The sequence below is a fragment of the Theobroma cacao genome, chromosome 5 (genome assembly GCF_053813885.1).
Source record: "Theobroma cacao isolate CCN51 chromosome 5, ASM5381388v1, whole genome shotgun sequence".
Classification (NCBI taxonomy): domain Eukaryota; kingdom Viridiplantae; phylum Streptophyta; class Magnoliopsida; order Malvales; family Malvaceae; genus Theobroma; species Theobroma cacao.
Genome location: NC_142643.1, coordinates 29,774,593 through 29,846,681, shown reverse-complemented (window position 1 = coordinate 29,846,681; position 72,089 = coordinate 29,774,593). Strand labels below are relative to the sequence as shown.

The 72,089-nt window shown below is 33.5% G+C and overlaps 2 protein-coding genes and 1 pseudogene across 4 annotated transcripts; 1 reads left to right on the top strand and 2 right to left on the bottom strand.

The window, feature by feature from the left end:
* Nucleotides 1-48,517: 48,517 nt before the first annotated feature.
* LOC148762541 (uncharacterized) lies at nt 48,518-49,279 on the bottom strand (annotated as a pseudogene).
* A 2,534-nt stretch (nt 49,280-51,813) lies between these two features.
* On the top strand, nt 51,814-55,615 carry UBC22 (ubiquitin-conjugating enzyme 22). Of its 3 annotated transcripts, none has more exons than XM_007028323.3 (7): nt 51,814-51,939; nt 53,178-53,292; nt 53,589-53,733; nt 53,817-53,894; nt 54,145-54,257; nt 54,444-54,547; nt 54,989-55,615. In XM_007028323.3, exons 2-7 carry the CDS (start codon nt 53,290-53,292, stop codon nt 55,347-55,349), a joined length of 804 nt encoding a protein of 267 aa, XP_007028385.3. In that variant the 5' UTR covers nt 51,814-51,939; nt 53,178-53,289; the 3' UTR covers nt 55,350-55,615. The 3 variants fall into 3 exon arrangements, with proteins under 3 accessions (XP_007028385.3, XP_088662908.1, XP_088662907.1); XM_088806782.1 differs by having other exon boundaries at nt 51,844-51,939; nt 53,211-53,292; XM_088806781.1 differs by lacking the exon at nt 51,814-51,939 and adding an exon at nt 52,010-52,147.
* A 1,527-nt stretch (nt 55,616-57,142) lies between these two features.
* LOC18598693 (uncharacterized) lies at nt 57,143-60,157 on the bottom strand. The gene is made up of 3 exons (XM_007028322.3): nt 60,039-60,157; nt 59,574-59,885; nt 57,143-57,530 (listed from the first exon to the last, which is right to left on the bottom strand). The coding sequence occupies exons 1-3, from the start codon at nt 60,148-60,150 to the stop codon at nt 57,178-57,180; spliced, it is 777 nt and encodes a 258-aa protein (XP_007028384.3). The 5' UTR covers nt 60,151-60,157; the 3' UTR covers nt 57,143-57,177.
* Between the last annotated feature and the right edge of the window lie 11,932 nt (nt 60,158-72,089).

The window sequence follows — 72,089 nt, the reverse complement described above, 5'->3', positions numbered from 1 at the left end:
GCAATATCGTCTTTTAACGATTTCTCGAACTTCTTAAATATGCAAACATTCTATTGAGCATGTGAATGACGTCGTAATTATTTTATAGAACAGGGTTTGACATATAGAGAACAAGGTTTGAATTCTTATTCCCTTATTTTTTTAAAAAAAAAACTTATTATCTTCAATGCACTTCCTTATAATTTTTAATATATTGACTGTGTCTAGCATTTGTACAATACCAATTAATCATGAATATCACTTTATTAATGAGTAAAGATAAAAAATTAAAGCACCCAAGCATTTGGTTCATTGGTTGGTATATGATCTTCCTTTTAAAATGAGTAAGGTTCGAATTTTCCTTTCCCTAAATATATTAAAAAAAATAAAAAGTTAAAAATCTTTGGCATAATACCTAAAAAGCCCCTAATCTATTTAAAAAAATTTAATTAAATCTTTATTATTTTATTACGTTATATTTTTATTTTAGATAAAATAGTTCTTTATGACTAACAGTTGATTAATTGTTTTTAATCAAAATGTCACTTGTTATTTTATGCCACGTGGTATTTACATAATATACTGATATGTTATAATAGATGATGACATGATATGCTGATGTGGTATGATGACATGGTGGTGTAACATTTTTCATCTTCTATATTAATGCCACGTCGAGACCATGAAACATAAACAAGATAAATAGTATTTTAACTAATGACCATTAATAAACTTTTAGTTGTAATTGACTCAAAATAAAAATACTTAAACTTAGTTAAAAACAATAAAAGAATAAAAATTTATTTAAATTTTCTTAAATAGTTTAGGAATTTTCAAAATCAATATTTTTATGAGGGTTTCTTTTATATCTAATTAAACAATTAAAAGGATATTACTTGGAAAAGAACATAGGCTTAGATTTTTTTTTTTAAAAAAAATCTACATAGGATTAGATTTCAGAATGCATTGTGCCTCTGTCGAAGGATATTACTTGGTATGTTTTCAACTATACCAATTAACCATGGTACGTTGGTGGCTTTACTGCTAGGAATTGAAGAACAATGGCTTGATTTTAAAAGTTGCCCAATTATGGATCGCCCAAAGGAAAAATGCTGTATGTTGCCTCTCGTAACTAACAATAAGAAATCATAACTCGTGTTTTGCATCCAAAGATTAATGGAATCTTCTTGTTCATTCTAATTTTAATATTTGCCGCAATGAAGTTTGGCAATTTGTCCAAATTCATTGGCATATTTGACTTAACTAATTTGAAAGTTTTTATGACTGTGATTAAATAGATTTTGTAAAAAATTGAAAAAGAAAATCTTATCAATTAATTTTTTTTCAAGCTAAATAATTAATCCATATATATAATTGATGAAAGGACTAATTGCATGGTCAGATTGTACGCTTAAAGGTTAGGTCTAACTGGCCACATTAATTTCTCTTAATATTGGAGTGGTCATGACACATTACTTGATGTTAATTTTTATCGATAAATGCAAATTATTCAATGCTGAATGCAAATGAGTTTGATTTATTAAATCCTATCCAACTTTAAATTATAATTCAAATTTATTGTCTAAATGTTAATAATCTAATGGGTTACACACATTAAGATTGGACTTAATTGTCTAAAAGCTAGGAACTTCAAAGATTTAATTGAAAGGGTGTACATAAATTGGGAAAATTTATAAATAGTGTAAAAGTTATGCAAATCTTATTAAGGTTAAGATTAATGTAATTACCTATAAATAAAAGTTTTTTTAAGCAGCATTGTAAAAACAACTAGAGCACAAAATACTCTAAGCATGCTTGAGAAGAAAACTAAGAAGCCTTAGCTAGCAATAGTCTATTTAGCCTAGACTTTCCCCTCCCTCCATGGAGAATTTCTCATTTGCCACTTTTGTGGATCACCATAATTGGAGGATAGACACTTTGATAGCTTGTGGTTTATGACAACCTATGTTATCTAGGCAATCAAGGCAATTGAACCTTGTGATTTTTGACATCTAAGGTTTGAAGGTATTGAACTTATCTTTAGAAACATCATCACCATATCGAAGGTTTTAGTATTAGATACAAAGGTTATTGGCTTTAGTGCAAGTGGGAGATTGATGGAGTACTTGTATGCCTTGCAAGTCAATCAATTGATTGTGTAGAAATGCATCTCGTAGTTAAGCATTTACTATTTCTAAAAAGACATTCTTTATTTCTAAAAAGACATGAATTTTGATTACTTGAAAAAAATAAAAGTGTAAATTTATGCCTTGTAAACTAATCGATTGGTTATAAACACTACCAAAAATACTAATTTTTGTGACAGAAGAAATTGCCACAAAAAGTCAAAAATTCGTCACAAATAGAAATTAGTGATGAAAATTATGACGGATATTTTCTCACACTGTAAGTTGTCTCACTGATACTTCTATCATAAATTTTTTCAAATCCGTCAGTAAATAGTAATGGATTTACTGTCACAAATTAGTGTAATTTTTGTCACAAATTTTTATCAATTCGGGCAACTACCCCTCCTTCATTCCATCACAGATTTAAGAAAATGGTCACTAAATCCATCACAATAATCTATCACAGTTGTCATGAAATCTATTTTGTCATTAATTTCATCATTAATATTTGTCACAATGTAATAATGTTGTTACTAATTCCATCACTAGTATTTGTCATAATGTGAAAATATTGCCACTATTTTCTACCATAAATTTTTGTCACACAAGACAATTGTCATTAATTATGTCACTATTTAGACACCATTGCCAGTAAATTTATTACAACTTATGTTTATGAATGACTTGATTCCGTCATTAATAAAAAAATTTGTCATTGATTTTTAAAGATTTCTATTTGTAATTAAAAAATCTATCACTAATTATATATATATATATATATTGTCATTAATAGAATAATATGTCACAATAAATTATATTTGTTAAAAATAATTACATCCATCACAACAAATAATATGCAATACTTGTTACAATTCAATTTTCAATTTTGGTGACAATAGAACTACCACAACATCATAATGTCATCGCCACATAACATGACAATAATAACAATAATAAATCCATCACCAAAGATAATTTTGATGAAATCAACCATAATGTATTCAACAATATAATACCATAAGTGTAGTTGAGTTCAACTAGATGCACAAAATATATTTAGAACCTAAATGAGTTATGATCAATTATAAATAACAAAATATATACCTAAATGAGTCTGGTTGAGATCAACTATACCAAAATATGTACCAAAATGAGCCTAGTTGAGATCTACTAGATAACAAAATATATATCTAAATGACTCTAGTTGAGTTCAACTAGTTAACAAAATATCTACCTAAATGAGTCTAGTTTAGTTCAACTAGATAACAAAATATATGTAGAAATCTATAAGAAGTCAAGTTGAGTTCGAATTAACCTACTCCATATCAAATATCATCTTCTCCGCTAGCTTCATCTATTGCATCCTCAACATCAACACTATCATCCATGGGAATTACCCCCTCATTGTCATCATCATCATCCCTTGGATTTTCCCCATCATTGCCATCACTAGTTGAATTAATGTTGAAGATGATGGACATGTCACTTGAATGCCCATATGTCTCAAAAGATATTGAAGACGCGTATCTAGAACTCCATCTAATTGTTCTAAAACTTGTTTCACAACTTCTTGCATATCTTGAGTTCCAAGTTGGAGAGATGGAGCATCTTCAGAAGATGGTACAAATTGGGATGATTACCAAGGATGAGAAGTCCCAAGTATGTGTCTTGGATCCTCCCTTCCAAACCCATACAGTCCATGGCCAACACCTTTGACTATTTCATGCCATGTCTTGACATCAAATTCGAGTTGTGTGCTGCTCGCACCAAACTTTTGGAGTAAGGTGGAAGCATATCTTTCTTGTAACAATTTAAATAAAACAATTATAATTAATTCATAACATTGAATTAACCATACTTAACATAACAATAACATCACTTATGTTCTAATTGAAGTAAAGCAATTTATGTAAAAATAGAAAAGATGAGATAATTATATATATATATATATATATATATATATATATAATAGGTAATGTTCACTCACACTAACAATTTTTGACTTTTGTTAACAAATTCACTATTTGTTTGTTTATGAGTGTGATCAAACACCTTTACTTGAGTAACTGGATGGCCAAGCTCCTTTTCTTGCATTAAGTAATGAAAACATTCATAAATTGAAGTATGATAATGACAAAGTCCAAAAAACATAATCATAACAAACACACCATTCTTTTCCCATGGTGAACAATCGGTATTGATAGATTAGCATGTTTAGAAATGCTACCATCCTTCTTTGTTTGGTGTTTATTACTATTTGACATGGATTTTTTTCCCATTTTTCTTGAATCTAGACATTGTCAATCAACCATGCTCAATTCTCCTCATCAACCAATTCTGGCAAAAAGTTTTCTATTTCAACCACACTAGTGTCCTGGGCTTTATCCTTTATAGTTTTTCTCGCCTTGTTCATCATACTACTAAATTGTTTGCCACAACATTTAAACCACACATCATATATGGTGAAATTTTGTTCTTCAAGCCATTTGTATTTTGCCTATCATTAAAAGTAAGAAACATGAAAATAATTAAACAAGTCATCGTAATAAAACAACTCAAACAATTGTACAAAAAATACCTAAAAGGTATTCTAATATAAGTTTTATTAGCAACAGGTACCTTCCTCCATGTTGCCCAAGGTCCATTATAAAAGGCCTTTAAAATGGTAGTTATCGTAAAAGGAACTCTTTCTTTCACATCCTCAAATTGAAAAAAACTATCATGTAAATAAAAAACATATTCAATATTTCAATAATGTAATATTCAAAACTCATTCACAAGATCATATCTAACAATAATACAAGAAACATTAAGTTTAAATCATACCTAGATCCAAGAATATAAATGATTTTCCAGTCAACTGAGTTAGGAGTTTGAAATCCTTAATTTGGTCCCTTTCCCCTTATTCTCTTTCTATTAAGATTGATGACATGGTTTGATTGGTTGCTATCCTTTGCCTCTTAAGATCCAATAACCCTCATTAGCAGATTCAGTGGAAGGAGTCATAACAGTAGTAGGTGATAACTATATTATAGAGAGTTATTTTCACACATTTTGGTGGCTTAAGTAGCTAGATTTTTGAGATTTTAGGTTTGGATTTTAGCATTTTAGGTGTTTTTCTAGTTTAAGTTTGATTACATGTTAAGTAGTTAATTTAAGTTATTTTAGTTTAATTTTATGTTATTTTATTTTAAATTACTTTAAGAGTAGTTACTATTGATTTCTCTTATTACTTTTGTAGGAAATTTGATGAAAAAGGCTCGTTTGATGAAAATCCGTGCAAGTATAGTGATGGCTTCATTAGTATATGTTAAGGTATTTTGACCATATCTTTCTATACAGAACTTCAAATGAGGTGATTCTTAGACTACTAGAATTCTAAGATGAAGGGATACAACTCTTATGTTTAGCACTTTGCTCAGTTGTGATTGGATCATGGTTAAAATATTTGTCTAATTTGAAGCACTACAATAGTATGCTTGGACTGAACATGATGCGGTATTTGGAGCATATGTTTCACTCCATAAGTCCAATTGATGTGATTCTTAAGCAATTGGAAAGTTAAGAGTAGGACTAAAACTTTCATATTTACCACTTCATCCAATTCAGATAATATTGAGGCGAAAATCATGTTGGAAGATGCTTGACTGTTGTAGTTCTGCACAAGACAACAAGTGGAGGAGCACTGCGGCCTTGAGTTACTCAAGGCTGCAATGTTAAGGAAGCCAAGGTTGCAGCTTTGAGGAGAACAAGTATGCAGTGTTGATGAAATGAAGCACACCATACATTTTTCAGAGGTTAGAGTGCCGCGACGCTAAGAAATCATCGTCGTGGCGCTATTGTAGCAAAAATTCAGTACAACAGAGCCAAAAAAATCATAACCGTGGTGCTGAGCAATTTTTCAAAAAAAAAAAACTAGATTTTGAAAATTAGGTTATTTGGAGCCTATTTGAGGGACCTTTTTCAGAGGTTTTAAGTGGGAGGCAGCAAGCAACTATTTTGGAGAAAAGAAACTAAGAACAAAGTAAGAAAACAAGAAAATTTGAGAGAGAATTGGGATTATAGAACTTCAATAATTAGTTTATTTCTCTACTTTTGTGTTTCTTTTATTTTCTTTGATTTGAATTCATGGTTAATTTCTTTGGATGTTATTTTTATTAGTTATTATGAGTTAAATTATATTTCTAGGATTGTGGTGAATTTCAACATGTAATTTGAATAATTATTTCTCTTTTATTTATTATGAATGGGTATAATTTTGCTTATTCAAATATATTGTTAATGCTTTTGATTGCTTGGCCAACAATTATTTGATTTTTGAATCTAATTGAGACTCGATAGAGAGATTTTAGATTGAACTAAGGTAGCGTTTGGTATGAGAGAAGTGAGAGCACATTCCCTGCAATGTGTCCAATTAAATTACATTGCAGTGTTTGTTTTGCAACAGACCACTACAATGTAAGATTGCAATGCAATCACATTACAGTCAAGGGATGTAATGTGATTGTAGTCCAAAACCAATGCAATCACATTACATTGCACTCTGAATGTTATTAAAGACATTTTTACCCTTCAACTTTATTACTTTATTAAAAACATTTTGTAATGTTATAATTAATATAAAAAATATTAAAATAAAATATATAATATAAGAATTAGAAATTAAAATTTATATAATATAGGTAAAAGAAATTAAAATAAAATACATAATATAAAAAATTATATTAAAGAAATGAAAATAAAATATATAATATTATAATAAAAATAAAAATAAAATATATGACATTAAAAATATATTTAAATGGTGATATTATATAAAAATTAACAATAAAAAATACAAGTATATTAAACTTGTATTTTAATAAATATGGGTAATTTTGAAAACTAACATTACATTCCCAATAAAGTACTTGTAAACCAAACGTTGCAATGTTGTCTTTCTTGCATTTCAATCATTATTTTGTTTGTATACCAAACACCATAATGTTATTTTCCATGCTATCACATTACTTGCAATCACATTACCTGTAATTATATTGTATTGTAAAGTACCAAACACTACCTAAGGTTTGAACAGTGTATGTTCACGTCACTTAATTGATATGATTTGTGATCTGAGTAGACATACAGTAATTTCCATATATAGCCAAATTAGAATACTAGCTTAATGAACCTTATTTAATTGATTGCTATAGACATATAGTGACCCAATTAAGTTGGTATTTGTGCAAGCATCTCGATAGAGACTTATACATAGTTTTGGATTTTAGGTTAGTAAAATCACCCATGAATGTAAATAATAAAAGAAGTTGGTATCAGATGAAGTGTCGAATGAACTCATAATCATAGGTTTTAATATATTGCCTTTCTCAAGTAATTTTAATTTCTGTTAGTTAATTTAGTCTTTATTTTAATTTTTTAATTAATTTTTTGAAAAATTTAGTTTCTTAAATAAGATTGATTTGTCATAAATTTTATTACTTAGTGAAAATTTTAGGAACAAATCCCTATGAGAACAATAATCTGGATTTGCTATCTATATTACTTGTTCGATACATATACTTGCGTGTGGAAAATTGACAACAGTAGGCTAAGTCAAAAGAGGCTTAATAGTAAGAAGTTGAATAGAATGAGGCATAATAATAATAGGCTGGGTGGAAGGAGGCTCAACAATAAGAAGTTGAATGGAATGAGGCATAATAGTAATAGGCTGAGTGGAAGGAGGCTCAACAATAATGGGCTGGATAAAGGGAGGCATAGCAGTAGTAGGTTGAGTGGAAGGAGGCTCAATAGTAGTAGGCAAAGCAGAGGGAGGTACTAATGGAGGAATATCACCCTGAACTCCATCACCATTACTAGAAACTAAATATCTAGAAATGCTAGACCTAGTATATCTTCATCCATCTTTTACTGCTATTTTGTTTTTGATAGCTTGACTTCTTCTTGTCACCACAGTACCTGTAGAATAAAATTTGTAATGTGTTAGAAGGCAATTAATTTTCCATGTACCATGAAATGAAAAGCTAAAGAAATACTCATAATAATTTCAATAACAAAATAATTAAAGTTAGATATACTTATAGTTTCTAGTAAAGATTTGACAATAACATATATATATAAAATCAATCAACTTGAATGTCTTCAGACTCATCATTAGTGCTATCATCACTACTAGAATAGTTGAACTCTAGACCCTCTACTACGACATTTTGTTCTTTTGACTCTTCAAATAAATACTTTTCTTCTTCTTTTTCTCTTTCTTCTTTCTCAAACTCATCATCATAACCTCTTTGATTTTCTTCCTCTAGTTCTAGAATTGGCTCAACTTCTTCTAACCCACTTTCACTAACAAGAGTATTTGGATCATCAAGTTCAAAACTTGGAAAACATTACTTGAGGCAAACTCCTCTTCTTGGTAAAACCTTTCAACTTTTTCACATTGATTCTCCTCTACATCTAATGGTACATCAAATCTACTCCTAGCTTTAATTTTACAAACTGCCCACCAACCGCGTCGCTCTCTTCTCCTAGATGGATAACTAACAATATATTTGTTGAGCTTGTTAGGCCAACATAAATGGCTCGTTCGTTAAAAGGATAGACTTGTGCTTAACTTCAACAAAACCAAAACAAGGATGCACTTTAATACCTTTTTTAGTGTCAAACCAATGATAATTGAATAGCATTGCCTTATTTCGACCAACATACTATAACACAACTATTTCCACTAGTATTCCATAAAAGACATGATTATAATCAGCATACCAACTCCTTTTCACACATACCCCATAATTCATTGTTTGTCAAGTTTGCCCATATTGATGGGTGTGAAACTTAAACCCATTTACAAAATATCTATTATACAACCTAACCAAACGTGAGGGACAATAAGATATGTTTTCTACATGGCTATCAACTTGATCTTTGTTGTTTTCAACCTATAAAGAAAAAACAATCATTTCAAAAGTTTAAGATTAAAAGAAAAACATTCAACTAATTGCAAAATACAATTCTTGGTATATTTACGAAATTTCTCAACCATGATTCAAAATTTGTTTCACGTGATTTCTCAAGTTCACCATTGCTTATATTTGGTATTACTTTCCTTGTTTCCTCATCATATTTCCTACAATTCAATTATTGTATTAGTGCTCAACGTTACTTAACTAGATAGATATGTTAATTTAGACCAATTTTTCACAAGTTACTTACTCAATATAAGGCTCTAGCTCCTCACAATTTAATAAGATATTAATTTCAATCGCTTTATACTAATAATCAAGGAGATATCAATGATAACCTTTGTACCAAATGTTTGACTCAAATGAATTAAAACTAGACTCCACTTCTCCTCCATCATCATTGCGTGACACTCAATTCAATCTTATGCGTATATCGGATTTGAAATAAAAAGAGTAAAATGTTGATATCTCCTTAATAATGTAAGCTTTACAAATGGAAGCTTCAACATTTGCTCTATTTGTTACTTTTTTTTTTTAAAATGATGCATACACTTAAGCACATCCAAAACAAGTATTAATATTAGTATGGTTTAATATAAATTAATTACTTTTTTTTTAATAAAAACAAGTATTAGTATTACCTCTCAAAAGAATACATCCACCGAAAGTTCCTAGGTCAACCAACTTTAACCTCATAAGCTAAGTGAATTGGCAAATGTTCCATGCAGTCAAAAAATCTTGGTGGAAATATTTTCTCCGATTTGCATAGTGTCTCATTTTCCAATATTTCCATATCCACCACTTTTAATTCAATAGAGAAAATATCCCTAAAAAAAATGACTGAACTCGGTTATTGATTCCTGAATTAGATTTGGCAACAACTCTAGTAAAGTAATTGGAAGAAATCATTGTATGAACACATGACAATCATGACTTTTCATGCCATAAAACTTGTTGTCATCAATCTGTACCTTTTTAGCTATGTTGGATATAAAACCATCATAAACTTCAATTCCTTGACCCATTGACACACATCATTTATTTGCTCCTTAGTTAATGTGAATGCAGATTTAGGTTGGAAAAACTTCCCATTATGTTCAACCAAATCCAAATCAAGCTGCTTGCAATATGTTTTCAAATTCAATATAGCCTTGAGGTTATCTTTGGACTTACCTTTAATATCTAACAATGTGTTAAATAAGTTCTCAAACACAGTTCGCTCAATATGCATCACATCCAAATTATGGCGAATCAAGTTTGAATGCCAATAAGGTAACTCCCAAAAGATACTGTCACGATCCGGTACTCCCCTCGAGCTCGTGACAACTGCCGCGGTACCCTGATAGACACTCATTTCCCGGAATGCCAACCGGGACCCCATAAGGCCAATCGGGACCCCGCAAGGCTTAATATCAGTATCTCATTTCCCCCATGAGTAACCGTTGCCGAAAATCATGTTTTAGAAGATTTTAAGCTGTTTTCAACTCAAAACAAATAAAATAATAATTTTTGTCTCATAGGGGTATTTTAGTCATTTTTCTCTAAAAATTTTGAAACCGGCTAAAATGTAATATACGAGTACAAAACATATAATTCATAATCAAAAGTGAGTTTTAAAGTCTAAAATCTTCATTTAAAACGAAATTTCGATTATTTGGATATAATAAGAAAATAAAAGAAATGTTAAGTAAAATATTCTATTTTCTTATAAAATAATATTTTTAGAGTTATACGTAAATAATTTTTGTAGCGTAAAAGTTAAATAAGTTCATACATACTGTAATACAGTAAGCCAAAGTATTTAATTTAATTTACAATAATAAGTGGGCCTTCGAATAAACAAAAGTAAAGAGGACTATAAACCTACAGTTTGAAGAATGCAAACCCAACGATAGTCCTCGATGAGATCAGTTATCTATAGTCTAATCTAAGCCTGAAATAGAGGGAAAGGAGGGTGGTGAGATTATAAAATCTCAATGAGTAAACAAACATCATTCAAAAGATCTAAAGTCCGAGTAAAACGAGACTATTAAAACATTTCATCCAAATAAGTTTTTCATAACATAAGTATTCATTTCATTTAAATAGTCAACATGGCTTATGAGTATTTAAAAAAAAAACTTGGCTCCTGCCAAAATCATTCTCGGGGATACCTTGGCCGAGGCATCTTACCGAGTCCGCCAAGGCTGTAAAAATTTCTTATACACAAAAACATATTTTTAGTTTGAAAAACACAGTTGTTCCTTGGCGTTAGTGGAGTTCATCGTCACGAGGTGGTTCGACGTGACGTGGACTCTAACCATACCTCAGGAGATACCCTTACACGCCTCTCCGACCGAGGTACATATTTATATCCGGATTCCGTGCCCCTCTAATAGGCTGGTCCACAAAATTCGCCCACTGCAGCAAGCTAAACCCACTATATAATAAAATTTTAACAGCATGACAAGGCTAATATAATACTACACAGCCTGCAAGGGTAAAATAAAATAATTCATATAATTCATAAAACACAGCCCAACCAGTCATGCCAACACAATAACAATATAACATAAGCCATCAATTTCCAATTATAAATTTACAACATACAAGTGGTCTCCAATTACTCTATTTTCAAAATCATGATTTCGTTTCAAGACAATTTATAAAGTCTTTTCATTTAAACACATTTTGTTTACAAAACATAAAAATTTACCATTTGAACTCGTTTTCATAAAATTCACCAAAATCGAATAAAAACATACTTTAGATAATTAAAATGATGGTAAGGTTACTCACAATGTCCAGAGTGGGGATTTTTGAAATACTCAAACTACTAGTCCTCGGGTACAATTCCCTTGCCTTTATCGGAGGACTCACCACCTTGACACAGTACAAAATCGAGAAATTCACCACATTGGTACTAAATTGAAATTAAACTAATTTAGACTACTAATGCATGATATGGAATGCAAAATGTCCGATTAATTGCTTAAATGTAATATTCGACCTAAGTCACACTATACTCAGTCTAATCAGTTAAAATCTCAAATTTAACTCCAAATCAATTCTTTTCACTTTCTACACTCCAATTATACCTAAATTACCTTAGTGACTGTGAATGAGATTCAATTTATCAGTCTCGGGTCAATAATCACACACGTCTATACTTTAAGCAAAAATTCAGATTTTCACACAAAAATTTCCCATTTAATTTCTAGCCTCACCAAACATCAAATATCACCAAAATATCATGAAATATCATCAATTTCAGCCTCAATATTCTCCCTAGAAAATTCGGCCTCTTATGGGTAATGGGAGAAAATGAATTTTTTTCTTGTTGTTTGTTTTTAAATATGCTAAACTAACTAAAAACACTAACATAACTTAGAATCAAATCAATCCAACTTCATTCTCTCTCCATACCCATTTGGTCAGCCATGAATTCACCATGAAAACATTAAATTTAATCATGAAAAATAAGGAGATATGCATGGGAAAGGTAGATCACAAGTCAAAATCAAGAAATTTTACCTTTGATTGCTTGATTCCTTGAAATGCCACACTTTTTCTTCAATTTTCCCACCTAGGTTTTGTGTTTTTCCTTTCCTCTCTTTGTTCTTACTATGGTCGGCCACATGAAGGGAAAATGGGATAAATATGGGCTGATTTTTTATGAAAAGTAATAAAATATTCTTACTTGACACATGTCACATGCTTATTAGTCCATTTTTCTTTTTTTTTGTTATACTTTAATAATTATACTTCCATTCTCCACCACATGATTAGTCAAAGGTCAAAATGAGGATAAGGGTAGACCATGTATTGGACAAGTGTCCTGGTGGTGAAAAATTACGATTTTGCCCCTAGGATGATAAAATTATCGTTTTACCCCTATGCTCCGAAAAATACCAAGATTACAAATTTTCACTTCTCAACCTCAAATTATACTCCAATAAGTCAAATATGATCAAAATCTTTCAAAAAAATTCCCATTTTGTCCTCGAGTGGTAAAATTACGATTTTGCCCGTAGATAGCGAAATTTCCAATTTGACTCCAATTCGATCCTCAAACTCCGAATCACCATTTTAAGTTATTCTGGGACTTTAAAATTCTCAATTTCACCTTAAATTCTCTATTTGATCTAGTTCGAAGCTTAATTCAACTTAGTTATACTATTAAGTACGCTACCGACTTTTAGCGATTTTCGGGGCTTTCCTAGCATGCAAACATGCTATCCATCACATGCATGTCATGACAAGTATTTTATAAGATCAGGGTTTACAGCACTACCCCCCTTAAAATAAAATTTTGACATCAAAATTTCACTTACCGAACTCGACGAAAAGATGTGGGTATTGGCTTCTTATTTGGTGCTCGACTTCCCATGTCATCTCCTCCATTCGAGCATTCTTCCACAATACTTTCACCATTGGAATGCTCTTATTCCTCAGCACTCGATCATTTCGATCTAGAATATGTATCGGCTGCACCTCGAACTTTAAATCTCCATGCAACTAAATTGAAGGTGTCTCTAGAATATGGGAAGGATCGGGAACATACTTTTTCAACATCGAGACGTGGAAGACATTATGAATCCGATCTAACTCCGGGGTAATTCAAGTCTGTAAGCCACTGGCCCAATCATTTCAATGATACGGAAGGGTCCAATATATCTCGGATTAAGCTTTCCCCGCTTCGAGAATCGAATCACACCTTTCATTATCCAATAAATACTACAAATTATCATAATAGTGTAATCTAATAAGATTTAATACTTGAAAATTTCAAATTATTACCTTTCTAAGGAGAAACCTTAAGAAAAACTTTATCGTCGACTTCAAACTCCAAATCTTTCCTTCGTTTATCAGAATAACTCTTTTGCCTATCTTGAGTTGTCTTTAATCGCTCTCGAATAATCTTGACCTTGTCATTTGTCAGATCAATCAATTCCACATTAAACAATTTCCTCTCTCCCATTTCATCCTAACAGAGTGGAGTTCGACACTTCCTTCCATACAAAGCCTCGTATGGTACCATCCCAATACTAGACTGAAAACTGTTATTATACGCGAACTCTACCAATGATAAATGTTTGTCCCAACTCCCAATAAAGTCAATGACACAAGCTCGTAGCATATCTTCTAGTGTCTGAATAGTTCTCTCAGATTGACCATCTATTTGCGGATGAAAGGCAATACTAAATCTCAATTTAGTTCCGAGAGCTTCTTGAAATTTCATCCAAAATCGAGGGTCTCGATCTGACACAATAGAAACTAGAACTCCGTGTAACCTCACGATCTCATCTATATAAAGTTTTGCCAGTTTCTCAATAGAATACGTGTTATGGATAGCCAAGAAATGGGCGAACTTAGTCAATCTATCAACAATCACCCAAATAGCATCTTTCCCACTCTGTGTTCGCTACAAACCCAATACAAAGTCCGTAGTCACGTGTTCCCACTTCCATTCAGGAATCGGTAAAGGCTGAAGAGTACCTGACGATTTTTGATGCTCCGTCTTGATCTGTTAGCATGTGAGACATTTCGCTACAAACTCTGCTATGTCTCGTTTCATACTCGACCACCAATAACTTTCTTTAATAGTCCGATACATCTTGGTGCTTCCGGGATGTAAAGCATAGGTGGAGGAATGAGCTTCCTCCAAAATAGCTCGATTCAATTGATCATCCTTAGGGACACAAATTCGGTCTCTAAGCATCAAAGTACCATCATCACTGAGTCTAAACTCACTAGTTTCTCCATTTTGTAGCTTTTGAACTTTCTGCTTCAACCAATCATCAGATTTCTGCAATTCTCTAATCTGATTCAACAATAAAGGTCTCACAATGAAACTAGCAAGTAGGGTTCCATCCTCACCATTATTCAACTAGATCCTTAGAGATTTCATCTCAAGTAACATCGAAAAATAAGAACTCTGAAGTACTGCTAATGAAGATGAGGATTTACGACTTAAAGCATCTGCTACAACATTTGCCTTTTTAGGATGATAATCAATTACCAAGTCGTAATCCTTAATCAACTCCAACTATCGTCTCTGTCTCAAGTTAAGCTCTTTCTGGGTGAGCAAATATTTCAAACTCTTATGATCAGTAAAAATCTGACAACGCTCACCATATAAATAATGTCTCCAAATCTTCAATACGAAGACTACTGTTGCTAACTCCAAGTCATGAGTAGGGTAATTTGTCTCGTGCTTCTTCAACTGTCGGGAAGCATAAGCTATTACTTTCTCATCCTGCATCAACACACACCCTAATCCCAACTTAGATGCATCACTGTACACCACAAATTCTTTTCCATTAACAAGAAGTATTAAAACGGGAGTGAAGGTTAACCGATTCTTTAGCTCCTGAAATCGATTCTCACAAACATCATCCCACTCAAACTTAACTCCTTTACGAGTCAAACGAGTCAGAGGAGTTGCTATCAAAGAAAATCCCTGAACAAATCTCTGATAATAATCGGCTAAGCCAAGGAAACTACGAATCTCAGTTACCGTTCTTGGTTGCTCCCATTGCAAGATGGCTTCAATCTTCTTGGGATCAACATAAATTTCAGCTCCAAACACAACATGTCCCAAGAAAACCACTTCCTTTAACCAGAACTCACATTTAGAGAACTTAGCATAGAGTTGTCTCTTGCGCAAAGTTTGCAACACAATGCGCAAATGGGCAGCATGTTCATCATCATTCTTCGAATAAACCAAAATGTCATCTATGAATACTATCACAAATGTATCCAAGTATGGATGGAACACCCTATTCATAAGATCCATAAAAGCTGTCGGGGCATTAGTCAAACCAAACGACATCACTAGAAACTCATAATGCCTATAACGCATCCTAAAAGCAGTCTTGGGTACATTCTACTCCCTAATCTTCAACTGATAATACCTAGACCTCAAATCAATCTTAGAGAACACCATAGCACCTCGTAATTGATCCAAAAGATCATCAATCTAGGGTAAAGGGTAGTTATTCTTGATGGTCACTCGGTTCAGCTGACAGTAATCGATACACAATAGAAGAGTGCCATCCTTCTTCTTTACAAATAGGACTGGTGCTCCCCAAGGAGAAGTGCTAGGGTGAATAAAATTCTTATCCACCAAATCTTGCAATTGGACTTTCAGTTCCTTCAACTCTGCCGGAGCCATTCGATACGGAGGGATAGAAATATGTGTGGTACTCGAAAGTAAATCAATAGGGAACTCAAGCTCTCGATCAGAAGGTAGTCCCGGTAAATCATCAGGAAATACATCAGGAAACTCACTTACTATTGGGACATCCTCTAACTTAGGTTCCCCCTTTGAAGTATCGATCACGTGAGCCAAATTAGCTGGATACCCTTTCTGCACTAGTTTTAAAGTTTTGATGGCCGAGATTACACAAGACGGTAATACTCGATGTTCCCATTCAAATACAATTTCTGCTCCCTTCAAATTTTGAAGAACAACTTCTTTCCTAAAACAATCCACATTCGCCCGATGTGTAATTAACCAGTCCATACCCAATATCAAATCGAAATCTTGGATCTCTAGAGGAATCAAGTCTCCCCTAAATTCTTCCTCACCTACCTTTACCCCACAGTCTCTATAACAATTGTTTCTAACTAGCTTTTCTCCTAAATGGGTGTGAACTATAATTTTTTCCTCTAATGGTGATAGGTTTCTATCAGAAATTGATGCAAATGTCATGCTCACATATGACTTATCTGAGCCAGAATCTATTAAAATATAAGCATCTTTATCAAATAAAGACATATTACCTGTCATTGCTTCAAGTCAGACTCGTGCCTTATCTTCCGTCACAGCGAAAACTCGTGTCGAGGTACGAGTCTGTGGTCTCGAAGGTGGATATGTCGGGGTGTTACTCTCTACACCAGACTGTATAGCCACTCCCTGCCTCAATGGTAACCTAGAAGGATCTCTCCTTTGTATATCCATACGAGCTGGTAGAGATGGAGCAGTTGTAGTAGCCCGTCTCAACTGTGGGCAATCACTCCTAAAGTGACCTGACTGACCATAATGATAACATCGTACTGGTGCCCTACACTGCCCAACATGATTCTTCCCACACCTCCTACATCTATTAGAACCTCCAAAACTCTTCCTAGACGTAGTCATCTCAGATCTTTTAAATCTTGGAGGCCTATGCTGTGTTTGTGAAAATGGAGGTCGAGGAGATGTCACCGAAACAGAGGTAGTACTCCCTGAAGTAGATGAGTCTTTGCCTCTTTTTACTTGCTAACTAGAAGATATACCAAAATTTCTCTTTTTTGCAAACTCGGTCTGAATCTTCCTATTCTCAATCGCTAGCTTTTCATCCCGTAAAGCCATTTGTACCACCTCCTTATGTGGCTCCTTACCCGTCATTGTCATCCGCTCTCTAATCTCATTACGGAGCCCTTCCTCGAAATAATTGGCCTGATCCTACTCAGATTTCACTAGATCCGACACATATAACATCAGCTCGTTAAAACGAGTCTCGTACTCTTTTACTGTTAGATTTCCTTGTTTCAAGCTCAAAAATTCTCTCTTATTTTCTTTCTGATGGAAATAAGTGAAATATTGACCGCCGAATTCCTTGAGAAAGTCAGACCATGTTTGAGGAGTAGTGGAACGGGACTTCACCGAATTCCACCAGGTACGAGCCCTATTCTTTAGCAATCTCGTAGCCACCATTAGCTTCATAGCATTATCCAACCTCATATTAGAGAATGTCTCTGAAACCTGATTAATCTAGTCTTTTGCCACGGTGGCATCCAATTCACCCGTGAAAGAAACACAACCCAATTGTCTAGCCTTTTTCAACTTCTTGGAAATGGATACATCCTGTACTGGTAGAACTAAAAAAGTAGCTAGAGGCACTATAGGTGGAGCTTGACCAGTTTGAGCTTGGCTAGCCATTACGGTAAAGAAAGCTGCCAATGCCTGTGCTGCCTTAGTAGGCATGGCGGGAATACTAGTAGGTGGCGGAGGATGTGGAGGATGTGGAGGAGTCTCGGCTTGCTCAGCAGCAGGTGCTGCCCGAATGGTAGACTCAGCTGATTCTTCCCCTACTGCATCTAGCTGACGACGTTGAGAACAACCTCTTCCCCTCCCAACCGATCTAATGAGAGGTGGGCGTTCGCGTCGAGGAGGCATAATAATCTATAAGAGAAAACAAGCAAGTTTAGGAAACTTTAGGCTCTATATGCAGATGCATGCATTATATTCAACCTAACCTAACTTAATCCGGGGCCACTCTGATATTGTAAATTTTTTTTAAAACTACTTTAAAATAAAAAACTCTTATTTTTAAAACCAAAAGCTCTGATACCAATCGAATTGTCAGGACCCGATACTCCTCTCGAGCCCGTGACAACCGTCGCGGTACCCCAATAGACACTCATTTCTCGGAATGCCAATCGGGACCCCGCAAGGCTTAATAACAGTATCTCATTTCCCTCGTGAGTAATCGTTCCCGAAAATCATGTTCTAAAAGATTTTAAGCTGTTTCCAACTCAAAACAAATAAAATAATAATTTTCGTCTCACAGGGGTATTTTATTCATTTTTCCCCAAAAATTTTGAAACCGACTAAAATGTAATATACGAGTACAAAACATATAATTCATAATCAAAAGTGAGTTTTAAATTCTAAAATCTTCATTTAAAATGAAATTTCGATTATTTGGATATAATAAGAAAATAAAAGAAATGTTAAGTAAAATATTATATTTTCTTATAAAACAATATTTTTGGAGTTATACGTAAATAATTTTTGTAGCGTAAAAGTTAAATAAATTCATACATATTGTAATACAGTAAGCCAAAATATTTAATTTAATTTACAATAATAAGTGGGCCCCAGAATAAACAAAAGTAAAGAGGACTATAAATCTACAGTTTGAAGAATGCAAACCCAACAATAGTCGTCGATGAGATCAGCTATCTACAGTCTAATTTAAGCCTGAAATTAAGGGAAATGAGGGTGGTGAGATTATAAACTCCCATGAGTAAACAAACATCATTCAAAAGATCTAAAGTTCGAGTAAAGGGAGACTATTAAAACATTTCATCCAAATAAGTTTTTCATAACATAAGTATTCATTTCATTTAAATAGTAAACATGGCTTACGAGTATTTAAAAAAAAAAAACTTGGCTCCTGCCAAAATCATTCTCGAGGATACCTTGGCCGAGGCATCTTACCGAGTCCGCCGAGGCTGTAAAAATTTTGTATACACGAAAACATATTTTTAGTTTGAAAAACACAGCCGTTCTTTGGCGTTAGAGGAGTTCATCGTTACGAGGTGGTTCGGCGTGATGTGGACTCTAACCATACCTTAGAAGATACCCTTACGCGCCTCTCCGATCGAGGTACATATTTATATCCAAATTCTGTGCCCTTCTAATAGGCTAGTCCACAGAATTTGCCCACCGCAGCAAGCTAAACCCATCATATAATAAAATTTTAACAGCATGACAAGGCTAATATAATACTACCCAGCCTGTAAGGGTAAAATAAAACAATTTATACAATTCATAAAACACAGCCCAATCAGTCATGCTAACACAATAACAATATAACATAAGCCATCAATTTCCAATCATAAATTTACAACATACCACTGGTCTCCACTTACTCTATTTTCAAAATCGTTATTTCGTTTCAAGACAATTTATAAAGTCTTTTCATTTAAACACATTTTGTTTACAAAACATAAAAATTTACCATTTGAACTCGTTTTCATAAAATTCACCAAAATCGAATAAAAACATACTTTAGATAATTAAAATGATGGTAAGGTTACTCACAATGTCTAGAGTAGGGATTTTCGAAATACTCAAACTACTAGTCTGCGGGTACAATTCCCTTGCCTTTATCGGAGGACTCACCACCTTGATACAGTACAAAATCGAGAAATTCACCACATTGGTACTAAATTGAAATTAAACTAATTTAGACTACTAATGCATGATATGGAATGCAAAATGTCCGATTAATCGCTTAAATGTAATATTTGACCTAAGTCACACTATACTCGGTCTAATCGGCTAAAATCTCTAATTTAACTCCAAATCAATTCTTTTCACTTTCTACACTCCAATTATACCTAAATCACCTCAGTGACTGTGAATGAGATTCAATTTATCAGTCTCGGGTCAATAATCACACATGTCTATACATTGAGCAAAAATTCAGATTTTCACACCAAAATTTTCCATTTAATTTATAGCCTCACCAAACATCAAATATCACCAAAATATCATGAAATATCATCAATTTCAGCCTCAATATTCTCCCTAGAAATTCGGCCTCTTGTGTGTAATGGGAGAAAATGAATTTTTTTCTTGTTGTTTGTTTCTAAATATGCTAAACTAACTAAAAACACTAACATAACTTAGAATCAATTCAATCCAACTTCATTCTCTCTCCATACCCATTTGGTCAGCCATGAATTCACCATGAAAACTTGAAATTTAATCATGGAAAATAAGGAGAAATGCATGGGAAAGGTAGATCACGAGTCAAAATCAAGAAATTTTACCTTTGATTGCTTGATTCCTTGAAATCCCACACTTTTTCTTCAATTTTCCCACCTATGTTTTGTGTTTTTCCTTTCCTCTTTGTTCTTACTATGGCCAGCCACATGAAGAGAAAATAGGATAAATATGAGCTGATTTTTTATGGAAAATAATAAAATATCTTTACTTGACACATGTCACATGCTTATTAGTCCATTTTTCTTTTTTTTTTGGTTATACTTTAATAATTATACTTCCATTCTCCACCACATGATTAGTCAAAGATCAAAATGAGGATAAGGGAAGACCATGTGCTGGACAAGTGTCCTGGTGGTGAAAAATTACGATTTTGCCCCTAGGGTGGCAAAATTACCATTTTACCCCTCTGCTCCGAAAAATGCCGAGATTATAATTTTTCACTTCTCAACCTCAAATTATACTCCAATAAGTCAAATATGATCAAAAGCTTTCAAAAAAATTTCCATTTTGTCCTCAAGTGGCAAAATTACCATTTTATCCCTAGATAGCGAAATTTCCAATTTGACTCCAACTCGATCCTCGAACTCCGAATCACCATTTTAAGTCATTCTAGGACTTTAAAATTCTCAATTTCACCTTAAATTCTCTATTTGATATAGTTCGAAGCTTAGTTCAACTTAGTTATACTATTAAGTACACTACTGGCTTTTAACGATTTTCGGGGTTTTCCTAGCATGTAAACATGCTATCCATCACATGCATGTCATGAAAAGCATTTTATAAGGTCAAGCTTTACAGATACTCCTTTTCACTTAATTGTAATCTTTCCCAAAACCATCGATTTTGTGCTTACCAACTTGAGTACCAAATGTGACATTTAGAAGCACACTGACTCAACGCAACATTTCTGCCTCTGACAATCGAGGAATGGGTGAGTCATTCTCCACACGCCTTTTAAAATTATCTTTTGGCCTTTTATAAGGGTGATTTAGAGGCAAAAATTGTTGATGGCAATAAAAAAAATGTTCTTCCACCATGATTCAATTGAAAAGCCTTACTCCTCTTATACAATAAGGACAAGCTAACCGCACATGAGTACTCCACCTAGTCACCATCGCATAAGCAGGAAAATCACTAATTGTTCATAAAAGTGCTAACTTCAACTGATAATTTAGCTTACTAAAAGCATCAAAAGTCTCAACTCTAACATTCCACAATAATTTCAACTTATCTATTAAAGGCCTCAAGAAAACATCAATATGTTTTATCAAACTCTTTAGATTAGGAATGACCATATTTAACAACAAATATGACTGCTTCATGCACATCCATGGGAGTAAATTATACAAACAAAAGATTACTAGCCAACAAGAATATGATTTAGCAGATGATCCAAATGGATTAAACCCATTAGTACATGACCCAAGTCACACATTTCGGGTTTTAAGTGTAAAAGAGGGATGAGTGCGATCTAAGTTTTGCCATGCCTCACTATCAACAAAATAGCTAACTTCTCCATCACTATTATGATTGTCCACATGCCATGTCATATGTTTAGCAATTTTTGTCAATATAAAAAGTCTTTGGAGTCTAAGTATAAGTGACAAAAAATGTAACACCTTACAAGGTACTTTACTTTTTCAAGCCTTACTACCACTTCGGGCACTAGGGTTATATCTAAGATGCTTGTACACCAAACATTCGGTCATTGACTGAATTTTAGCATAAAATAACATGTACTTTAACATAACTAAGTCCGAGCCTTGTGACCATTTGCTTTGCCTTATAAAAATTTTCAAGCAATTTTACATCTTTTGGCAACATACCTTTAACTATAGATATCAAGCGATCATAACAAGCTTCACTTATATTAAACTCAAACTTGACATTTAAAAGTTGAGACACAATTGCGAGTTTTGTGTGGTTAACACAACTTGGCCATAAAGGCTCATCGACATCATTCAATAATGGAAAGAATTTAGTCGCACTTGTTTTTGGCGATTCATCCTCTACCCTTGACTCACCCGCTCTGCAATCAAATTTTGGATAGCAAGCGTTTACAACCATCATCCTATACAAATTCACAACTTCATCTGTACTTCTTGATGATCCACCATGGACAAAATTACTACTATAACTCTTTTCATGTGCAATCCACACTACAAAACTACTAGTAAAGTGTTTTGAATATAAGTGAAAAATCACATCATCTCTGGTCTAAAACTTATGATTATCACATTTGGTACAAGGACATTTGATCTTGTTTTTACTAACAAAAGCTGGCTGTGAAAATGCAAAGTCAATAAAGTGTTGAACCCTCCATTTAAATGCATTATGAAGAAATCCATTATTATCAAGCCGAAAATACATCCAAGAATGGTCACTTGCCATATTCTATATATAAATAAATTAATGAATGTCAATAATCATGACTTAACAAAATATATAAATAGTTTCAACTGCATTGGAGTATTGGGTTTTAACATCAATATTAGCAAGCATTTTGTAACATCTTAAAAATAATACGTAAAAAGTCTACTTGTGGTTATGTCATATGGAAGAAAAAGAATATATACATTCACCCCTAACGCAATGCTACTGATGGTGAGTTGTTTCTATCTTTCATTGAACCGGAAGTGATTAAAATTCCTTTGTTTGGCCATGGGTTTACAATGTGTTTTAACATTCGTGGGTTTGTGTGTTGTCACTAGTGTTTATCTACCTTTTCACATGTGTTTTGTGACATGCAGTTGACCAAAATGAAAAGTTTAGATAAGATTTTCACTTATTCTATTTTATTCTTTCTTTTCAAAAAAAAAAAAAAAAATTGGCCAATTGGATTTGTTTTTTTTTTTAAAAAAAAGTTGTTGGCTAGTTGAATTATTCTAATATTTTAGTGTCAAGTTGGATTATTGATTCAATAGAAAAATATCATAAAAAAATTATATCAAGAGTCAACTAACTGCCATAAAACCTGCTTTGCTTAACATTCACGTGTTCTTGACTTGTGCATATCTTAATTACCACCACGTTGAAATATAATTGTTAACCAAGTTCTGATTTCAATGTGCAAGGAATATTTGAGAGATCTCTTAAATGTTTCAATTTTGTCTAGTTATTCACACTTTATTACCTTGTGATTTTTTCCTTTAATTTTTCAGTTAACACCATTAAGGGGAAAATGACATATATGTCCCTCCGTCCATCTTTTGAAAAAAAGGAAATAAAACACAAGAGAAAATAAATTAAAAGTTCTTAGCTTTTTGGACAATTAAAATTGGATAAAATGTGTTGAAGAGAGAAACTAAAATCTATGGTCAATGTATGAATTGAAGAGAAAAACCCTAAATCGAAGCAAAAATTATACTTTAGAATTTTGAAGAGAAAAAGGAAAAAGGAAATCGAAATTGAAAGGAATCCAAGCAAACTTCAACGAAATGTAAAGCTAGAAAGAAATTACTAGCAAGAAGCTATTAGAGGAAGAAAAGTCGTCAAAGCCGTCAAAGTCATCGAAGAGAAAGGTCATTGGAGTTGTAGAAGAGTTCAAGAGAAATTGTAGAACTTTAAATCCTAAAAAAAATCCAAAAATATAAAGTAAATAGAGGGAAATCATCACTAATCTGAAGAACAAAAAAAAGAAAACAAAATGAAAAGAGAAACTAGTGAAATTTTAAATTGAAAAATGAAAAAGAAAACAGAGAAAAACAAACCTTCAAATTTAGAAAAAAAAAATAGAAACAAAAATGAAGAGATCTTCAAACCTGCAAAATGGCTTAACTGCTCAATAGTAGTAAATAAAACCCATTTTTTTCACAGAGGAGAAAAGTGAGTTTTTCTTTTTCTTTTTGCTAGAGAGAAATTTCATTGAAAGTCACTCACAAATGTAAAAAAGGTCAAAGAGATTCCCTTATATGGCTCACTCGTTGACCCACTCTCTATTTTGTTCTTCCACAATTTCCCTTCCCCTTTAACTTCCTGCTATCCCAGCCTATTATATCTCTACTACACCTTTCATCTTTAATCGCCTTATTTAATTTTAGGAAAAGTTAAACAGAAAAAGGAATATTTTTGTAAGTTGAAAAACACCATTTGCCTTTGGCTTTCAAATCCAAGCCATTGGGTCCCTGCACGTGAGCTCCTACCTTTTCATGGCATGTAGGGATGTTCATTTGAGCTATTAATCCCTCTTTATTTCTTTCATAATTTTCTTTACTATAACCACTTTCCTTATCTTTGGGGTTTACACAAACACACACACACATGATTATTGAAGAGTGCACATGAATTTTTCTGTCACAAAATAGTCATAATTCTATCACTATAACTCATTATTTGTGATAGAAAATAGTGATAGAAAATTTTTCTATCATAGTTGCCAAGATTTCTGGCAATGAGAGATACATTATGTAATTTTAAACATTTGATTTTAGTATAAGGCTTTCTTTATCTTTATGTTTGTAATTATTATTACTATTAACTAATAACATAAAGTCAGTCCGAACCGTGAGTTTAATTTCTTTCAGACACTCAGATAAGCTTGTTGGGAGTGATTACTGAAGCTGACAAATTGATTATGCGCTATTTTTGTCTAAGTGTCTCCTACGGACTAGACAATAGTTGAGGTCGGAATATTGGTTTGGATTGGGTCCATTTTCAGGCTCGGGTCTCTCTAAGCTCGAGCCTTAAGGGTTATTTTATTTTGTTATTTATTTCTTATGTAATCATAAAGTCCAAGGCTGTCATGACCCGGTACTCCCCTCGAGCCCGTGACAACTGCCGTGGTGTCCCGATAAACACTTATTGCCCGGAATGTCAACCCGAAACCCGGTAAGGCTTTACTATCAGTTTCTCTGTTCCCTTGTGAGCAACCATTGTCAAATATCGTGTTCTAAAAGATTTTAAGCTGTTTCCAACTTTAAACAAATAAAATATTAATTTTTCGTCTCACAGGGGTATTTTGGTCATTTTTTTCAAAAATTTTGAAACTGGCTAAAACGTAATATACAAGTACAAAACACATAATTCATATTCAAAATGAGTTTAAAAGTCTAAAATCTTCATTTAAAACGAAATTATGGTTATTTGAATATAATAAGAAAATGAAAGAAATATTGAGTAAAATATTCTATTTTCTTATAAAACAATATTTATAGAGTTATACGTGAATAATTTTTATAGCGTAAAAGCTAAATAAATTTATACATACTTAAATACAGTAAGCCAAAATATTTAATTTAATTTACAATAACAAGAGTGCCCCCGAATAAACAAAAGTAAAGAGGACTGTGAACCTACGGTTTGGAAAATGCAGATCCCACTGTAGTCCTCGATGATATTAGCTATCTACAGTCTATACTGAACCTGAAATGGGTGGAAAGGAGGGTGGTGAGATTATAAAATCCCAATAAGTAAACAAACATCATCATAAACATCTAGAGTTGAGTACATGGAGACAATAAAGTAAATCATCATAAACTGGGTTATACAATTAGAACACATCTCGTTCAAAATACGTAAAAAGCCTTATGAATCTCATAAAAATCTAGGCTTGTGCCATAAATCCATTCTCGGGGACACCTTGGCCAAGGCATCCTACCGAGACCGCCAAGGCTATTAAAATTCACATTTCACATAAATCATGTTTTTGTTTTGAAAACATAGTCGTTCCTTGGCGTTGGCTGAGTTCCCCCTCACGTGGTGGTTTAGCATGAAGTGAACCCTAAACTTTACCCCAGGAGATACCCTACGCGCCTCTCCGTTTGAGGTAAGAATATAATGGGGTTTACCGTGCCCCTCTAAAAGGCTGGTCCACAGAAACCCCCTACTGCAGTGATTAATTAATATATAATCCACCATAAAATAAAAATCAATAATATGATATGGCAATTTTGTAATTCGCAGTTTTTCAAGGTAACCAAACAATTCGCATTTCAATACAATTGCCAACTAGCCAATCATGCCCGATTTATCATAAGCCAGTTAATTTAAACAATCAAATTGCCACAATTAACAGTCTCCGTGTACTCTATTTTTCAAAATCACTATTAATTTCAAAACAATTTATAAATTAATTTCATTGAAACACATTTATTCATAAAACATGAAAATTTACCTTTTTAAATTTCTTTTTTCATAGAATTCATGAAAGCATCTAAAAACCACCCTAGATAATTAAAATGACAGTAAGTTTACTCACAATGTCTAGAATGCAGACTTTCGAAGCACTCTGTCTACTGGTCCTCGGATGCAATTTCCTTGCCTTTATCGGAAGACTCACCTCCTTGACACAGTACAAAATCGAGAATTTCACCAAGTTGGTACTAAATCAAAATTAAACTAATTTAGACTACCAATGCATGATATGGAATGCCAAAAATACACTGGTAACTATCTAAACTCGGTATTGGCCTAATTCGTCTTATCACCTGATTAAATTCCTAACGGGTTCGTTTAAACTCCAATTTAATTCTTTTCAGTTTCTATACCTCAATTTCACCCAAATTAACTTAATGTCCCTCAGTGTGGTGCAAATTATCAATCCCAACAGTAAATTACGAAAATACCCCTAGTGGGTAAAAATTCATATTTTTGCTCCGAAAATTCCCATTATTTTTCTAGGCTCATAATTCATTATTCCTTAACCAATTCTCCTAGAATAAAATCAAACTCATCCTCACTCACTACATGGTAAATTCAGCCATTAATGGTTGGGGGAGAAAATAAATTCTTTTCTTGTTGTTTTGTTTCTAAATATGCTAAACTAACTAAAAACACTAACATAAATTAAAATCAAATAAATCCAACAACTTTCTCTCTCCTAACCCATTTTTTCAGAATTGAATTCATCATGAAAACATGTAATTTAATCATGGAAAATAAAGAGAAATGCTTGGGAATAAGAAAACTCAAGCTTAATAGAAAAAATCTCACCTTTTTCACTTAATTTCCTTGAAAATTCACACTTTTTCTTTGATTTTCTCTCTCTAGGGTTTTGTTTTTATTTTCTCTCTCTTCTTGCTGGTTTGGCCGGCCATGGGGTGGAAGATGAGCTGATTTTTGTGCCTTTTAAAAAGGAAAATAATAAATTAATAAAGGCATGACACGTGGCATCATGTCATTGGTCCGTTTTTAAAATTTTAAAAATTTAAACATTTTATCTCCACCACATGATTAGTCAAGGGTCAAAGATGAAGATAAAGGAAGACCATGTGCTGAAAAAATATCCTGGTGGTGGAAAATTACAATTTTGCCCCTGAGGTGGCAAAATTACAATTTTACCTTTTTACTCCAAATTATACCAAAATTAAAATTTTTTTCACTTCTAAACCTCAAATCATACTCCAATAAGTCAAATTATACTCCAATAAGTCAAATGGGATAAAAAAAAATCTTTTCTAAAATTCTCATTTTGTCCCCAAGTGGCAAATGACCATTTTGCCCCTAGTTAGTGAAAATTTCGATTTGACTCCAAATTGATCCTCAAACTCCAAATTACCATTTTAAGTCATCCATGAACTGTGAAACTCTTAATCTCACCTTAAAATTCCTATTTGATCTAGTTCGAGGATTAAATAAACTTTGTTGTACCTCTAGGTACAATACCGACTTTTGTAAATTTTTCGGGACTCTCCTAGCATGCAATCATGCTATCATCACATGTATGTCATGAATAGTATTTAATAAGGTCGGGCTTTACAGCACTACCCCCCTTAAAATAAAATTTTGACCTCAAAATTTCACTTACCTGATTCGAAGAAAAGATGTGGATATTGGTTTCTCATCTGGCTCTCGACTTCCCACGTCATCTCCTCCATTCGAGCATTCTTCCACAATACTTTCACCATTGGAATGCTTTTGTTCCTTAGCACTCGATCCTTTCGATCTAGAATACGTACAAGTTGTACCTCGAACTTCAAATCCTCATGCAACTCAATGGGAGGTGTCTCTAAAATGTGAGAGGGATCGGGAACATACTTTTTCAACATCGAGACGTGGAAGACATTATGAATCCGATCTAACTCTGGGGGTAATTCAAGTCTGTAAGCCACTAGCCCAATCCTTTCAATGATATGAAAGGGTCCAATGTATCTTGGATTGAGCTTTCCCCTCTTCGCGAATCGAATCACACATTTCATCATTCAATAAATACCACAAATTATCATAATAGTATAATCAAATAAGATTTAATACTTGAAAGTTTCAAATTATTACCTTTCCAAGGAGAAACCTTAAGAAAAACTTTATCGTCGACTTCAAACTCCAAATCTTTCCTTCGTTTATCCGAATAATTCTTCTGCCTATCTTGAGCTGTCTTTAATCGCTCTCGGATAACTTTGACCTTATCGTTTGTCAAATCAATCAATTCCACATTCAACAATTTCCTCTCACTTACTTCATCCCAACAGAGCGGAGTTCGGCATTTCCTTCCATATAAAGCCTCGTATGGTGCCATCCCAATACTAGACTGAAAACTGTTATTATAAGCAAACTCCACTAATGGCAAGTGTCTGTCCCAACTCCCGATAAAGTCAATGACATAAGCCCGTAACATATCCTCTAATGTCTGAATAGTTCTCTCAGATTGACCATCTGTTTGTGGATGAAAGGCAGTACTAAATCTCAATTTAGTTCCAAGAGCTTCCTGAAATTTCGGCCAAAATCAAGAAGTAAATCGAGGGTCTCGATCTGACACAATAAAAACTGGAACTCCATGTAATCTCACAACCTCATCTATATAAAGTCTTGCCAGCCTCTCAATAGTATACGTGCTATGGATAGCCAAGAAATGGACGGACTTAGTCAATCTATCCACAATCACCCAAATAGCATCCTTCCCACTTTGTGTCCGCGGTAAACCCAATACAAAGTCCATAGTCACGTGTTCCCACTTCCATTCAGGAATCGGTAAAGGCTGAAGAGTACCTGATGGTTTTTGATGCTCTGCCTTGATCTGTTGGCATGTGAGACATTTCGCTACAAACTCTGCTATGTCTCGTTTCATACCCGGCCACCAATAACTTTCTTTAATAGTCCGATACATCTTGGTGCTTCCGGGATGTAAAGCGTAGGCGGAAGAATGAGCTTCCTCCAAAATAGCTCATCTCAACTGATCATCCTTAGGGACACAAATTCGGTCTCTAAGCATCAAAGTACCATCATCGCTGAGTCTAAACTCACTAGCTTCTCCATCTTGCAGCTTTTGAACTTCCTGTTTCAACCAATCATCAGATTTCTGCAATTCTCTGATCTGATTCAACAATGAAGGTCTCACGATGAAACTAGCAAGTAGGGTTCCATCCTCACCATTATTCAACTGGATCTCTAGAGATTTCATCTCAAGTAACATCGAAAAATAAGAACTCCGAAGTGTTGCTAACGACGATGAGGATTTACGACTTAAAGCATCCGCTACAACATTTGCTTTTCCCGGATGATAATCAATCACTAAGTCATAATCCTTAATCAACTCCAACCGTCGTCTCTGTCTCAAGTTAAGTTCTTTCTAGGTGAGCAAATACTTCAAACTTTTATGATCAGAAAAAATTCGACAACGCTCACCATATAAATAATGTCTCCAAATCTTCAATGCGAACACTACTACTGCTAACTCTAAGTCATGAGTAGGGTAATTCGTCTCGTGCTTCTTCAACTATCGGGAAGCATAAGCTATTACTTTCTCGTCCTGCATCAACACACACCCTAATCCCAACTTAGATGCATCGCTGTATACCACAAATTTTTTTCCACTAACAGGAAGTGTTAAAACAGGAGCAGAGGTTAACCGGTTCTTTAGCTCCTGAAATCGATTCTCACAAACATCATCCCACTCAAACTTAACTCCTTTATGAGTCAAACGAGTCAGAGGAGCTACTATCAAAGAAAATCTCTGAACAAATCTCCGATAATAACCGACTAAGCCAAGGAAACTACGAATCTCTGTAACCGTTCTTGGTTGCTCCCATTGCAAGATTGCCTCTATCTTCTTAGGATCGACATAAATTCCAGCTCCGGACACCACATGTCTCAAGAAAACCACTTCCTTCAACCAGAATTCACATTTAGAGAACTTGGCATAGAGTTGTCTTTCGCGCAAAGTTTGCAACACAATGCACAAATGGGCAGCATGTTCATCATCATTCTTCGAATAAACCAGGATGTCATCGATGAATACTATCACAAACTTATCCAAGTATGGATGGAACACCCTGTTCATAAGATCCATAAAAACTGTCGGGGCATTAGTCAAACCAAACGGCATCACCAGAAACTCATAATGCCCATAACGCGTCCTGAAGGTAGTCTTGGGTACATCCTGCTCCTTAATCCTCAACTGATAGTACCCAGATCTCAAATCAATCTTAGAGAATACCATAGCACCTCGTAATTGATCAAAAAGATCATCTATCCGGGGTAAAGGGTATTTATTCTTGATGGTCACTCAGTTCAGCTGACGGTAATCGATACACAATCGAAGAGTACCATCCTTCTTCTTTACAAATAGAACTGGTGCTCCCTAAGGAGAAATGCTAGGGTGAATGAAACCTTTATCCACCAAATCTTGCAACTGGACTTTCAATTCCTTCAACTCTGCTGGAGCCATTCTATATGGAGGAATAGAAATAGGTGCGGTACCCGGAAGTAAATCAATAGGGAACTCAAGCTCTCAATCAGGAGGTAGTCCCGGTAAATCATCAGGAAATACATCAGGAAACTCACTTACTATTGGGACATCCTCTAACTTAGGTTCCCCTTTTGAAGTATCGATCACGTATGCCAAATAAGCCAGATACCCTTTTTGCACTAATTTCGAAGCTTTGATGGCTGAGATTACACAAAATGGTAATACTCAACGTTCCCCTACAAACACAATCTCTGCTCCCTCCGAATTTCAAAGAACAACTTCTTTTCGAAAACAATCCGCGTTCGCCCGATGTGTAGTTAACCAGTCCATACCCAATATTAAATCAAAATCCAAGATCTCTAGAGGAATTAAGTCACCCCTAAATTCTTCCTCACCAACCCTTACCCCACAGTCTCTATAACAAGTATTTCTAATCAACTGTTCTCCTAAAGGGGTATGCACTACAATTTCTCCCTCTAATGGTGACAGGTTTCTATCAGCAATTGATGTAAATGTCGTACTCACATAAGATCTATCTGAGCCAGAATCTATCAAAACATAAGCATCTTTATCAAATAAAGACATAGTACCTGTCACTGCTCCAGGTCGGACTCGTGCCTTATCTTTTGTTACAGCAAAAACTCTTGTCGCGGTATGAGTCTGTGGTCTCGAAGGTGGATGCGACAGGGTATTACTCTCCACACCGGACCGTATGGCTACTCCCTGTCTCGGTGGTAACCCAGAAGAATCTCTCCTCTGCATATCAGTGAGAGCTGGTGGAAATGATGCAGCTATAGTGGCTCGTCCTAATTGTGGGCAATTACTCCTAATATGACCCGTTTGTCCACATTGGAAACATCTTGTTGGCCCTCTACATAGCCCACTATGATAATTCCCACAATTTCTGCATCTGTCAGAACCTCCGAAACTCTTCCCAGAACAAGTCATAGCAGATCTGCTAAACCTCAAAGGTCTTTACTGTGATGGTGGAAATGGAGGTCGAGGAGATGTCACGAAAACAGAAGTAGTGCTCCCTGAAGTCGTTGAGTCCTTGCCTCTTTTTACTGGCTGACTAGAAGACATACCAAGATTCTTCCTTTTTGCAAACTTAGTCTGAATCTTCTTATTCTCAGTCGCGAGCTTTTCAGCCCGTAAAGCCATCTGTACCACCTTCTTATGTGGCTCCCTACCAGTCACTGTCATTCACTCTCTAATCTCATTACGGAGCCCTTCCTCGAAATAGCTGGCCTGATCCTGCTCAGATTTCACCAGATCCGGCACATATAACATCAATTCGTTAAAACGAGTCTCGTACTCCTCTACAGTTAGATTTCCCTGTTTCAAACTTAGAAATTCTCTCTTCTTTTCTTTCTGATGGAAATAAGTGAAATACTGACCATCGAATTCCTTGAGAAAATCGAACCATGTTTAAAGAGTAGCGGAACGAGACTTCATCGAATTCCACCAAGTACGAGCCCTCTTATCTAATAATCTCGTAACCACCATCAGCTTCATGTCATCATCTAATCCCATATCAGAGAGAGTCTCTGAAACCTGATTAATCTAGTCCTTTGCCACAGTGGCATCCAACTCACCCGTGAAAGATACACAACCCAATTGCCTAGCCTCCTTCAGCTTCTTGGAAATGGATACATCCTGTACTGGTGGTGGAACTAAAGGAGTAGCTGGAGGCACTACAAGTGGAACTTGACCAGTCTGAGCTTGACCAGCCATTGTTGCAAAGAAAGCTGCCAATGTTTGTGCTGCCTCAGTAGGCATGGTGGGAATACCCATAGGTGGCTGAGGAGATGGAGGATGTGGAGGACTATCGGCCTGCTCAGCAGCAGGTGCTGCCCGAATGGTAGATGCAACTGATTCCTCCTCTACTGTATCTGACTGATAACGTTGGGAACGGCCTCTTCCCCTCCCAACCGATCTAGTGAGAGGTGGGCGTCTGCGTCGAGAAGGCATTGTAATCTATAAAAAAATATGAGCAAGTTTAGGTAACCTTAGGCTCTATATGCAGATGCATGCATTCTATTCAACCTAACCTAACTTAACTTAATCCGAGGCCACACTGATATTGTAAATTTTTAAAACAACTTTAAAACTACAAACGTTGATCTTTAAAACCAAAAGCTCTGATACCAATCGAATTGTCACGACCCGGTACTCCCCTCGAGCCCGTGACAACCGCCGCGGTATCTCGGTAGACACTTATTGCCCGGAATGTCAACCCGAAACCCCGCAAGGCTTTACTATCAGTTTCTCTGCATTGTCAAATATCGTGTTCTAAAAGATTTTAAGCTGTTTTCAACTTTCAACAAATAAAATATTAATTTTTCGTCTCGTAGGGGTATTTTGGTCATTTTTCTCAAAAATTTTGAAACTGGCTAAAACGTAATATACAAGTACAAAACACATAATTCATATTCAAAATGAGTTTAAAAGTCTAAAATCTTCATTTAAAACGAAATTATGGTTATTTGAATATAATAAGAAAATGAAAGAAATATTAAGTAAAATATTCTATTTTCTTATAAAACAATATTTATAAAGTTCTACGTGAATAATTTTTATAGCGTAAAAGCTAAATAAATTTATACATACTTAAATACAGTAAGCCAAAATATTTAATTTAATTTACAATAACAAGAGTGCCCCGAATAAACAAAAGTAAAGAGGATTGTGAACCTACAGTTTGGAAAATGCAGATCCCACTGTAGTCCTCGATGAGATCAGCTATCTACAGTCTATACTGAACCTGAAATGGGTGGAAATGAGGGTGGTGAGATTATAAAATCCCAATGAGTAAACAAACATCATCATAAACATCTAGAGTTGAGTACTTGGAGACAATAAAGTAAATCATCATAAACTGGGTTATACAATTAGAACACATCTCGTTCAAAATACGTAAAAAGGCTTATGAATCTTATAAAAATCTAGGCTTGTGCCATAAATCCATTCTCGGGGACACCTTGGCCGAGGCATCCTACCGAGACCGCCAAGGCTATTAAAATTCACATTTCACATAAATCATGTTTTTGTTTTGAAAACATAGTCGTTCCTTGGCGTTGGCTGAGTTTCCCCTCACGTGGTGGTTTAGCGTGAAGTGAACCCTAAACTTTACCCCAGGAGATACCCTACGCGCTTCTCCATTCGAGGTAAGAATATAATGGGGTTTACCGTGCCCCTCTAAAAGGCTGGTCCACAGAAACCCCCTACTGCAGTGATTAATTAATATATAATCCACCATATAAAAAAACTCAATAACATGATATGGAAATTTTGTAATTCGCAGTTTTTCAAGGTAACCAAACAATTCGCATTTCAATACAATTGCCAACTAGCTAATCATGCTCGATTTATCATAAGCCAGTTAATTTAAACAATCAAATTGTCACAATTAACAGTCTCCGTGTACTCTATTTTTCAAAATCACTATTAATTTCAAAACAATTTATAAATTAATTTCATTGAAACACATTTATTCATAAAACATGAAAATTTACCTTTTTAAATTTCTTTTTTCATAGAATTCATGAAAGCATCTAAAAACCACCCTAGATAATTAAAATGACAATAAGTTTACTCACAATGTCTAGAATGCAAACTTTCGAAGCACTCTGTCTACTGGTCCTCGGATGCAATTTCCTTGCCTTTATCGGAGGACTCACCACCTTGACACAGTACAAAATCGAGAATTTCACCAAGTTGGTAGTCAATCAAAATTAAACTAATTTAGACTACCAAATGCATGATATGGAATGCCAAAAATGCACTGGTAACTATCTAAACCTGGTATTGGCCTAATTCGTCTTATCACCCGATTAAATTCCTAACGGGTCCGTTTAAACTCCAATTTAATTCTTTTCAGTTTCTATACCTCAATTGCACCCAAATTAACTTAATGTCCCTCAGTGTGGTGCAAATTATCAGTCCCAACAGCAAATTACGAAAATACCCCTAGTGGGTAAAAATTCATATTTTTGCTCCGAAAATTCTCATTATTTTTCTAGGCTCATAATTCATTATTCCTTAACCAATTCTCCTAGAATAAAATCAAACTCATCCTCACTCACTACATGGTAAATTCAGCCATTAATGGTTGGGGGAGAAAATAAATTCTTTTCTTGTTGTTTTGTTTCTAAATATGCTAAACTAACTAAAAACACTAACATAAATTAAAATCAAATAAATCCAACAACTTTCTCTCTCCTAACCCATTTTTTCAGAATTGAATTCATCATGAAAACATGTAATTTAATCATGGAAAATAAAGAGAAATGCTTGGGAATAAGAAAACTCAAGCTTAATAGAAAAAATCTCACCTTTTTCACTTAATTTCCTTGAAAATTCACACTTTTTCTTTGATTTTCTCGCTCTAGGGTTTTGTTTTTGTTTTCTCTCTCTTCTTGCTGGTTTGGCCGGCTATGGGGTGGAAGATGAGCTGATTTTTGTGCCTTTTAAAAAGGAAAATAATAAATTAATAAAGGCATGACATGTGGCATCATGTCATTGGTCCGTTTTTAAAATTTTAAAAATTAAACATTTTATCTCCACCACATGATTAGTCAAGGGTCAAAGATGAAGATAAAGGAAGACCATGTGCTGGAAAAATATCTTGATGGTGGAAAATTACAATTTTGCGCCTAAGGTGGCAAAATTACCATTTTACCCTTTTACTCCAAATTATACCGAAATTAAAAATTTTTTCACTTCTAAACCTCAAATCATACTCTAATAAGTCAAATGGGGTCAAAAAAAAAATCTTTTCTAAAATTCCCATTTTGTCCCCAGGTGGCAAATGACCATTTTGCCCCTAGTTAGTGAAAATTCCGATTTGACTCCAAATTGATCCTCAAACTCCAAATTACCATTTTAAGTCATCCATGAACTGTGAAACTTTTAATCTCACCTTAAAATTCCTATTTGATCTAGTTCGAGGATTAAATAAACTTTGTTGTACCTCTAGGTACAATACCGACTTTTGTAAATTTTTCGGGACTCTCCTAGCATGCAATCATGCTATCATCACATGTATGTCATGAATAGTATTTTATAAGGTCGGGCTTTACAAAGGCCAAATTGGGTCTTGGCATTTAACAATAAAAATTACATAATTTAAAAAAAAAAACAAACTAATAACATAAAATTCCAAGGAATAAAATATGCTTTGTAAAAGGAATTACAAAATGTTATAATTATGAGATCTTTATTACATCAAAGTGTTATTTCTAAAATGTTCCTAGTTGATGCTTTATTAGGATTGGACATTAACAACTTTGAGAGACTGTCATGAGGTTATGTTTCTCACTCATAAAGTGACCAATTAATCTTATAGATTAAAGTATGGTGATACTTGAACTAGCATGTGGGTGTTTGTTACATGAACAAGTTCACTAAATATTATCCATCGAGAGTATTTCATTCAAATGTCTACGGAATAAATTTATCAAGACAAGACATTGATATAAGTTGAGAGATTAGCATATGTTATGTTTCTTATTTGTGAAGTAAGCAATCGATTTCATAAAATGAAGTATTAGGATACTTGACACTAACATACGGATGTTTATTACGAAAAGAAGTTCATTGAACATGACCCATCATGAGAATTTCATTAGGTATCTCACTCAAGTGTCTATGAAAATATTTTCATGTGTCAGTTGTATATGCGATCCTTAGGCTTGAAATCATTACGTTATCTTATGTGAGAATTGCTATACTTTAATATTAGCTTAGGTAATCGTAGCTAAGGATGTACAATGGGATGTGCATTAGGAATATCATGAACCACATGAAGATAAATGATACATCACCCTAAGTGATTTAAGAGAGATAGCCCATTGATATGTGGCATGATTTAGCTCAATCAAATCTTTGGTCAAAGTTGAGTGAAGATTACAAAATGAGTTTTATAATTTCATTAACAAGTTAAGAAGATTTCAAGATCTAAAATGGTAAAGACAAGCATAAAGTAGACATTGCATCATCCTTTATGTCTTATCGGAATATTGGATGATGAGAGATTGTATTACAATGATAAATTGAGCACTAAAAGGTTAAGTCAAAACTTTTTAACTCTTCTTAATATTTAAGTAGTCATGACATATTACTAGATGTCAAATTTAACTCATAAATATGGGCTAATCAATTAGAGAATTAATGATGAATGCAAGTTGTATGATTCATCTAATCCTTATCCAACTTGGATTATAATGCATATTCATTCCTAACACATTAGTACCTAATGGGTCACACTTATTATCTAAGAATGTAAAAATTGGAAAGTACGTTGACCTTAATTGAAAAGAAGTATAAACTTCAGGGACTTAATTGAATAAGTTCACTTTTGTTAAGGAAATTCCTAGTGGGATTAAGATTAACATATTTACCTATAAATATGATGCTTATGCTGCATTTTTGAGATGACATCTTTAGCACCAAAAATGTTCAGACAATTCAGAATTGCGATGAGAGATTTCAACGACCACAAGTCCATAACCTTAAGAATTAGCGACTCTCGGTGGCTAACCTTGGGTATTGGTTTAGAGAATTCCTAGCCTTGTATTAATGCCTCCTCGTAGTCCTCTTCTTTCTCTTTCGACACATTTGGTCCTAAAGAATCTTTCTTCCTCTATTTGGTTTGTTTTTAAAGGGTCCTCAAAATATACCCTCCCTTGGTATTAAGTATTCCACACCCAATGAAATAAAGTCTAAATTTTTTTTACAAAAATAACTTTAATCATTTTTAAAAATTACTAACCTTACATTATAAAAGGTTTTTTTTATTCATTTTCCTTCTTTTTTTTCTTTCTCTTCTTGATCTACCTTTCATCTTTTCTATTTTTAAGCAAGTTTGCTGCCATTCTCTTCCACAGTCAATACCGTCCTTTGTTGTTGGCACCACCAAGTTTTCTATTGTCAACCATTGAAGAAACCATTGGCGAAGTTGGAACGTCGATCTAGTGTTGGTCACAATTAGATCTAGCTATTTGAGTGTTGACGTGGTTATGGGAAGTGATAGGTAGTGCATTAGCCAGATAGGTTCAACAACTTGATCTGGCCGTGACCAATGCCAAATTAGCACTCCAACATCGTTAGTGGTTTTTCTGATGATCGGTGATAGATATGAGAAACGAAAAGAAAAGAAAATGATGAGGAAAAAATTGAAAATAAAGAAAAAGAAAAAGAAATAAAAATAAAAATTATATTAATAATTTAATAATAATGAATGGATTTTTTAAATTATTAATATAATTTAATAATTTAACAATAAAATGTTTTAGATGTGGAAAAACATGACATATTTCAAAATATTGTAAAATAAAAAAGAAAATTAATCAACTCCAACTAGGGGAAGAAATTGAACAGAAAATCAATGAAATGCTTCTAGAAACATCATCATCTGATACTGATATAACAATTAGTGAAAAATCTTCAAAAAATTTACAAATAGATGAAATCCATACTACATCTCAATCTTCAACAGAAAGTGAAAATTTAATTAATGTACCGACAAAAGACCAAGAATTTATGATTGAAATCGTAGATAAAATACAAGATTCAACATTAAAGAGAGAATATCTTCAAAAATTAAAAGATTCAATAAAAAAAAAACTAGACAAGGCAATCCTGCAAGAAGAACCTATATGTAATATTAAAAACATTATTTTTGACAAATACGAAAAACCAAAAAAAAACAACTAAAGAAGAATTAAACTTAGAAATAAAATCCATAAAAACAAAAATTTCTAAACTCGAAAAAGAACAACAACAAATCAAAAACTAGATCCAACTTTTCAAAACAACAGAAAACCAAAATGCTCAAAATCTTACAGATTCTGACACAGAAAACCAAGATATCCAAGAATATATGATGGTTCTCACTAAAGTATCCATCCAAAGATATTTAATCAAAATAACATTTTTGGTTAATGAAGAATTCCAATTAGAAACTATAGCATTTTTTGTGTTTTTCAAACATTATACAGATAAAAAAGACCCTACTCTTATAATGTCACGACCCGGAACTTCCATCGAGCCCGTGACAACCGCCGCGACGTCCCGATAGGCACTCATTACCCCGAATGCCGATCGAAACCCCGCAAGGCTTAGCATCAGCTTCTACATCTCCCCAATGAGCGACAGTTATTAAATCTCACATTTCAAAAAAATCATAAGTCATTTCCAAATCAAAACAATAAAATATTACTTTCTGGCTCATAAGGGCATTTTCGTCATTGTTCTTCGAAAATACAAAAACTCGCCAAAAACATGGTGTAAAAGCTAAATATATTCATACATATTTTAAATCAAATAACTGAAGAATAAAATTACTTTTACAGTGACACGTGGGCCCCCAACTGACTAATAAAATGTAGGGTTACGAACCTTTACTTTATAAGATGCAACTCCGAGATTAATTCTCGTCTTAATCAACTATCAACAAATTGTCCTGAGCCTGAAAAATGTATAGGAAGAAGGGATGAGATTATAAAATCTCAGTGAGTAGACAGACATCATCAAAATAATCTAAAGCCGAGTAATATGAGACAATTAAAATAATTCATCCCAACTTATATAAATAATTGGATTTCATCCAATTACTCAACATGGCTTATGCACTTTTCAAAACTTGGCCCTTGCCAAAAATCCATTCTCGGGGATACCCCGCGAAGGCATCTTACTGAGACCGCCAAGGCTGTTTATTGTCACACACACAAACACATTTCACCTCTAACAACACAGCCGTTCCTCAGCGTTGGCTGAGTCCCAATTTCACGTGGTGGCCAACGTGAAGTGTACTCAAATCCTACCTCGGGAGTTATCCTACGCACCTCTCCAATCGAGGTAAGCTCAATAATTGGGAACCGTGCCCCTCTAATTAGGTTGGCCCACGGAACCCCCGTCACTGCAGTGCCCACAAATCCTACCTCAGGAGTTATTCTACGCACCTCTCTAATCGAGGTAAGCTCAATAATTGGGAACCGTGCCCCTCTAATTAGGCTGGCCCATGGAACTCCCGTCACTACAGTGCCCACTTTATAATCTACGAACCAATAAAATCACAATAGTATGACATGGCTCACTTAACACATTCAAGGCAAATCAAAGCAATTCACATATTCTTAAAATCATAAAAATAACCAGTCATACCCACATTTATCATAAGCCATTTAATGTAAAATCATAGATAAACAACACAATCATAGTATAGGTCTCCAATTACTCTATTTTTGAAATCATTATTAAATTTTCAAAAATTTTATAAAATTATTTTATAAAATCTCATTTTCCCATAAAACACAATAATTTTCCAATTAAACCATTTTCTATAAAATCACACAATTAAATAAATCTACTCTAGATAATTAAGATGATGTAAGTTTACTCACTGTTCTAGGAGTCGATATACTCCTATTTTCAGTCCGCGAGTACAGTCCTTTACCTGTATCTAATGGCTCACCACCTAGCCTTAATCCATGGCACATATTTCAATTAAATTGTGTCTAACAGTCATAAGCTATTTCAGGCTCGATATATATGCATGATATGAAATGAAAAATGCACAGGTAGCCATCTAGACCCGGTATTGACCTAAGTCAAATTTTCATCCAATAAATTGGCCAATGCGTCCAATTTCACTCCAACTTTCTCCATTTCTTTTCCAATCCCTCAATTCACCAAGCACAACTAATTAACACACAATTAGGCAAATTTATCTTCACTTTTCTTCTTGGAACTTTCAGCCATTGAAGGTTCATGGGGAAAATGGATTCTTTTCTTGTTGTTTTGTTTCTAAACATGTTTAACTAACTCTAAACACCAACATAACTCAAAATCAAACAATTCCAACATCTTTCTCTCTCCATACCCATTTTGACCAGCCATAATTTCATCATGAAAACATGTAATTTAACCATGGAAATTAAGGAAAAATGCATGGGTAAGGTAAATCACTAGCAAAATCAAAGAAATTTTACCTTTACTTGATCAAATCCTTGAATTCCAACACTTTCTCTTTGATTTTTCCCACCTAGGGTTTGTTCGTCCTTGGTTTCTCTTCTCTTCTGGTTTGGCTGATCACTATGGGAGAAATGGGCTGATTTTTTTGCCTTTTTGTAAAGAAATAATAAAATAATAAAAACATGACACATAACATTTCTTTATTGGCTCAAATTTTAAATATTTGACTTTTAATTCTTTAATTCTCCACCACACATTTCTCATGTTTATCCATTTCCATGATGAATAAAATCCCTTGGTCTTGACAAGTGTCGGGGGTGAAAATTTACTGATTTGCCCTCGGGGTGGCAAAATTACCATTTCACCCTTATACTCCAAATTATACCGGAATTAAAATTTTTCACTTCTAAACTTCAAATCATACTCCAATAAGTCAAATGGACCCAAAAAAAAATCTTTTCTAAAAATTTTCATTTTGTCCCCAAGTGGCAAATGACCATTTTACCCCTAGATAGTGAAAATTCCGTTTTGACTCCAAATTGATCCTCGAACTCCAAATTACCATTTTGAGTCATCCATGAACTGTGAAACTCTTAATTTCACCTTAAAATTCATATTTGAACTAGTTTGAGGCTTAATCGACTCAATGGTACCATTAGGGGCAATATCATCTTTTAACGATTTCTCGAACTTCTTAAATATACAAACATTCTATCGAGCATGTGAATGACATTATAATTATTTTACAAAGCAGGGTTTGACATATAACCCATTATACGGCCCAAATCTTAAAGGTTTTAAGGCCCATAGACTAAGGAGAAGATTTGAACCAATATCAAAGATTTCCAAAAACGGTTGACCACTACCCAGTTTTTAATTATTAGGACTGCCAATAGGCATGGTTCAACACCTTTTTATTCAACAACAAATATAACCGGCATTCCTGGTTAATGTTTTTTAAATATGGAACACAATACAAATTTCCAATATGGTTTTCCCATTGGTGGAATTGGTTTGGACCATTAAGGGAAATCCTTCCACCAAAAATAGAGTAATTATATGATAAGTTTCTCCAAAATTTTCAACTTGAAAAAGACCAAGCAAATTTACATGTTTCCATCCATTTGTTTTCCAAATTAATCATCTCATGGATTACGTCGTGGGATTATTCTTATGACATTGATCCCCATTTTGGAGCCTGGATGGTAATCAAGACCTTCAAAACAAAATGGTGGGATAAATTTGATGACAACAAATATGACCACCAGTATCTATTAACATGGTTCGAAAAGAATCCACAATTATGCAAAGATCCCCAAGCTTTGCAACAAAATGCAAGATTTCTACAAGCAAAATCCCAAGCCAGTGCCTTACTAGCACAAGCCAAAACAAAAACTGAGTATAAGAAGATAATGGCAGAAATGTTAAGTTCCTTAGACTCAGATGAAGAAGAAGAACAAGAAAAGACTGCTTCCTCCAAAGCCACAGCAGATCTTTCTTAAGATGAGGATTATATTCCCTCAAGAAGAAAATAATAGCAGCATCAAAGAAAATTCCCTGCCAAAGGTAATTATAGTAAGAAGTAGCACCAAAGCAGATTCCCTGCCAAAAGCGTCCACGGTAAAAAGCTGTCTACCAAAAATCACGAAAAATACAAAAGATTCTCTGCCAAAGGCATCTACAGTAAAAAAGCTAACTATGGTAAAAAGCTATTTACCAAAAATCATGGGAAATACAAAAGATTCTCTGACAAAGGCATCCATAGTAAAAGCTGTTTGCCAAAGAAAAATCATGAGAAAGATAGTACTTTTGTAAATGAAATTGAAATGTAATTGAAATCCAAATTCAAATGTAAAAGGCTGTCTATATAAAGCCTCATAGAAGAAGAACTCCTCAAAAGTTCTTAGAACAAGGTTCCAAGAACCAAACTTCCTCAAAAAATTCTCTTGTATTCCCTATCTATTTCTTAAATCATATTTCATAATAATATTATTCTCTCGATGATCGTTCCTGTAGAGTGTTGGTATCAGAGCCACACCGGAGCAAAAGGTATTTTCTTAAATTTGAAGCATTTTCTTTTCATTTTATTTTGCTAGTTCTGGTTTTAATTGTTTGGTTGATACTATATTAATTACTGTTGAGTCCTTAGGAAACCAGTCTGTTAAGTCGAGGGATAGGCGTGTTAGACATAATTTCTCCCTGTATGTAAAATTAATATAAATCACCATAACAGTAGAAACCCTCTATGTAGGAAAATACATTGAAAACATGTTACCTTTTTTAAGAACTACCTTCTGTTCCAATTCAAACTCTAACCAAACCTAGAGCATCAATGAAGAAAATATTCATTATGAAAATATTATTCAAGAAATAGATAATTGGGAAATTTCAAGAGTTCCCCAAAATCAAATCTACAAATCTTCAACATTTCATGCTTTACATTTAAATTCCTTTTGTGGATATTTAATAAAAACAAAAGAAAAAGGAATACCAATTCAAAATCAATATGAAAATATCCACTTACTGGATTAAGATACCATTCAAAAACTCAGAAATAAAAAATATAATTATATTCATTTTGAATTAGTTCACGTAGGAGCAAAATCTCTTACCAAAGAAGGATTGGATACCTCAATCCTTATAGTATTAAGAGATAAAAGACATCTTCATTTGAATGATTCTTTGTTAGGAACTATAGAAACAAGTCTCTGCAGAGGACCAATACATTTTAATTGCTTTCTAAATTTTATGGTTTCATTGAAAGATAGAAATATCTTAAGCTCACTAATACTTCAAATTCAAACTCATAATTATAAAATGATGCAAGGATCTAAACCACTAACTGTAGTGTATAGATTATATTACAAAGCAACGTAATCTGTAATTAATACAAAAGCTTTAATTCACAGCCTAAAAGGAGAAACTCTTTTAATACAAACAAATTGACTAGATCCCATACAGTAATACCTAGGACAATCCAATGGCATGAAGTACAACTTCCAAATAGATGGAAAATAGAATGAGCAACAAATCCTGTCGTTATCCAGAATACAGAAATAAACCATGAAGCAGAATACAGAGATGGTTTAGTAGAACTTGTCTTCAATAGGCCACCAAGGGTACCCTTTAGACAATCTTTTGATACTGAACAAATAACAGCCTCCATAAGGAGCATAAATATATTAAGAGAAAATCCATCTGAAATAGCAACAGATTTTAGGACAGCCAGAGCTTCTGTATCCTCAATACCTTCAACAGTCAGAACAAACTTATAAGGAGTAGATAACTCCTCGAATATTCCTCAACCTATTTACACTACGCAAGAAAATAGTTCAACAAATTCTCTCAACATGTCACCCACATATTCTTCAATGACCAATAATCCAAAATTAAATATTGAACAAAATTCAGAACTATTTGTACTAGAAAAAGAATTTGAAATTGATAAGGATTGGTGTAGAAAATAATTTTATTCAAAGAAAAATAAGCAAAAAAGGAAAATTATTTCAAAACTTATGAACATCAGAAAGATGAAATCTTAAAAGAATATTACTGTAAAGCTCGACCTTATAAAATACTTGTCATGACATACATGTGATGGATAGCATGTTTGCATGCTACGAGAGTGCCGAAAAATTTACAAAAGTCGGTATTGTACCTAGAGGTACAACAAAGTTGATTTAAGCCTCGAACTAGATCGAATAAAGATTTTAGGGTGAAATTGAAAATTTTACAGTCCAGGAATGATTTAAAATGGTGATTTGGGGTTCGAAGACCAATTTAGAGTCAAATTGGAAATTTCACTATCTAGAGGCAAAATGGTAATTTTACCACTCGAGGACAAAATGGAAATTTTTTTGAAAGATTTTGATCATATTTGACTTATTGGACTATGATTTGAGATTGAGAAGTGAAAAATTTTAATTTCGATATTTTTCGGAGTATAAGGGTAAAATGGTAATTTTGTCACCTCAAGGGCAAAATTATAATTTTACACCACCCAACACTTGTCCAGCACATGAATTTTACCCAATATTATCATGGATAATTGAGAAAATTTAAGTGGTGGAGAGAGATTGCTTAATGGCTAAGTATGACACATGGACCAATGGAATGGTGACGTGTCAAAATCTCATCCATTCATTATTTTCATTATAAATCAATATAAAATCGGCCCATTTCTCTTCATATGGCCAGCCAAAGGAAAACAAAAGGAAGAAAAGAAGAACAAGAACCCAAGGTGGGAAAATTGAAGAAAAAGTGTGGGATTTCAAGGGATTAAGCTAATAAAAGTAAAATTTCTTGATTTTGACTTGTGATTTACACTACCCATGCTTTCTTTTCCATTTTCCATGCTTAGAAATCAAGTTTTCATGATGAACCCCTTGCTACCCGAACACTTAAGAGAGAGAATTTGATGATGTTTTGGTTAGATTTTAAGATATTCTAGTGTTTTTAGTTAGTTAGTGATGTGTAGCAAGAAAAGCCAACAAGAAAAATTCATTTTCTCTATTACCCACAAAAGGCCGAATTTCCAAGGGAGGATATTGAGGCTGAAATTGATGATATTTCATGATATTTTGGTGGTATTTAATGATTGGTGAGGCTAGAAATTTAATGAAAAATTTTGGCATGAAAATCTAAATTTTTACCTAAAGTATAGACATGTTCGATTTATGGTTCGGACTGATAAATTGAAACATATTCACAGTCATTGAGGTATTTGAAGTATAATTGGAGTGTAGAAAGTGAAAGAAATTGATTTGGAGTTAAATTAGAGGTTTTAGCCAATTACACCGAGAATAGTGCGAATTAGGTTGAATACCGTATTTAAACGGCTATTCGGACATTTTGCATCACATTTCGTGCATTCATATAGATTTATAGAGCTTGAAATAGTTTATGATAAATTAACATAATTTATTGAAATTCGTGTCACGTATAATGTATAGGTGGTGAGCCTTCTAACAAGGGTAAAGATATTATGCCCGAAGACCCAAAAATAGGAGTATATCGAACTCCTAGTACGGTGAGTAACCTTACTATCGTCTTAATTATCTAAAGTGGTTTTTATCCGATTTTATGATTTTATGAAAAATGGGTTTAAATGGTAAACCTTTATGTTTATAAACAAAATGTGTTTAAATGAAAAGATTTTATAAATTGTCTTGAAATTGAATGATGATTTTGAAAATAGAGTAATTGGAGACCCCTGATGTGTTGTAAATTTATGATCTGAATTGATGGCTTATGTTAATGTGTTGGCATGACTGGCTGGGTTGTGGTTTTGGTGAACTGTATGAATTGTTCTATTTTACATTTACAGGCTGGGTAGTATAATATTAGTCACGTCATGCTGTCAAAATTTTATTGTATGGTGGGTATTACTTGCTGCAGTGGGCTGGGTTCTGTGGACTAGCCTATTAGAGGGGCACGAAATCCTGACATATTTTATCTCGGTTGGAGAGGCGAGTAGGGTAACTCCCGAGGTATAACTTTTAGAGTTCACTGCACGCCAAACCACCACTTGAGGGCGAACTCAGCCAACGCCAAGGAACAACTATATTTTCTAAATAAAAACATGATTTATGAGTATATAACTTTTTAATAGCCTTGGCAGACTCGGTTTGGGATAGCCCTCGATCAAGGTATCCTTGATAACTAAGTATGAGAATAATTTTTGGCATGAGCTAAGCTTTAAGAAATTCATAAGCCATGTTAATTACTCGATTTATATGAATAAATTTTATTTGGTTGAAACAAGTTGAAAGGTGATGAATTTTAGTATGTTAAATTGTTTTATCTATATCCATTTACTCGACTTTAGATGGTTTAGATGGTATTTGTTTACTCGCTGGGATTTTATAATCTCACCACCCTCCTTTCCACCCATTTCAAGCTCAAAATAGATTGTAGATAACTAATATCGTTGAGGACTTCAGTTGGACTTGCCACATCCAAAAACTGTAGGTTCATTTCTTTTAATACTTTTAGTTATTCGTGGGCCCACGTGTCACTGTAAATTAAATTTTATACTTTGGTTTCTTGAATTACAGTATGTATGAATTTATTTAACTTTTACGCTACAAAATTTATTTATGTATAACTCTAAAAATATTATTTTATAAGAAAATAGAATATTTTGCTTAATATTTCTTTTGTTATCTTATTATATCCAAATAATCATAATTTCATTTTAAACGAAGATTTTAGACTTTTAAACTCATTTTGATTATGAATTATGTGTTTTGCACTTGTATATTGCATTTTAGCTGGTTTCAAAATTTTTGGGAATAATGACCAAAATACCCCTGTGAGACGAAAATTATTATTTTATTTGTTTTAAGTTGGAAACAGTTTAAAATATTTTAGAACACAATATTTGGCAACAATTACTCACAGGAAAAATGAGAAGCTGATATTAAAGCATTGTGGGATTCCGGTTGACATTCTGGGTAACGAGTGTCGATCGGGACAACGCGGCGGTTGTCATGGGCTCGAGGGGAGTATCGGGTCGTGAGAATTACAATTTTATGAATAAATATAAAATTTTAATAGAATTCTTTGAAATTTTGATGATGCAATTTTTAATCCAAAAGGCATTACATTCCATTCATATTGCCCAAATGGAACTGTAAATGCTGTTTTGTATCTTTCAGTTTTTTTTATCTGGATTTGCCAAAATCCTAATTTCATATCAAATTTTGAAAATATTTTTGCGTTACATAATTTTTGAAAACGATCTTTCTTTGTTGGGATTGGATATCTTATCCATTCTAGTGCTTTGTTTAATGGTTTATAATTAATGACAAGGCTTGGTGTTCTTCTTTCTATTTCTGCATTTTTTATTAAATAGAAAGCAGAACAACTCCATGGTGAATTACTTTTCCTGATTAATTTTTTGTCTAGTAAATCTTTAATTTCTTTTTGGCAAAATTCTTCCATTTCTTTGTTCATTTGTATTGCTCTAGCTTTTGTGGGGATTTGTTTTTCATTAAAATCTTTTGTATAAGGCAATTCTACTTTATGTTTCTTTTTGTCCCAAAATGCATTTGGAATATCGGAACAGATTGTCTCTTCTATTTCTTTTCTGATTTGCTCAATCTGTTGCTTAACTTCTTTAGTGGTTAGTTGTTGATTAATCTTTTCAAAAGAAACTTCTTCTTTTAAGTAGGTGATTTGATCTTGCTTATTATTGATTAAAGAATTAATTTGATTTGTATCAATTGATAGAGATTTTAATAAATTAATGTTTCTTATATTTTGGTTTTTGATAATATTCTTGGAGATTTTTCTTATGTCTTTTTTGTTTTGTTGGTCTTGTAGTGCAACAGGATTTTGAAAAAGAAGATTCATTTTTTATATCAAATTGTTAGCAGAATGATCTCAATTCTTTTGTGCATAATTTTCTTTCTTTCTTTAATTGTCTTTAGAGTCTTAAATCTTGGCAAATTTTTAGTCCTTCTTTTTGAGTAAAACTTATAAGTTCTCCATATGTGAAATTTTCATAAGGTATTATTCCTTTATAAGTTTCACTTATTTGATTCCTAACTTTTTCTCCTAATAATGTAGGAAGTCCAGCTAAGAATTTTTCTTTCCAGAAAGGTTGATTGTTGTTTGATCTTTGCATGACCCTAGTCATAAACATATCTTTGTATCATTTAAAGTCAGTTAATTTTTTGCATTTTAAATTTGACAATAATTCTGAATTCTTATCTCTTAAGTGAGAGGGATTTCCGATAAAATGTTTGGATATTGAGAAGATGAGAGTTGCAACAGCATCTTGTATCTCTCTTCCTTGATTATCTAAAATAGAGTTGCCATCATTATCTTTTTTGGTAGCTTTTAATATTTCTTCTTGTTGATTTGTTGTAAGATAATTATCCCACCATCCTTTTAGTTGTCCTGTAAATCCAGCAACTAGGAGGTGTGCTATAGCATGATCTGTAATTTGACCAATTTGGTTTTGGGTTTTGTAAACATTTGAAACCATTGTCATTTGCTGGAGTGTACTGAGAATGTTATATTCAAAGATTCCATCTATGTTCCATTTGTAAATTGTATTAGCATTATATTTGTTTTGAAATATTGGTTTTTCTTCAATATTTAGATATGGGGCTGTCATTTTGGGATAATAGTATTTTTGTGGTTCTTTCCAAACCATTTTATTGATTTGTTGGTCATCTAATTCTTCTGAATAGCTTTGAGTTTCTATGGTATGGATTGTGCGGGATTGTTGCGTTGGAGTTTCTAGAATGATTATTCTTGAATTTTGGCTTTCTAAAGCATCAATTCTGTCTTGTATTTCTTTTAAAAATTGATTCTGTTGTTCATGGTGATATTTTTTTGGTACTTCAAATGGTGTAAATACTGGTTGTGAAGATTTTGGGGTTTCAATTCTATTTTCTCCTGTTGATAAATTTTGAGTACGTTGAGGTTGGTTTTCCACTAAGATTTCTACTTTATCTAGTTGTTGTGATATAGTGTGCAGATTTAAATTTGTATAATTGTTTTGTTCAACTATCATCTTTATATATTTCGAGGAAACATTTTCTCCTAATTCAGGTGCTCTCATTCTTAATGGGGTAGCTCTAATTCCTGTGTTTTTGTGTGTATATTGGACTTCTGTAAGAGGAGGGTGTTGTGATTCGATTTCCTTTTTGTTAGTTTGCCATTTATTACTGGTTTTTATTGTATTTATTGTTTGAATCTCATAATAGTTTTCAAACCACTCAAAGAATTCAATTAAAATTTATATTTATTCATAAAATTGTAATATTCTTTTAAGATTTCATCTTTTTGGTGTTCATAAGTCTTGAAATAATTTTCAAAATAATATTATGAATCCAAAATATTAATTTTAATCCTTTTAAGAGATTTGGATAATAATTAATATTATTAAATTATTAATATTAATAAATTATTAATAATTTAAAATTGTTAAATATTAATAATGAATGGATATTAATTGGTATTTTCTTTTAATAATAAATTAGTAAATTATTAATATTTTAAATTGTTAATGAAAATAGAAATTAAGCAAATAAAAAAAATGAAAAATGCAAATAGAGAAAAAATAAAAAGAAATTAAAACAAAAAATCATATTAATATTTTAATAATAAATTAAAACTTATTAATATTTTAAATTTTTAATGAAAATAGAAATTAAAATATTAAAAAAGGAAAAATATTATTAAATTATAATAAAAGGTACTTTTATTTTTCGGTATAAATTTTAGTAAATTATAATAAAGGGTATTTTTTTTATGAAAATAAATTCTATTATAATAAAAGGTAATTTTGTCATTTTATCATTTACTTTTATTCCCAAGCTATTCTTATCAATAAAAACTTAGAATGAATTATTATCACAATTCCCACTCAATTTCATTCTTTTAACTAAACTACATAATAATTATTCTATTATATTCTTGTTTTATTTTGTTTCCATCTAATTGGTATTCTATTTTTTTCTATTTTATTCCATGGATCAAATGTGTTGTTTCTATTTTTTTTATATTTTCTTGAGAAGTGCAAAACCTTGAATGTCTTCACCTAACTAACACTAGGTTTAGTAGCAAAAGCAAAACTACAATTAGTGTTATTCTACTCGAAGATCATCGCCATTAGAGTTTGGACACTTGTATAGTTTAAAATTTGGAACAACCTAAACTCTTATGGACTCCAGATAATGATATTCTTGACGAACAAGTCTATTGATTTCGACATCAAATATTATAAATTATAAAATCTTTCTACCAACTAGTTAGGATTTATTTATAGTAAACATGAATGGCTCATCTATTTGAGAAAAAAGTACTAAATTTTCACTGCACATGTAGAATGATTTGTACAACTTTTCCCGAACAGTTAATTCTTCTTTACTGAAGAAAAATAAGATTTTTTTTCTTTTTTTTTTTTAAATTTAAAGTGAAAAATCTGGTGCTTAAACAAATAAACTCAAAGCAACCCCTTAATTTATTGAAGCAGATTAATTCTCCATTCAACCCAATGATTGAGCAAGAAAAAAACAAAGGCAATAATAAAATGGAAATTTAGCAGGCAAACGCCGCTAACGGCTAGTTAGGGAGGAGACCTCCCAACGGTCACCAAGATAGGGGTGGGCCACTTCAAAAATTAATTAATAATTTTATTTTAATAGTAAAATGCGAAATTTGAGCAAAAAGAGGAAGACTCCTGTCCCACGTTCCGACAAGACTACTACACGAACGTTCACCTAACCCCTCCTTTTTCTAAAATTAATAAAAAAGTTGAAAATAACATATACCGCTCCGCTCCAGAAAAATTGGTTGACTAAAATACCCTTCCTTGGTTGCATAATTTACAAAGATTGCCCCCTTCTCTTTCCTTTTTATTTTTTCATTTTCTGATCTTTAATTCACATACGACCTTCGATTATGTTACTGTCCGACAGTAGGATCTTAATCCACGCGCATTCCAAGGTGTGCGGGTCAGGGCTTCATGTCTCCTGATTCCCGAGCCAGGCGCGTGAAACGAACCCCATCTCAACCGGACGTCTATAGATCCTGTGCATCTCGTGAGCGACACGTCGGTTCGAATTTACCCAATTGTTTTTTATTTAATTTTTTTTGAATAAATGGATTTATTTACCACTGGTATATACTAATAAAATAATAATAAATAAATAAATAAAAGAAAAGGGAGACTCTCCTCAAAATCAGCCAATCAATCAATCATTCCTTCCAAGAAAGAGATCGCTTTCTCAGTCTCTGTGCAACATCGAGAGAAAGGAAAGCATTAAGGTAATCCCTCATCTGGGTTTTGCGTTTCTTGCCATCAGAACAATATGGGTCGACTGTCGTAATCTTATATGTGATCTCAGATGTTTTTTTTCTTTCCTTGGATTAACATTCTTTTGTGTGTTTTTTTCTTCTCTTGAAAGAAAATTAAATAAAATTTTCGATTCCTTTTCTTCTTCGACGATTGTGCTTTCTTGGTGAAATGGGAAATGTGAGATGCCTTTCTTGGTTGATTTTGTATGGGTTTTTCCTTTTTCTTGGTTTCAAGTTAGCCACTAGGATTATGTATACCTGTATGTGGAGCAGTAATTTGCTTTGCTTGTTGACTTTTGATACTTGGTCGGAAACGTGTAAGACTATATTAGGTTTGTTCTGTCAAATGCACTGGGTAAGTGCTCTGATTGGATTGAAAAATCCTTCTTTTAACTTTGTCTCTTTCGGCTGTTGTTTCATTTTGATTGTATGGATGAGCGTTTGTTTGAACAAAGTCATAGTCTTGAGTTTTGAGGCTTCCTGCTGATTATGCGCCTACCCCAGCATGCTTCAAAATTCAAAATGGATGTGCATTTGGTGTTATTCTTCTACGGGGGTTTTGGGTACCAAAACATTCATAAGACTTTTCTACGATACATTGGTATCAGAAAATTAGACTCATAATTTAAGCCTTTAATCTCAACTCCCACATGTTCCTTTACCCTTTACCATGTACAAACTGTATTGTAAGATTAGAATTTAACCAACTTAATTGGAAGGCAGTTTCACTTGCCAAAAACCAGTTAACGGAAAGGAGGTCTAAAACAAGTTTGTAGTGGTGTAATCTGGGAAAAGAAATATTATCTTGCTCAAACTATCATGGCCTTTACATATTTTTTCAATTTCTGGTAAAATAAACAGATAGACATAAAAATTAGTTTATGAAATTAGATTACATAGATAAGACATAAAAGATTAATATGTGAATCTTATAGGAAGTTTTAGTCTGTGCCGCTTTCTATTTGTTCCGAGAGTTTCTGGGTCTTGCATCTCAATCATATTTATCTGCATTCATGTGTGTGCATGTGTATTTGAGATTTATACTTTTGATTATCTGGTGAAAATAGTTGGGTTGACTGTTTATCCAATCTGCTAGTTGTGCCTACTTGTCTGAAAAGGAAAGAACTTTTATTTTGGTGTTTCATTTTGAAAACCAGATGTTAATATTGTTCAGTTTCTGGTTATTTCTTTCGTTTTTCTTTTGGCAGTGCTGAATCCTCACTTTTCTTACTGTAAAAAAGTGCCAAAGTTGGTGAGCTTTCGGACGTGTGTTGCTGAGGTTCTGAGTCTTTTGTCAAGGATTCCTTTTCTTCCCTTAGCATGGTAATTTTGCTGCCGTTTACATAATACCATTTATATCTTTTGATTGTTGTGGAAATCAACAAAATTTTCGTTAATTTTTTAGTCCCTTGTTCTCTTTTGTCTTAGTTAGAGAAGAAAGTTTCAGGTATATAGGTTCAGAATAATAGTGCTTTAAGCTGTTTATGCTATGAAAGAAAAGAAAATAGAATTCCTTTAAATATGTATTGTATGGCATTTCCTTTAACTTGTCATGTGAAATTTTTATTTTGACCATTTAGGAATTGCATTTCTTATATTTTTCTTTTGTGCTGTGTTAGGCAACTAATGAAAATCTTCCACCAAATGTAATAAAGCAACTGGCAAAGGAATTGAAGAGTCTTGATGAATCCCCACCAGAAGGCATTAAAGTTGGAGTAAATGATGATGATTTTTCAATCATTTATGCTGACATTGAAGGGCCAGGCACGTAATTCTGTTGAAACAAATTTACTTCCTCTGTAGTACACTTGTTACTTTTCGATTCTGAGGATTTGTTGACTTTACAGCTGGGACTCCGTATGAAAATGGTGTTTTCCGTATGAAGTTGTTACTGTCTCATGATTTTCCTCAGTCCCCTCCAAAAGGTATGTTGCATCGATTATAGTTATCCAGACATAATCAGATTTCAACATGTCTGTGATATACAAAAATTTAAAACCTAGGTCATGTCAGGCTTCTGGAGAAAAATTTCTGCAATTTCATGGCTTGCAATTTTGTGTTTTGTTTTTAAGTCATTCATCCTGTATTTCAATCTCTAAATTTCTGGTGATACCGTATGGCAAAGAAACAGTTTATTTTGTGCATTAGTGAATATTCTGAACATCTATATTGCAGGCTACTTTCTTACAAAGATTTTTCATCCAAATATTGCAACCAATGGTGAAATTTGTGTGAACACACTAAAAAAGGATTGGAATCCAAGTCTCGGGTTACGACATGTACTCATTGTAAGTTCCATTATACCCAGACTTCATTCTGTACCCAATTTTTATCAGTTTGTTTGATAAGAACTGCCTCAGGACTGCCTTTTTTTTCTTTTTCTTTCTTTCCTTTTTTTTTTTTTAACTAATTAAGCATTAGAACTTTGGTTTCATGCTTTTTATCTTCCTTGACACCAGATTTTGTTACTGCAGGTAGTTAGGTGTTTACTGATTGAGCCTTTTCCAGAATCTGCTCTAAATGAGCAGGCTGGCAAGATGCTGCTTGAAAATTATGATGAGTATGCTAGGCATGCCAGGTGAGGCGTACCAAACACATTATTTGCTTAATATTTTGCAATGTGGAAACCTAGAGCCTTCTATGTGAGAGAGTCTTTAACAAGACAAATACTGTTCTTTTTTGTTCTTGATTAGAAATTATGCTTTTTTTATGGGGTCTCCAGTGCATTTTTACTGTTACATGGTTTGTCAGGTTCTTTTGACCTGAAGGGGACAAATCCAGGCACCATTGGTTTCTTAGTTGCTCATAATTTCATTAAAGTTTTGCCTTTAGTTATGTCACTTTGGTCTTTTGACTTTTCTAAGATCAGTGAAGATTTGATAGTATAGAAGAGCACATTGTTTTTGTAATTGAAATAGGAGGTTCAAAGATAGCGTGACTACTACACTTTAAAGAAATGAAATTGGAATTGCGCACAACGATGCCGGTCTGACAAGTGCATTACCTGTTCTTAACACAGGCTTTATACAGGAATTCATGCAAAGCCAAAACCCAAGTTCAAGTCAGGAGCTATTTGTGAATCAACTACGGCATTGAATGTTGACCAGTCTAACACCTCGGTTCTCAATGTTGACCAGAAAAATGCAGCAAGTGGTGCTGCTGCATTATCATTGCCATCCCCACTGGCCCAGTCTATCACGGCCACGAAAGGAGGGAATAACCAGGATCAGCAGTCTATATTTCCAACAACTGAAACAGGGGTGAGTGGAACTGCCCTGGTAGGAACAGCAGGCCCTGCTCTTAAGAAGGAAGGCCTGACGAAAGTTCAGGCAGACAAGAAGAAAATGGATGCGAGAAAGAAAAGTCTGAAGAGATTATAAAAAAGATAGGATAAAGTAATCAAATGCCGTTTTTGGAGTATGCTGCTAACGTTATGTTAACGGCTTGGGAAATTGGTTTTTTTTGGTGTAATGGATGCTTCAATTAGGAAAGGTGATGGATCAAATTTGCCTGCTCACGTTTCCCGCATCATGATCATTGTTGTTGTGGAGGGGGGGGGGGGGGGGGGGGGGGGGGGGTGTTGTGGCGCTACAAATTTCAGGATTTGCCTTTATGCCTAATTGCATCATTGCTCTTAAAACTTTCATTGTTCTGGGTCTCTGGCTACATTATCAGTCATCCTTGTTCAGTCTAGCTGAAATAAATTGAAACCAAAGAGTGGGTAGGGTAGTCACTCGATGGTGGTAAATCGAAATAAAACCGAAGAATGGGTGCTAGTCACTGTAGATGGCAATCTACGCGTCCTTGAAACTGAAGTTATATGTTACTGAGAAGAAACCCACTTGCTCCTCAAACCTCAAACACATTCCTTTCGAAATTCATTTATTTTTGTTGCAATTCCAGCCAAAAATTGTCTTTGATTCAGAATTTGGACCAAAAACGATTATAAGAGCTGGTATGGTATTGCAGTTCTGAAAAGAGTTAATGTTACATGTGCTACTTCGAATTATACAATTTACACCTTAAACTTTTGTTAGTAGCCAATTTGAGGAAAAACCTAAATTCAACAATCAAGGCTTACTATTTTATCGTTGCAACCGAGTACAACAACCATCAAATTTGTCTCAACCTCATTTCAGACCCACCCTTATTCGAGCAAGCCAATAGTTGCAGACCCTTCTGACAATAATGGACTCCCTCACACGTAAAGGTTCTGCGACAAAGCTTATATCTCAACAATAAAGAAGCCAATTTCTTAGCCATCACTAAGGCTATCTTGATCTACATCAACAACATTCTTGCAAGCCATAATATTTGGCACTACTACTACAGCCTAAGACTTGGCTTGACAAATTACGGCTCCATGGCAATCATCTACTAACACTATCACAAAACACCATGGAAGGAAGTGGTCGTTCCAATCTTGTGGTCAACAACTCTTTCTTGGCTCAAAAGCGAGGTAATTTACACCCGAGCAATTCTTCCCTGGCCAAGCAGCAAGGTAACTCTTGGACATGGTACCTACTTCTTAGTTCATGCAAACTACACTTACTACTGACATATCGATCATCGTTGGGTTAGCCCTTAGATGGCAAACCATTATATCGCTCGTCTCCTATACTTTCGACATTAAGATTGTTAAGAAAGCAATCCTCTAGATGATAGGCTTTTGCACGGTCTTTGTCACCTCGATTAGGCCTCACCCATGACCCATCTTAGCTATATGAGAAGGTTTGTCACCTCTCTACACTTATTCAATGACTCCCCATTGCCTGCAACAATATTCCAATCCTGACAACACCTTCTCTATTCTTCTAGACGTCAGAAACATTCTCGTGTTATGCTCATCCGTTGCCAAGATCTCAAAGGCACTTTTAAAGGATTATATATTGCACTGCCGAGATTCCTACAGCAACAATCCTTCAACTACGTTGATGCTGCCAAGACTCACAACAAGCATAACTAACACTTGATATTCCTGGGGAATGCATTCCATGTATCAAAGGCCACTACCGGGATCATCATTGGAAATTGTTAGATCGTCCAGAATAATACGGAAAGGGTACTTCAGTCGTCCCCAAAGAGATCCAGTATTCTCTTATGCTATAATACCTTTGAATTTTGCGGTGTAAATTGTTAGATCAAAATTAGATTGGCAAGCTTGTACTCATAATTTGTCTCAACAGAGGCACAATACATATGGTCCAATTAGAAAGCCAATCCTCTTTTACATGCTTCAAAGGGAAGCGAATAGGTGAAGCGGTGCCCCATTTCTCTAACAATCTCGTCTATCAAATCTTTGCAAATTTGATCTTGCAACGCAAAGCCTATTCTGCCAATCTCCCGCCTTTCACCCCATGCAATATCCTTGCACACTTCATCCACGCTCTGTACCATGGCCTTGCTTCTCCACAATGGCGACCCTGCATCATCCTGATGGCTTCTTGCATCGTCAATTGATTCCTTTGTGAATCTATCTAAGAAGCAGCAGGCGCCTGCGGTGTCCTCTTGTCCCGGTTTCTTCTTAAGTTGCTGCTTCTGATGATGTTGTAGCGTTCGTCCTGGAGTACAAATTTATAAAACATGCAGTGCATAGCCTTAGTAACAAGACAAGGAAAGCCAAGCCCACACATCTGTTTGCATGTGCTAGGACAGGAATATATTCACCCCATGATGTAAAGGTTTCAACTGAGATTGGTTTTTTTCAATCCTATTAGGGGTCGCAAAATCTAGTCGAATCCAAAATTTTGTCTCAACTAACATCAAATTTGAACCAATGTGGCTCAAATTGATTGAAAAAAATTAAAAATCCGAACTCAAAATAACCTAAACTTAAAAAACAAACAAACCAAACTTGTAACAACTTGAAATCAAGATCAATTCAATTTAATACCATAAAATCTCGAATTTATAATCCAAAAAGACTTCAACTGTGCTACAATGATGGATAAATGATAAATTGTGTTTTTTAAATGAAAATTTTAATATTGAAAGAAGTGATATTACTTATAATTATTATATAAAATAATGTATTTTTCAATCTTTTCGATATTGAATATTTTAAATGGATTACAAAACTTATTTAAAATACACTAAATATGAATATTAAAAATTGTGCTATTTTTATTATTTATGATAATTGATTATAAAATAATGATTTATTAATTTCACAGTTGAATATTTTAATTCCAAAATAAATAAAAAAATGGTTCAAAATGATTCACCAATCCGAACCCCAAAAACGACCCTACCTCAACCCACACCCTGCTCTAATCTTATTGCATTTTCTATTTTGGGGCCCAACTCCCATACCCTGCAAAAGTGGGGATATTGGATGCTAAGTAAAGCCACAAAGACAATGGGGTCTGTTTCTTCTTTTATTTCTGCAGGCTCTCTTTTCTCTTTTCTTGTTATATCTTTTTGTTTATTCACTCCTACCAGGGGTTGAATCCCTGGTTCACTCTTAGAACAACAACAGCTGGGGGAGGGTTTCTTTACTTACTTAATTATCATCTATATATTATACTAGTAGTATTATCTGGAAATGTTACTGTGGGGGGAAAAATGTCAAGTCAAGTGCTCTCATCGACCACAAAAGATTAAAAAAAAAAAACATTCAAGCTGCCAAGTTGAAGCTGCAGAGCATTTAAAGAAATGAGCACCTAAGCAGGCTAGCCCAAGGACATGAACAGATCACCCAGCAAAAATCTGTGGGATGCATGTGTATGAAAACGATAGAACAAGGAAGAAGATTGTTTGAAGAACAGTGTGAAGATTTCGTTATATTGCATTGTATTTGTAAGTATAATTTCTTGGGGCAGATATGACAAAGAAGAGATTCTTTCATCTGTTTTAGCTCGTGCGTTGTTAACGTTTTTCGCTTTTCAAAGGAGAAAATGAAAAAGAAAGAAAAACAGCTGTGGGTCATTTGGTCATGTGCTAGTATGTATGATTGCTTGTAGCAATAAAGAGGATAATTTTGTCTCCCACTAGCAAGTCATGATTGTAAATTCGGTATCCGAAACATAAGGGCAAGTGGCTCACCTTACAAGGAAAGCAATAGGGAAGGTGAGGAAAAGGTGTTTCCTCTTCAATTTGCAATGTACAATCAGTACCTTTAGTCTCTGATCCAGGTAGTAACGGAGTTGGTAATCTCTCCCTAAACAGATTGACAAGACTAATTTCCTAACCACCCACAGCTTTATAGCTGCCTTGCAATTAAAAGAGACAACAATAGTTTTCATATGTACATAATTGATTCCATTTAGGTAGGGTTAGACAAGCTAGGCACCAGCTTGACCAAATGTTTAAAGTTGATTAGATACAACTTTCCTAGGCTAAATGCTGAATTAAGATCCATCGTATTTACTCAAAGACATCAGAAGATATCAGGGTTTATCGAGTACATTACAAAATTCCAACATATTTGGGCCTTAATTTGTGTATGTATGTGTAAGAATGAACCCCTCATGCGTGCATATGTGATACCATACTATCTACAATGAAGAGACAGAAAACAATAAATTCAATGTAATGAAAAAGGAAAAACTATGAAGTGGATGTTACCTATTGAAGAAGAAGAAAAGCTAATGGAGCAGACTTACTCTCACTGTTGTGTTCAACGCTGACGCTTGTGTTGACAAGTTCAATGATCCTTTGAAGGGCCTTCAAGTCCTCATCACACTTCTCCAGAGCACAAAGCAACTTCCTTCTCTTGTTGGCGGTGGATTCTGGGGTCCTAGGAAACTTATCTACTCCCATCAACCTCGCCACTAGCGTATTAGGAGGAGTCTCAACGGAGTTTGACCGCCGTAACTCTGCCGCCAGCGTTGGACTCCTTGGAAGATTTGCAGCTTTTAGCGTTTGTTCAGGGGCTTTCGTTGCAGATTCTGGTGCCTCCTTTGCCTGCTTTTTTCCTGAAAATCAGTAGTAGTACGGAATAATGTACTCAGTCGTGTTCTTCAATGCATGGAGCAATTAGTTGGGGAAAAATTATACTAGAACTAAATATACAATTGGAATTCTCTGCAAAAAACTAGTTCCCAAAGCGATCAGCTGAAGGAACACACCAGAAATAAGAAATTTTGAGCGATTATAGTGCTTGAAAAGAAGGTTGGAAATGGCACACATGCAACCAATGGAGTTTTGCCTCCGGCTAGAAGACGATGATTGTCTCTTCATCTTTAAAACTGTGACATCTAAAGCAAGAGATAATGCTAACGGTAGTATATATAAGAGAGAGAAGGAATCAAGGTCCAACCAGGGGTGGAGCTAGTCAATTTTTATTTGGGGGGTTAAAGATGAAAAAGGTGTAAGGATTAAAAATTTTTAAAACTAATATGTTGAACTTAATAAATAATCAAAAGATTCATAATATACAATATTTTTATATAACATGTAAAATCAAAAGAAATAATAAAAGAAAAATTTATAATAGTTTTATAAGTATCAGATTTTACTTGAAAAGCATCTATTTCTTTAAGATTGAGTCTAGGACGTCTTGATTCATGTTACTCTTTTTCATTATTTGAACTATTGAGGTTTGATTGTTTATGTGTAGTCAACATCCAATATTTTTATTTAAGTTTAAAATATTAAATATAAAACTATAATGTATAAAATATAAATAGTTAAATACGATATACAAGATTTTATATAATGGTTAAATATATAAATAGTTAAATAATATAAATAGAAAGAAAAAGATAAAAGAAACCTTTACCTTTTCTTAATTTCACATTATGATGGTGAGGGATCTCCGTCTGTTACAACCCGGTATTCTCCTCGAGCCCGTGACAACCGCAGCAGTGTCCCGATCGACACTCATTATCCTGAATGTCAATCAGAACCCCGTAAGGCTTTAATATCAGTTTCTCATTTCCCATGTGAGTAACCGTTGCCAAATATCATGTTCTAAAAGATTTTAAGTTATTTCCAACTTAAATCAATAAAAAAATGATTTTTGTCTCACAGGGGCATTTTGGTCATTTTTTCTCAAAAATCTTAAAACTAGCTAAAAATATAGTATGCAAGTGGAAAACACATATTTCATAATCAAAAATAAGTTTAGATATCTAAAACATTAATTTAAAGTGAAATTATAACTATTTGAATATAATAAATATATTCAATAAAATATTCTATTTTCTTATAAAACAATATTTATAGAGTTACCAGTAAATAATTTTTGTAGCATAAAAGCTAAATAAATCCATACATACTGTAATACAGATAACCAAAGCATAAGATTTAATTTACAGTGATACGTGAGCCCATGAACGACCAAAAATATTAAAAGCGATAAACCTACAGTTTTTGAGGATGCAAGTCCAATTGTAACCCTCAACGAAATGAGCTATCTACAGACTATCCTGAGTCTGAAAGGGGTGAAGAGGAGGGTGGTGAAATTATATTATCTCAGTGAGTAAACAAATACCATCTAAAATATCTAAAGTTGAGTAAATGGAGACAGATAAAATAGTTTAACATATTGTAATTCATCACCTTTCAACTCATTTCAACCAAATAAAATCAATTCATATAAATTGAGTAATCAACATGGCTTATGAATTTCTTAAAACTTTCGCCCGTGCCAAAATCATTCGCATACTTAGTTATCAGGGATACCTTGGCCAAGGGCTATCCCTACCGAGACCGCCAAGGCTGTTAAAAAGTTATATACGCATAAATCATGTTTTGATTTTGAAAACATAGTCGTTCTTTGACGTTAGCTGAGTTCACCCTCACGTGGTGGTTTGGCGTGAAGTGAACTTTAAAGTTTTAACCTTAGGAGTTATCTAACCACGCCTCTCATACTGAGGTATGAATATAATAAGGTTACCGTGCCCCTCTAATAGATTGATCCACGAAATTCGTCCACTGCAGCGACCAATATATAACCCACCAAATCAATAACATTCAATAACATGACATGGCAATTATTTTATTTTACAGCCTCTCAAGGCAAATCAACAGTTCATACTTTTTCAGCACATTTACCAAATCTAGCCACTCATGCCCACATTATCATAAGCCATTCAATTCAAACCATGATTTATAACACAATAATTAGTCTCCAATTACTCCATTTTCAAAACCATCTTTCAATTTCAAGACAATTTTATAAAATCATTTCATTTAATAACATTTAGCTTATAAAACATAAAGATTTACCATTTAAACTCATTTTTCATAAAATCACTAAAACGAATTAAAATTCACTTCAGATAATCAAGATGATGATAAGGTTACTCATTGTATCAGGAGTTTGAATTTTGGAGTACTCCGACTATTGATCCTCGGGTGTAATTTCTTTGCTCTTTTTCAGAGGATTCACCACCTAGACATAATGCAAAATCAAGCAATTTAGCACATTTGTGCTAAATTGTTATAAAACTAATCTAAACTCTATATGAATGCATGATATGGAACGCGAATTGTTCGTATTATCGTCTCCATGCGGTGTTGGCCTAACTCGATCTATCACCCGATTAATTGGCCAATACGTCCAATTCAACTCCAAATAATTCCATTTCTCTCCCAATACTTCAAATCACCAAACATAAGTCAAATAACATAAAATTTAGCAAAACCATCCTCACATTTCTTCTTGAGAATTTCGGCCATGGTGAGTGCATCAACACTATGATTTTTCCTACTTGATTTTTCCACCATAATTCATCATTTCCTAACCAATTCACTTGAAATAAAATCAAATCCACCATCAACACTCTACAAGGAAGATTCGACCAGTGATGAACTCATGAGAAATATGTGAATTTCAAGCTTAATTTTTACACTTAACACCATAAACAACTAAAAACATCCATATATCTTAAAAATCTATCTAAATCATCATCAAATTCTCTCTCCTAGGGTTTGATCAGCACACTATCTTTCATGATATCTTGTAATTCAACCATGAAAAATACAAAAGAATGTATGGGAAAGGTAGATCACAAGTCAAAATCAAGAAATTTTACCTTTGATTGCTTGATTGCTTGATTACTTGAAATCCAATAATTTTCTCTTGAATTTTCACCCTAGGGCTCTTGTTCTTTCTTTTATTTCTTTGTTCTTGCTTTGGCCGGCCATAATGAAGAGAAATAGGCTGATTTTATGCTAATTTATAAGGAAAATAATAAAGAAATAAAGCTTGACACTTGTCACCTTACCATTGGTCCATTTTTAAATTCTTAACTATTAAGCTTTCTTTCTCCACCACATAAAATCTTTCAATTATCCATAATAATATTGGGTAAAATTCATGTGCTGGACAAGTGTTGGGTGGTGTAAAATTATAATTTTCCCTGGGGTGGCAAAATGACTATTTTACCCCTATGCTAAAAAAAATACCAAAATTAAAATTCTTCACTTCTCAAACTCAAATTATGTTCTAAATAGTCAATCTTGATCAAAAACTTCTTCCAACATTCTAATTTTAACCTCGGGTGGCAAAATGACCATTTTGCCTCTAGGTCATGAAAATTCCAATTTGACTCCAAGTTGGTCTTCGAACTCCGAATCACCATTTTAAGTTATTCTGGGGTTTTAAAATTCTCAATTTCATCTTACAATCTTTATTTGGACTAATGCGAGGCTTAATTCAACTTAATTGTACCATTTGGTACATTACCATCTTTTAACAATTTTCAAGGTACCTAAGTAAGCAAACATGCATTCTTATGTAAGAATGGCATAATAAACATATTGTAGAGCTGGGCTTGACAGCACTACCCCCCTTAAAATAAAATTTTGACCTCAAAATTTATTTACTAAACTCAGAGAAAAGGTGAGGGTATTGTTTCTCATTTAATACTCAACTTCTTATGTCCTCCTCTTTATAATGAATTTTGATTTGTTTACCTCATTTACCACCAATTCAACTCTAGTACTTCACTTATGTCTATTATTATCCTTTAAAATCAGACCAACAGTAACCTTTACAATTATGATCTCTTATATTGAAACACCAAGCATGCTTCTATTACCATAATTAAACTTGAACCATAACTCCATCTCAATAATACCAATTTCGATCGCATTTTATACTTATTTAGGGATACCACTCACTATCTTATTTCTTCATTCAATATCAAATTTCTCGACTTTCATTCATTCATCCTATCCTCATACACTATTGTGTAGTTTATGGCATCATTAACATGCCATACTCATTCCTGTACATATCCTCAACGTTAGGGAAGATTAATGGCTTCAATTATTTCCACATACTTCATGTTTACCTTTCATTTAGGAAATTTCAATCTTCTTAATCCTATTAATCCATCTCATATGGCTTAACCATACTATAGATTACATTCCCTTAACTATTTCCCCAAAATTTTTTAGGTTACCATAAATTGACTTCTGATAAGATTCTTGATCGTTACATTACCTATACACTCATCAAATATATTGAGTTCAAATCTCGAACCACTAAAACCATTCTTCATTTTAGTTGGGTACATCACTAACTCCACACACACGTATACAAGCACATTCAAATGTCCATATTCCTCATTATGTATACGGGTCTCTGTTTTCTAATGCCTTCAAACTAATTTCTCTTTGTTCATTCCCATCCATAACCAAGATTCAATAGAATAATCTTCATAATTCACACAAATTCTCGTTATGCCTGTGCATAGTTCTACATCATTTACATACTTATGCTCTCTTCTTATCATTTCCAATTATATGCTTAAGTTTCCTTGTACTATATATCATTGTATCACAATGTCATCTCCATTGAATTATAATTTATTATGCGTGTATGCTTTATAATTCCATTAATGCCTCAAAGATTTATCTTAACTTGATCATTGCATCTTATGCAATACCACAATTCCTAAAAGTCATCCTTTTTCCTCGATTATCCTTCATGCCTCTACATTACCTTGTATCCTTCTTGCATTCCGATATTGATTTGTCACTTAAAACTCAAACTCATTTGAATCATGTATGCCTCAAGCATTTTCAAATTCCAATTTCCATAATATATTATGAAAGTTTCATTATCTGACTTCATTATCAAGGTCAACTTCAATCATCCTTTGTTCCACTCTTTCATATGAACATAACATCATTCTCCTTTAGCCAATTTATAAATTGCCCTTGAAATTGCAAAACTTGAAACTAGATTCTCCTCAAGTACCTTTCAATGTTAATATGAATATCACTCTCAACTTACAGCTTCTTTTTAATAACCACATAAGTTAGTGCTTGCTTTCACGAGATCCATGACAGAACTTCTCTTGAGTATTTCCTTGGGGATATCTATCTTAAACTTATGTCTCACAACATGTGATCACTTAACCCGTAACTTAGCCATTTATGTGGCATCCCTTCCGGGGCCCACTTCAATTGTTATGTCTGGATCCCTATCACTTGACTTACTCGGAACCCCGCACCTAAGGGAGGCACAACAGGCCCTGCAGGACCTTCTCGCCAAGTTTCGAACCCTAGACCTTTTGCTCCCCCCGAAGGGAACGCCTTTAACCATTTCAGCTTTAACTCATTCATATCAATACCTTCCAAAACATTAAAACTCCAGTTAACAAAACTTAGAATCAAGTTCAATGACTTTAGGTCAACTCGTAAGTTCAACTTCACATCTATCTCATTTTATTTATGCGTCCTAGACATGAAGTGTTCTTAGCACCGGGGCATGGTGGCTGTTGGAGTTTACTTAATCAATGTTATTCATTTATATTTAAGGTTTACTACACTAATCATTCTCAACCGTTTGGTTTCCCTCCAAGCTTATGTCTCAATTTCCATAACCATTTATATCCTCTTGTGCTTATCACATATAATAGGTAAAGTCGATATTTTCAAATTCATCTCATCCTATAACACTTGTCAACAATCAATAAATCCCACTTTAGAATACTCTTTCCATATTGTATAGTAACTTCACCATATAGTATCACGGCACTATGTTCCTCCATTCTACTATCATGCATACTCCACATAAATTAATTAAAAGATTTACGTACCTTAACTAATGCTAATTCCATTTAATCATATCTTAAATACTCCAAACTTGTAAATTATAACTCCAAGTGTATGCCCATATATTGATAATCTTTATATATTTCATGATCATGAAAAGTACAACTTACAAACTAGCTTTCGATCATATGCACACTATTAGAACATTAATTTCAACATGTTTAATTCTCCTTTGGTGGTATGTTGAGATCATTCCTGGATAAATTTCCATATTAACATTGATATGCCTTTACCATAGCATTTAGTGCAAATTTGATGAAGGAATTGTCTCCAAATAACTCTTAAATACATAATTATCAAATTTTACTCCACTAAATGTTAAGATCTTGACTTTATTCATCAATAACCAATCACATTTATTAAGTGAATAATTTACTTAGTTATTACACCTTGCCTTTGCGATCATAAGACCAAAGTTGTCCTAAACTTAGGATGTAGAAGTTCTCTCTCTTAGAGTATATCCAAACATCAACATATAAATTCCTTACTCTGGGGAGATCACTTTAAAGACTGATCATTCATATCATAGGCCACACTTTGAACCGAATAAACTTTTAAATTGATCTTTCAAGTAATTCGTATATCAGTCTCAATTATAGAACTTCATATGGCATTTAGACTAGATTTGACATTTCCAAGTCATTTAACCTCAAGCTGTCAATTCCACATCTAGTCCTTTAATCCCTTGGCTACCCTACTATGCATAACAAAGTTCAAGTTCATCCTTAGAGCATATTTGTTTACTAACTTCTTACTTCATGACCACACATCAATTATAGTGATCATTGATACTCACTCTCGAGTTAATTCACGTGCTTATATCCATGAACTATAATAGGTTCAATCAATTCTTGGAATCTCACAATCTCTTAATTGAAATCAACACCAGTTCCCTCTAAGCTACTGTACTTATTTTACACATATTCACATATAAAATATTTCAAAATCCCAACACCACTTTTATATGGGCATAACAAGCTCAATTAACATAGCGTTCTTATCTTCGTACACATAAGTGTGGGTTTACTCTTACCTCAATGCTTAATTTATACACTCCAAGTGAATTACAACCATCACTATTCATTCTAATCAAAGTGCGCCCTTTATTACCATTATCACACGTGCTCTTTTATATTAATCCCAATACAATCCATAGTCCCCAAATCTTTTTCCAATTGACAACCATGAGTTCAATTATAATTCCACCAAATGAATAAATTATCACGGCCTATTAGTCCAACTCCAAATTTCTCCATCCTTAATCGGAGGGATATATCATTTCATTAATCTTTCATTAGGAACATTCGTTTTAAAATCTCTCTAACACTAGCTCATGTCACGGGGTGGCATCTTAAACCCGGACAACGACCCTACTTATTACTTTTGCATGACATTAACAAGGAAGCGGATTACTGGGAACAGGAGGTCATATAGCTCTCTGTATATGACTTATGCTCCCACAAGATCTATAAGAAGAAACAGAATGAGTCTAAACAACTCCAAATTCTATATGCAGATGCACATATTCTATTATATCAAACCTAACTTAACTTAACTTAACTTGGGCCACACTGACACTGTAGTTTTTAAAACAACTTTAAACCCAAAAGCTCTAATCTTTAAAACCAAAAGCTCTGATACCACTCTAATTGTCATGACTCGATACTCCCCTCAAGCCCGTGACAATCGCCGCGGTGTCCAGGTCGACACTCATTACCCGGAATGTCAATCGGAACCCCGCAAGGCTTTAATATCAGTTTCTCATTTCCCCTGTGAGTAACTGTTGCCAAATATTATGTTCTAAATGATTTTAAGCTATTTCCAACTTAAATCAATAAAAAAAAATGATTTCTGTCTTACAGGGGCATTTTTATCATTTTTCCTCAAAAATCTCGAAACCAGCTAAAAATATAGTATGCAAGTGGAAAACACATATTTCATAATCAAAAATAAGTTTAGATATCTAAAACATTCATTTAAAGTGAAATTATAACTATTTGAATATAATAAAAATATTCAATAAAATATTCTATTTTCTTATAAAACAATATTTATAGAGTTACCGGTAAATAATTTTTATAGCGTAAAAGCTAAATAAATTCATACATATTGTAATACATATAACCAAGTATAAGATTTAATTTACAATGACACGTGAGCCCACAAACGACCAAAAGTATTAAAAGCGGTAAACCCACAGTTTTTGAAGATACAAGTCCAACTGTAACCCTCAACGAAATGAGCTATCTACCGATTATCTTGAACTTGAAAGGGTGGAAAGGAGGGTGGTGAGATTATATAATCTCAGTGAGTAAACAAATACCATCTAAAATATCTAAAGCTGAGTAAATAGAGATAGATAAAATAGTTTAACATATTGTAATTCATCACCTTTCAACCCATTTCAACCAAATAAAATCAATTCATATAAATTGAGTAATCAACATGGCTTATGAATTTCTTAAAACTTTGGCTCATGCTAAAATCATTCTCATACTCAGTTATCAAGGATACCTTGGCCGAGGGCTATCCCAACCGAGATCACCAAGGCTGTTAAAAAGTTATGTACGCATAAATCATGTTTTGATTTTGAAAACATAGCCGTTCTTTGACGATGGCTGAGTTCACCCTCACATGGTGATTTGGCGTGAAGTGAACTCTAAAGTTTTAACCTTATGAGTTATCCAACAGCGCCTCTCATACTGAGGTATGAATATAATAGGGTTATCGTGCCCCTCTAATAGGCTGGTCCATGGAACCCATCCACTGCAGCGACTAATATATAACCCACCAAATCAATAAAATTCAACAACATGACATGATCATTATTTTATTTTACAGCCTCTCAAGGCAAATCAACAGTTCATACTTTTTCAGCACATTTACCAAATCCAGCCACTCATGCCCACATTATCATAAGCCATTCAATTCAAACCATGATTTATAACACAGTAATTAGTCTCCAATTACTCCATTTTCAAAACTATCTTCCAATTTCAAGACAATTTTATAAAATAATTTCATTTAATCACATTTTGCTTATAAAACATAAGGATTTATCATTTAAACTCATTTTCCATAAAATCACTAAAGCGAATTAAAATTCACTTCAGATAATCAAGATGATGATAAGGTTACTCACTGTATCAGGAGTTTGAATTTTGGAGTACTCCGATTATTGATCATCGGGTGCAATTTCTTTACCCTTTTTCAGAGGATTCACCACCTAGACATAATGCAAAATCAAGCAATTTAGCACATTTGTGCTAAATTGTTATAAAACTAATCTAAACTCTATATGAATGCATGATATGGAACGCGAATTGTTCGAATTATCGTTTACATGCTGTGTTGGCCTAACTCGATCTATCACCCGATTAATTGGCCAATACGCCCAATTCAACTCCAAATAGTTCCATTTCTCTCCCAATACTTCAACTCACCAAACACAAGTCAAAGAAAATAAAATTTAGCAAAACCATCCTCACATTTCTTCTTGAGAATTTTGGCCATGGTGAGTGCATCAACACTATGATTTTTCTTACTTGATTTTTTCACCATAATTCATCATTTCCTAACCAAATCCACCATCAACACTCTACAAGGAAGATTCGGCCAATGATGAACTCATGAGGAATATGTGAATTTCAAGCTTAATTCTTACACTTAACACCATAAACAACTAAAAACATCCACATATCTTAAAAATCTGTCTAAATCATCATCAAATTCTCTCTCCTAGGGTTTGATCAGCACACTATCCTTCATGATATCTTGTAATTCAACCATGGACAATACAAAAGAATGTATGGGAAAGGTAGATCACAAGTCAAAATCAAGAAATTTTACCTTTGATTGCTTGATTACTTGAAATCCACTAATTTTCTCTTGAATTTTCACCCTAGGGTTCTTGTTCTTTCTTTTCTTCCTTTGTTCTTGCTTTGGCCGGCCATAATGAAGAGAAATATGCTGGTTTTGTGCTAATTTATGAGGAAAATAATAAAGAAATAAAGCTTGACATTTGTCACCTTACCATTGGTCCATTTTTAAATTCTTAACTATTAAGCTTTCTTTCTCCACCACATAAAATCCTTCAATTATCCATAATAATATTGGGTAAAATCCATGTACTGGACAAGTGTTGGGTGGTGTAAAATTACAATTTTGCCTTTGGGGTGGCAAAATGACTATTTTACCACTATGCTGGAAAAAAATGTCGAAATTAAAATTCTTCACTTCTCAAACTCAAATTATGTTCTAAATAGTCAATATTGATAAAAAAACTTCTTCCAACATTCCAATTTTAACCTCGGGTGGCAAAATGACCATTTTGCCTTTAGGTCATGAAAATTCTAATTTGACTCCAAATCGGTCCTCGAACTCTGAATCACCATTTTAAGTCATTCTGGGGTTTTAAAATTCTCAATTTCATCTTAAAATCTCTATTTGTACTAATTCGAGGCTTAATTCAACTTAATTGTACCATTTGGTACATTGTCGTCCTTTAATGATTTTTGAGGTACCCAAGTAAGCAAACATGCATTCTTATGTAAGAATGACATAATAAACATATTGTAGAGCTGGGCTTGACACCGTCATTCCTTATCCAAATTCAGAAGCTCATAAATATCTTTTAAGAAATGAAATGTATTTTAATTGTGAGTTATAGAGAAAAGACTAATGAAAAATAAAAAGACAAAAGAGAAAAAGAAAGTGGGAGAAAGAAGTGTAAAAAAAACTTAAATTAGGGTAAAGTTAAGTAAGGTTTATGAGATCATTTTATTATTTTTTATTTATATTAATATTAAAATAAAATATTATTTTAAGGGAACTATTAAAAATATATAGTAAATAAATAATTCTATAAATTTTGAAAGGGACCATCAAAAAATATAAAATAAATAAAAACTTCTAAAAATTTTAAAAAGGCCATTAGTATATATATATATGTAATAAAAAATTTTAAAAATTGTAGGCCCCCCCATAGTTACATTACCCTCCACCCTTGGGTCGAACTAATGTAAAAAAAGATAATAAATAAATATAGCCAATAGGATTAGCATATTCAAATACCAATATGAAATTTTCAAAATGGATTGATTGATATTTGCTTCACAAACTTCAAATGATTGGCTTTTAGATCTACTCTTGAATTGCTTCTAACTCAACCCTTAGATTATCCACAAACTTGCCCACTCCAAATCCTAGATATCTAAGGATTGGACTAGAGTTTATATAAGAGAATAAAAATAGGGTTCTAACTCTACTCTTATTAGAAGTTAGATAAATGCTCATGTGGATGTATTAATTAATAGATTTGAATCTACTTGATTGATCCATATTCCATCATCTACCATTAAGACACAGTGAGCATAAATGTATACTCCCTTTAAAAAAAACTCCGAATTGTCACGACCTATATAGAAAATTGAGTGTGCGATTAGACGAGAAACAATTGGTTAAGGAATGTTATATTTGGTTACCACTAAATCAAGATAGCACTACAACTGCACATATCTCATTTTGCATCTCAAAGTAATTATTCACATTAAAATCAAACATCTCTGATTCCTATATATAACATATAATCGATATATGTTTGACTTCAATTCAAGGATGGATCTAGAGATTTTAAAAAAGTTAAGAAATTAGTGGGTTTATTAATACCATTAACTACATAACACTCTATAGAAATTTAACACTTTATTGATGTCATTTGACACCACTGATATCAACGTCCGTCCTTCCTTACTTCAATCTAATGCATTTGGATTCATAGTATATCAAACACTTAATTCAACACAACTACCTAGACATTGAATCACAAAATATAAATGTGACATCAATCAACTTTCCCTTAGTCACTTATGTCAATCCACTTAAATCTGGTTGTTTTCCTAGTCATGCTCCTATAAACCCGTATAAATAGTGGCTTTTGGGTACATGATAAAGTAGCAATATCCAACTGCCATTTCAAAGCATAGTTCTAACTCACAAAGTGTACAAATGTAAATCTTTGATCTACATGATCTATCTACATTTGGCTCACATACTAATGAAGTAAGGATCTTTTAAACCATTCTCTTAATGGTCAAAATTATACC

Excerpts from the sequence above, each read along its gene's own strand:
- UBC22 (XM_007028323.3), top strand. Across the intron at positions 53,895-54,144 it reads TCCTCAGTCCCCTCCAAAAG|GCTACTTTCTTACAAAGATT; the intron begins GTATGTTGCATC and ends TCTATATTGCAG. Across the intron at positions 54,258-54,443 it reads GGTTACGACATGTACTCATT|GTAGTTAGGTGTTTACTGAT; the intron begins GTAAGTTCCATT and ends TTGTTACTGCAG.
- LOC18598693 (XM_007028322.3), bottom strand. The coding sequence starts at position 60,150 with ATGAAGAGACAATCATCGTCTTCTAGCCGGAGGCAAAACTCCATTGGT. Across the intron at positions 59,886-60,038 it reads CTCAAAATTTCTTATTTCTG|GAAAAAAGCAGGCAAAGGAG; the intron begins GTGTGTTCCTTC and ends ACTGATTTTCAG. Across the intron at positions 57,531-59,573 it reads CGTTGAACACAACAGTGAGA|GACGAACGCTACAACATCAT; the intron begins GTAAGTCTGCTC and ends TTTGTACTCCAG.